General features: G+C 45.8%; 2 protein-coding genes across 2 annotated transcripts; both read right to left on the bottom strand.

Moving 5' to 3' along the window:
* Positions 1-854: 854 nt before the first annotated feature.
* Positions 855-42,527, bottom strand: TYRO3 (TYRO3 protein tyrosine kinase). The gene is made up of 19 exons (XM_066321236.1): positions 42,026-42,527; positions 38,524-38,707; positions 36,383-36,483; positions 32,140-32,310; positions 29,356-29,442; positions 25,301-25,416; positions 22,332-22,509; positions 21,731-21,873; positions 20,302-20,446; positions 15,993-16,122; positions 15,060-15,160; positions 14,034-14,129; positions 12,235-12,315; positions 10,501-10,593; positions 9,665-9,786; positions 9,226-9,335; positions 7,643-7,802; positions 6,173-6,309; positions 855-3,301 (listed from the first exon to the last, which is right to left on the bottom strand). Exons 1-19 carry the CDS (start codon positions 42,111-42,113, stop codon positions 2,926-2,928), a joined length of 2,619 nt encoding a protein of 872 aa, XP_066177333.1. The 5' UTR covers positions 42,114-42,527; the 3' UTR covers positions 855-2,925.
* A 5,800-nt stretch (positions 42,528-48,327) lies between these two features.
* Positions 48,328-49,785, bottom strand: LOC136363188 (transmembrane protein 151B-like). The gene has a single exon (XM_066322267.1). The coding sequence runs from the start codon at positions 49,730-49,732 to the stop codon at positions 48,335-48,337; it is 1,398 nt and encodes a 465-aa protein (XP_066178364.1). The 5' UTR covers positions 49,733-49,785; the 3' UTR covers positions 48,328-48,334.
* Positions 49,786-60,948: the final 11,163 nt, after the last annotated feature.

Here is a 60,948-nt window from a genome sequence, read left to right as displayed (position 1 = left end):
TAAAATTTCATATTTCTGCTTTCTGACTAGCTCCTGACAGCTCATCCCATCTGTCCCGATTTTAAAATCTCCTTCCCTCCCTCTTTTTTCACTTGTTCTTCTTCTAGTGTTATCTCTCCCACCCACAACACAGCCTCATTTGTACCTGGTCTGTCCAGGCTTTTATGCAAAAGGATTAAATCATCATTTGAACCAGATCTAAGGGACATCACTGGGCACTGGAACCTTAAAATATTAACTAAATCAGCTGCTTCATGCTTTGGAAGTCATTTTTCCTGCATTGCAGATGGGGGGTGAGTGCTTGTGCCATTTCCCATCACTCTTCCTCTCTGTGTGAGCTGCAGGCAGAGGGCGTGCAGCATGGTGTTTGCTTGTGAAGAATAAAAGTGTGAGGTACACCTTTTCTCCTCTGCAAGTTGGAAATCCAGAGGCTCTTTTATGTTGTACTTAGAACATTTGAGTCAGGAGCTGAATTTTACCCACCTCCTCCAAACCTCTTTTCCAGTGAGAGCACTGCCAGTAGTTGGATGCGCGCACATGACAATTTTCAGGGAGGAACTGACGGAAAGGTCCGGTATTCCTGGGTAGGAAGCACCACGTGCCAGTAAATGGCCATAGAGCCTCTTTGTGGAACCACCAGCCCTTGCCCATCAGATTTGGGCCTTCAAAATCTCAAGGGTGGAGCAATGCAGAGTAACTGTCACCCGGGCAGGCCAAACATGTTCTCTGCCCCCAAGAAGCAGCTCAGTCATGCTTGGTGAAGGAAGAAAGATGTCTTTTAGCTGGGGCAGATTATGACCCCACACAGTTAGTGAGCATGATCCCACGTTCTGGCACAGTTAAGAGGCTGGGACTCAAACACAGTACAGATTTTATTATTAAAAAATGCATAAAAACTAAAGACATGCTTCCCAGAGTTAGAGTCTATATGTACATCTGCACTTCCTAGGCAGCTGCAGGGAGCATAGCCTTCTGCCCTCACTGCAAAAGTGCACTGCACAGGTTTATGTTACCCTTTGTTAGGTGTTATCTTCTCACCGGCATTTACAGCATTCCAGCTAAGTGAAAAGAAAACCCTGTACCACCTGGGGTGTAAGATGGTAGAATTTGTATCTGTGACTGAGAAACCATACTGAATTTCTGGAAACACCTGTAGGACATCTCTGTTCAGTAGGAAACTTAACAGAAAGGACCTATGCTCAAGTCCCAGGCTGAAATTCCCCTTCCCTAGGAAGAGTTCTTATTAAGCACTGAAACTTGACCTGAATTTTATATTTAGACCCAACCTTACAATAAGCAAATACTGGGTATCGAAGGGTGGAGTGTTCTGATACCAAGTCTGCAAGCTCATTTGACTTTTTGGTCCCACCTTTGGCAACTTAGTAAATGCTGACATTTATGGTATTAGTTTGAGGAAGTGCAATGTGGAATCCTAATACCACCAAGTTTTCAGCGCAGTGAAAATAAAAGAAATTAAGATCTAGCAAATATTTAGGATAAGTAGAGCAAGATGTAACTGCACTTCCTTGCTGGGAACCACTGCACAAAACAAATGCTGATTTACAGTAAAATATTAAATTATTAAAAACCACACAAGCACTTGCAGTTACAGTGAGTCAGACATGCTGATTGGGAAACAAAACAAAACTCAAAGAGCAAAACCATTAATTTTGCCCTGTCTGGAAGGCTGCAGTGATACTACTCCGTGTTTTATGTGACTTTTACAGCATGCCAAAAAACCGCCTAAATAGGAAGGCCAGTGGTTCTCAAGTTTTTCATCATGAGGCCTCTCTCTTCAAACAGAGATCTTCCAGTTGGTTCCTCCCCTCAAGACACACATCTTCCTGAAACTGATTTCACATGTCATTATAGCAGCTACAGTTCTTGGCTGTTTGAAGAAGACACAGGACTAATAAAGAGAATGACTGAAAGAATCCGACTTTGAAGCAAACACTGAATCCCGCTCCTGCTGAAACTGAGCAAGTCTGTCATTCTGTATCTCAGTCTTCTTCCTCTCCTGGAGGGCAGCACTTAGCACTAATTAGCACTGTTTCCCCATGCTGCTGTTAAGTCCTCTCTACACTGCTTCCTTTCCATTCCTTTGAAGTTGGATTCTGCCCTCACACAAGCCAGCTGCTCTCCCTCCCTTTGCATTTTAATGTCAGCTGCAAGTCTAGTCAGGCCTGAACTGGCATCAAACAGAACAAAAAGAAAAACATAAAAAAAGGTACATGGGGAGAAGAGGAATGCTGGATTTTCATTTTTTTTTTCCTAATTTCCTTGCTCACCAAAAGAGTCTGAAACTTTTAAAAGACCCCTGGACTGAGGAAGCGGCAAATGTCACTGCATGAAATGAGCAAGATGTTCAAATTCAGTGCTGGGTAGGAGCAGATCCATTGATCAGTTTGAGAACCACTGAGGTAGGCAACAAGTCTAGGCAGTACTGCTGAGTGAACATGAGGGGAATTTTTCCCTCTTGTCCTGAATGACAATATAAATACCCACTAGTGTTTTCAGACGTACCAGTCCCAAAGTCACGCAGCCAGGATTGAAGACAACATCTACACAAGAGCAAGCACTGACTGAACAGAAGGTGTATTCAGCTCTGCTCCAGCATTCAGTGAGAAGAAGCAGAGCACAGACTCTGACTGCTGCCTTAGCTCTGAACTCCTTTCAGCAGGATGTGGTCAACCTGTAACCCTACTGCCTCCCCCTTCAAATCCAGGGGGTTGTTGGAGTTGCAGTTCTTCCAAGCTATTTGCCACTGCAGCCCACACAGGTGGTGAAAGCTACAAAAGCTGCCCAAGAGCTCTGGCCAGTGCTGTTCAAAGCTGTTCCAGATCCGACATCAGAGCCCCAGGAGACACAGCACCATGCTGCACACATCCAGTCCCAGGGAAGCAGAGTGTCACTGCTATGTACAAGCTAGCAACTTTTCTCTCCTTCTGTCTCTAGCTCATACAGAAGGCTTTTGTGCTCCCCTTCTTGTCCATCTGGATGCCTTTCACCCTCAGCATCATCTCCAAGGCACAAGGGGCTCATGATGTAGCGATAGTCACTTGTGACAGCAGCAGCTGCCCCAGCAACAGTCTCTTCAGCATCCATGTTTCCAAAGGAGGCGTGCAGGGCAGGGTCACTTCCAGACACCTCTTTGTCCTTCCCAATGTTGACATAGAGAGGATCTTGACTGGAAGAGAGTGTGGACATCCTCCCACGAATCATTTCCAGCTGGGACCGGAGCACTCCAAAGCTGGGGCGTAGCTTGGGCTCAGGATGCCAACATCTGCACATGAGATCATAGCTGCAAAACAGAGGGAGACAAGAGCACTGAGAAGCGGAGCAGGCATGCTCTGCACCTCTGAACAGGGGCTCTGGGCAGTGAAGCTTAAAAAACACAGACACTTCCCTCAAAACCTGTCTGCTTTGACCTTGCACAGGTGACACAGCATTGATGGCCATTATGGGTCTAATTTCTCGTTTCTTCCCATTTTCAGGGGCATTCTCCTTTTGGTCAAAAAGGTTATTTAGATGGTATGAAAAACCCAAAAGCCCTGTCAAAGTGTGCTGAATTTTTTGGTAAGGCTCTTGTTCTGCTGTCTCTAGGGATCTAGAATAGGACCGTGAGTGTGACATCACCTAGTAATAGCTTTTGCATTTATTCACAAAAAGCACCCTCACAGCCTCTGCCACAGCTGAAGCCATCCCTCCAAATTCTAGTTCAAGACAGATAAATCACAGGGAGAAAACAAAGATCAAACTGTGGGAGGTGCATGTTATTTCCAGAGTATTATTTCTTTCACACCGTGTTAACTCTGTGCTCCCAGAGTAACAGAAGTGTGCTGCTGCTGCTGCTCCCTGACAGCCAGTCAACAGGGCTGGAAAAAGGCACACTGGGTTTGTTTAGAGGGATGTTAAAGAATGGACAACAGATTCAGTGCTGGAAGAGGGATGCTGAAATGGCCTTTCAGCTACAAAGGTACCAGCTTGGTGCAGAAGACATGTTCAGGGCCATTACCAGGCCCAGGTCCCATCCTGCAGCCTTCCTCCTACATCAAACACCAGCTACCTCAGCTCAAGCTGCTCCAGGGCCAGCATGAGGAGACCATCACTGGCTCTGCTGGCCCGTGTTTGGGCAAGGGAAGAGGAGCTCTCCTCCTGCCCTCTGGCCATGCTGGCAGCTCCATGTCCATGCTGCCACCCTCCTGTTGGCCAGGCCTCTGGCCATAGTGCTGTGCTGGAGCACAGCCACTGTCCTTCTCCACTCTGTGCATCACCCACAGCACTGGCAGCTGCATTCCTATGCTGTCATTGTTGCCAGTTTTGCAGGGAACAAGAACAAAGCACAGTGCTAGCACTGAAAAACACTGCATACAAATGAACCTCAGTTGAACTTGTAAATGGGAAAAAATCTGATATGGCCTTTACTGGGAAATAAAGCATTTTGTGATGGGTTTTATTTTACTTCTTGTATTCCTGGTGATCACATTTATAAGACTGTTTTTGATCTCACACTACTTTTACAGAAAGCTTCTATGGTTCACTTGTCTTAATCCTGGTCTACATCCCTCACAAACAGTAGAAATAATTATAAATGCTGCAGATAAACCAGAAACTTCCAATTCTGTGCAAGCAAGTTAAATACTTTCTTTTACCTTTGCTGTCAATCAGCATAATCCATTTGAAAGAAAGGCAGAAAAATACTGGCTGTCCTGAATCAGCCCAAAAGTCCATTTGCCCCAGTACTCTATGCCTGACAGAGTCCAGTAGCAACACTTGGGGAAAGTGTGTAAACTGAGGGTGGGCATGTAGTGCAATCTTTCTGGAATATTCTCTCAGGTCTCAACAACCTGTAGCTCACAATGGTTGTACCTTTTCAGTAGTTTTTGATGGATCTTTCTCTAGTGCCCATCTAGTAAGTTTTTGAGTCTCTTCTCTACTTTCTGCATCTCTAACATCCTACAGCCATAAGCTCCACAACTTGGAACAAATCTACACAGAGCAGTCAAGATTCAGATGTGTAATTAATTTAAGCAGTGATAATAACAATGTTTTCATTTATACTCAAGAGAAGTTAAAATGAACTGCTGAGAAGATAAAAGCATGCAGCTTTAGTAAGACGAGTACAGATTATTCCTTATGCAGAAAAAAAGGAAAAGGAGAAAGCAACTACATGAAATAATCCACCATCAGAGCAGGAGGGAAGAGGGAGGAAAGAGGTCTTAGACCACTAAAATCAGTGCTCATAGTTATATCTTGCTTTGGGCACAACACACAGAAAACTGAGCCTTGCTTGGGCACTCAGTGAAATGATTTCACCTTGTCCAGGCAAGACAAGATTTTACCCCAGGATAAGCTATGCTGACACTCCCTGTGTGTGTCCCTGATCCTGGGGGATCCCAGCCCCATGTGAGGCGACCAGGAATCTCCAACCACCACCTATGGAAGAAGGGTTCCTGAGCAAACATCTCCTGTGACCTGCTGGCCAAGAGTGATCCCTTGGCAGCAGGATTAAGGCAGGAGCACGGGCTGCAGCATGTGGCTGCCTGCTGCCCTGTGGGCTATCTGGGTCCTTCCTGGAAGTCTGAAAATGTCCGCAACCAGAACCTTCGAGATTGTCCTGGATTTTCTCCTAGATGTAATTTAAGGTGGGACACTGATCTACACAACTTTAGTTTGTCCCATCTGCTCTCTTCTCTTTCAGCCTGCCATTTCTGAGAGCAGCAGATTAAATTTGGAAAACTGGGCCATGTTTTGAAAGACACATGCAGGCCACTGTCTCTGCAGTCCAGTTTCCTCTTAGTCCTGCTAGATTGCCTCTCTATTCAGCCTTCAGGGTGTGCCATGGAACTCATCCCTTTGCTCAGATGCTGGCCTGAGAAGGCAGGGTTCAGTGATTCTGGAAACACAACTACAGTTTCTACAAAGCCAAGAACTGATGTTGACACTGTTGAACCCATTGAGCCAAGTTAGCTGCTTCTGTAGTTACCACAGGTTCCTGGGAGCTCTGCCAGCAAAGAATATCTAGTAACTAACCCAGAGACTTTCTAGTGAATGGCTCTGTGTACTGGAAAGTGGAGATATTCAGATCAGCATCCCAGCCAGCTGCCTCTCTTTCCCTCCAGCGAGCCAAGTTTCTCAAAAAGTCATGTCAGCAGGGTGAGGAAGTACTCACACATCTTCCAGGCACTCCGGGGGCTGCTTCAGCCTGTTCCCACTGATGAGGTAGTTGTAGATTTCTGCATTCTCTATGCCAGCATAAGGGGTTTGCCCTCGGGTCACAATCTCCCACATGGTCACCCCAAACGCCCACTGAAAGAGAACAGCAACAGAACAAGTGAACAGACTGTTCCCTGCTCGCTGGGCTTGGTTTCAGTTTCCAGACTGAGCTGGGTAATGTCATCTGAGCAGCAGTGATGCAAGGACTACCCAAACTCTAGCCAGGAAACAGAAATGACCCACCACATACTGCTGATGCTGACACATCATAGGAGACAGCTGAAGGCCCTGCCCAGCCTCATCTTGCAGTGGAGCAGGGACTTGGGAGCTACTCGTCTTCCACCTGCAGACCTTTCCTACTTATGTTCTTTAAGGTATGTGGTATCAGTTGTTTGGTTCCCATCTAGAAGAAGATTTTGGTTTGGGGCTCACAAATCAGTTTCTTAATTCATTTAACCATATTCTGAGTTTCTGGTAATGTACAGACACAAGTGAAAGCAGAGTTTGGTGAATAAGCAGGGCAAGGAACAAAGCACTTATGGCTCACATTCATTTCTGCTCCACACTGCACAGCCATATTTGTACTTTTCAACTGAACTGCAAGGCTTGTGAGATGCAAAAAAATTGTTATTTTCATAAGCAAACTCCTGTCCAATGTCTGTTGTAAACTGGCTGAACTAGTGATCAGCAATCACTGAACATTGCCCACAGTGGATGCAGCAATGGCTGGGCAAGGCAGCAGCCACGTTACAAGGCACTTGTGGTTATCTCCTCAAGGGCACCGTGACAGGGATAACTGGAAAGGCAAGTCCACAAGACTGAAGGACAAACTAGTGTGAAAATAGATCAAAAGGCAGCAAGGAAGAGGGAAGACAGTATCAGGAAAAAAAAAATCCTCAAAGGAAAATAAGTAACAATTTCAGATGAATGGGTTTAGCCTTGTCAGGGGAAAGTTACGGGGAGTGCCTAAGCACTGATGTAGTCAGATCTATGGAGTTCCACCAATGCCTTCTGCAGCACAGAGTACCCTTGCTGCACTTGTATGTAAGTGTGTGGGTTACATGCTTTTCAAATGTGACCTTCAAACTGTCAGGCACAAGAGAAAGGAAAAAAAGTAAGAGAGAAGAAACTGCATAAAGAGAGGAAAAGGAAGAGCAGGAGCGGAAAGATAAAGAGGATGGGGATAAACATTGAAAAATAAAAGACAAAAGGACAAGAAGAAGAAAAGGGTTGATGTCTTCTGCCATTAATCACTCATATATTTTTAGCCTTGAGTTCTGACAGCACCCAAGGCAGAGGTAGCACCATCCCTCAAACACAAGGTGAACCCCCTTTCCTATCACCAGGGCCTTTTCCCACCCTCAGCAGGACTCCTCCACTCCAGCAGGAATACAAATGGTCCCCAGTGCACGGGAGCAAACCTCACCACATCACTGTGCGTTGTGTACAGGTTATCTGCCAGACTCTCCAGAGCAAGCCACTTCACTGGCAGCTTGGAGGCACAGCCCTGGCGGTAGTAGTCTCCACTGTAGATCTTCTTAGAAAGTCCAAAGTCTGCAACACTCACGTTCATGTTCTCATCCAACCTATGGGAAAGTTTTCACAGTTAAGGAAAAGAAAGCATTTATTGGTTACCTCAGGAAAAAAAATTAAAAATTCAGAGAACTGAGGTATATGGCTCACCAAGTATTACACAAAAGGAGAATGGTTTCATCTACTTGGTGATCAGTGTGTGAAATAGCTTAGTGGTCTCAAACTAGTTCCTTCAGACAAACAGGGAACTAATTATGACTAAGGAAGTGGCTAGGCTCAGATGGTCTAGTCTCTTACAAAAAGCAAACTCAGATACATTCTGTTGTTTCCAGGATTATCAGAGGACATCTGCAATGCTCACTGCTATCACCAAGGCCTGTACCTTGTACTGGCAATCAAAAAAATCATAGGGTGATTGCCTAGACTACCTGTTAAAACTGCCTGAACTGTTATATCTGCAGCATCTCCTCTCCAGGCCTGGTTAATGGTCTGAATTGCTCTGTCACCCACTTAAACCCATACATGTTGGCAGATAGTCCAAGTAAAGCCCACAAACACTTTATCCTCCTGGGCCTCATAAAGAACTCACTGCTTTCCCCAGATGATGTGCTGAAATAAGCATTCAGCTTCCTCTAGAAGATGTCTACAAAACCAGAAAATCAGTATGGGTTTCTCATAAATGTCAAAGCAGGCTAACCCATCATTTTTCATCATAACTATCAGGCTCTTTGTCTGTACATCTGGACATTGAAATGCCTTTGGAAATCTGTGTCTCATTGTGGATTTTATTGGTTGTTGTGGTTTTGTTCAGAGGCAGAGTTCTGTTGTCACAATGAGTTGTTCCTTACTCCATTCTCAGGGAAGAAACAGAGTGGAAAGGATAAAAAAAGGACTTTTCTTTCCTTCAAAGCAGCCAAGGTAGTTTGGTGTCAAGAACAGTGAAGTGGGATCATATGGTGTGATCACCATGCACTTATTTTTAGAGGCATTCCCCACCAGCTTTCAAGGAAACTACAATTCTTGTATTGTGATAATCAAGTCCTCAAAATAGATACCAGAAATACAGACTTCATGATACAATGGAAGTCCTTTTCTCCTAACACAGCCAAATCCATTCCCTCCTGTTGGTTACTTTATATGGTGGAACAAATAGCCTATGCTGACACACAGCCACTGGAGTGGCTAATTACAAACACATATTGTAATCAACTCTATGGAACTCTATGTGCAGACTAATGATGGAAAAGTTCCTTATAAAAAGGGTCTGTTTGAAAGATCAAAAGTGGGACTTTAGGAGCTGCTCCCTGCTCCCAGCAGCACCACCACACCCTCTACCACAATGACCATGACTCTCCTATGTTGATTGTCACTTATATGCAAAGATCAGCATTCTTCATATGTCTGTCATGCAAAAGGTTTTTTTATCCCTCACCCACTCTGGTCTTTCTTTTCTTGAAAAGCTCATGAATCACTTACATGCAGTTCCTAGCTGCAAGGTCCCTGTGTATGAAATTTTTTGAGCTCAAGTACTCCATCCCGCTTGCAATGTCAATCATGAACTTGAGGAGTGTCTGAACAGGCAAGTTCTGTAAGAAATAACAGTTTAGCTTCTGTTCCAAGAGGTTTTTAAGCTCATATGACAAAACTCATATGACATATGCAAGGTTTGCTTCCACTTCCCAGAGTACGGATGGGGAATACAGGGAGGGGATGGGATGGGATGGGATGGAGGAGCTGGTCCTCAACATGCATGGAACAAAATACTTTAAGATCACACCTCACAACTTCCTCTGGTATTAAAATCCAACCACTTGCCAGTGATTGGCATTGAGGAGACCAATCCTGAGCTGCTCCAAATACATTCTCTGAAAGTCCCTATCTACCCAGAAGGAATTCTACAGTATGACAGACTTACAAATGGGTTTTCCCCAATTCGTGACATCAGCAGAAAAGCATGGAGGTCTCCATGCTTCATGAATGGCAGGATCACCATGGGAATTGGGAGACGGCCCTTGGGACGGCTTCGTAGACTGACTCCTGATGAGGACACACACACAGCAAAGGGGTGTTAGCAAACAGATTATTCCTAGGAGGAATCTTACAGGCTTCTGCGCCTTCCTCTTACAGATCTGGAGGAAAACGTGCAGTTTTGGTGGGTAGATTCCATGCTCCAAGCTTCTATGACTTTATGTCAGTTAAGATGCCTTTAACCCTGTTGACTTCAGAGTCTGTACTAAGAGCCTTGTGCCTCTCAGCTCTTCTTGCAGGACCAACTATAAATGTTTCTAGGACCACTCCAGACCAGACAGCTCCAACCCCAGGCTCTGCAGAGCAATCTCCACATTCTGGAAAACACCTGCATTGCAAAGCGTCCACCCACAAATGTCTTGCTTCTTACTCAGTGTTTTGGAAAGGCACAGTGTTCCTCCTATTTATAGTCTACCTGCCCACCTGTTCACATTTCACATCAGTTTAGACATGTCTCAGCCAGCCAAAGTCCCCCTGATGCATTTGCAAGAACTAAAGAAACAGCTTAAATAGGAGACGGTTGTTCCTGATGTGTGAGGGCAGATGTGAGGAGAATTACACACACTCCAGCTCCCTGGGGTCTGGGAAGGAGCAGTGCTGATCTACACAGGACTCCAGGCAGCACAGAGCAGGCTGCACCAGCCCTGCTGGGGAGAGTGAGGCTGTGTGGGATAATGCAGGAGCAGGAGGTGCTCTGTGGCATGAGCAGCAGCACTGTCTTACCGATCAGTTTGGTGACGTGAGGGTGGTCAAACTCTTTCATACAGGCAGCCTCCCGCAGGAACTCCTCAATGTCAGTTGAGGTGAAGATGTCCGCTGAAAAAAGGGACTGTAAGTTTTCTTTCTTTGTAGGTGGCTCCAAGGGACTTTACAAATAACGATTGTCAAAAGCTTGTTCTTTGTGGCACAGCACATCTTCTCAGACCTATAGCTAGATAAGCCAATTTACAACAAAGTAGAGCCTGACACTCTCTCCTGGGATGGGCAGCACATATCAGGGACATCTGGTAAATTGGTTCTTGGCAGAGTAAAGAACCACAGGTTAGCAGCTCTTTTCTCAGTAAGAACTTTCATTGGAAGCTCTGCAAACTGTATGGGGGTTAAAGATTTAAGAATTAATTAGGTAAAGTAATCTAAACTACAAATGTCAGGGAGAGGAGACATCACAGAAATGAAAGAAAATACTGAGACTGAGGAGATGGCTTGGAGCCCCTGACTGGCACAGCAGGGCCCAATTCATCTCTGACAAGGATGGCATGAAAGATCAATGCTTTTATGTCTCTCAGCATAATTAATTCTTATAAAGTACTAGAGCTAAGATTTCTTAAATAACCACACTACTGGACAGCTTGGACCAAATTCAGCAGCCACATACATCAGCAAAGTTTTGGAGCAAATTATTTCTCATTGCTGTGACTCCAGATTTATGGAAATACATCAATATGATCAAGAAGTATCCCAGTCGACTACTTCCACCACTGCCGCTGCTGAATTTAGCAAGAGTCCTTCAGTTCTGCTGCAAGATCAGTCTCAGACCTGTAGATGAGTGTTCATATTATCTGCATTAGGCAAGTAATTTCAATATGATTCAGAGGACAAAAGGAGATTCCCTTTTCACAGTCAGAGAAGAAAGGAAGGTGCCTCTGGAAGCTGACAGATTGTTTCTAAGTTAGATGCCTGAAGGGAGACATTCTGACTACAGAAAAGCTTGCAAACTGATTAGAATTATTGTTGCATCTGGATAAAATGATACAACTTACACTAGAATGGTACTAAGTGTATTTAGTACAGGCTGTTATTCTGTAACACCAAACTGAGTTCCAGAGATAAGTGAGTGTGACTGCTTTCAGTCAGTCACAGTTAATTTTTGCCTTATACAGGCAAAAGGGATCAAATAATGTAGGTCAACATATATAAACACACATACATGCACATTTCCTTTGATTTATACCTATCTCTTAATTGCATTTCTTGTTACAGACTTCTGCCTGTTAGCTGCCCTCGTTATGTACGATCACCAAATGTCAAATCAGAAGGGAGCTGGACTGTTCAGTCAAATGTGCGGACTGAGATGAGATAGCTTGTCACTGCATTCAGTCCAAACACTCCTGTGTTTATTCCAGGCTGTGTGCTTGCAGGAATACTGTTGTTTCACTGCTGAATTATTAGGGCAGAGCAGACCAGTCTGAGCTGTCTGTGCTACATGATGCAGTGGTTTTGGATGCATTCACCACATGCTACGTGCTGTAGAAGCAACTAAGGTGGTATAGGTCCTTTCCTGAAGAGCTTCCACTACAAAAAGACTGACATGAAAGGGATGGAGACAACATGAGTAGAGTGGAAAGCTCAGAGAGAAATAAAGAGCACCAGGGAATTTGCTGAGAATAGGACAGACAACATTTAATCTTTCCAAGCTCTCTTTTCTTAAGTAATTCAGGTAGCCCTGTTCCCACATACCTTTCAGCATCTTCACTGCCACTTTCTGGAAAGAGCCATCATCTAGCTTTAGCAGTGCCTCTCGAACTGACCCAAACTCCCCTGTAAAATTATCAGAGTAGGCAGTGAGGGAACAGCTTCTTGTGAGGAAAGTATGATTCACAGCAGGTTCACTTCAGGGGTCACTGGCAAAGAAACTGAGTACCCATAAGAAATGCTTCATTTTTCATTCTGCAGTTCCAGACAGCAGCTTTCAGCACGTGTGTCTAGAAGAGATATCACTACCAGTAGACAGAGCTCGCTGTGCTGGCAGTCCAGAAGGCAAAGGAAAATGAGAAGGGAAAAAAGCAACCCCTGAGCAGATAGATGATGCAGAGACAGAGTTTAAGTTGGGCAGATATTTCTGGGGAAGCCATATCATGAGGAATGAGTCTGAGTGAGGTTCTGTTCAGAGAGGAGGCTCTTTGATGAAGCAGCAAGTGGAGGGGCTGGCTGAGGAAGCTCTTAGTATTGACAGCCAGAGCTGAGTGATAGTGCTAGGACTCAACCATTTGAGACACAGTCAGCCTTATCTCTCAAAACTCAGAGAATTACTTCTATAAATCACAGCTGACCAGAGAAAACATACACAGTATCTGCTTGCGTGTGAGTGATATGTTGATTCACAGAAGGCAGTGTTTTGCCCTGGTGTTTTCTCTAAGGTAGTTAAGAGGAAATGCAACAGGCCAAAAGCTCTTCAAAATATTTACCCTAAAGAGACTTTATACCACAGCCTAACAGCCTCTTTGCATTAGATCTGGCTCTAGATTTGCTTTCCCTAATTTTGTAACTGCTTACCCCACCCAAAATGCATTTGTATGAGGTACTCTGACACTGAAAAGAAGGAATCAAAATATGGCTCTCAGGACATCTACCCCAGAAGCTTTATCTTCCCACCACTTTTTCACTAGTGTCCTTCACTACTCGATGGCACATGCTGACATCACAAAAACCACGAGCAGCGGATCTGACCACAAATCAGGAAAATGGGAAGGAACAAAGGTATTTTGTGCTGCTTCCATACTATGGAGCTGTTGCTCAGCTGTAGAGCCAGCAGAGCCCAAGACAATGCAGTTATGTCATCTTACATAACCTGTAACCTGGGGTTGTGGCAGTGGGGCTGGCAGCACAGACCAGATCCTGCCAGCTAGCATCCCACACCAAGGCCATGCCCTGGGGCCCCTCTGCAGCCAATTTCAATTTACCTGTCATGGGAGCAGCCCAAAAGGGTTGAAGCAGGATCTCAGAAATTGGCCAAGAGCTAACACTCACAAACAGATGACACAGCTGCTTAAATAGTTAGCATTGTTAAGCCCTCTGAGACCACTTCTGCAGGAAGGTCATCTTCCTGCTCTGAAAGAAATGCATTTGTTCTAGGAGAGATGAAGGGAAGAATGCTCCCTGTGGGAAGGGTAAAAAAAAACTGCAATAAAACTAGTCTTATAAAAAAGGAAGAAGGTGAAGTTGAATTGAATATCCCTTTGTTTAAATCTCTGCAAGAAATTCACAAACCAGTGAATTAACACTACTTTGGAAAGCTGAGCATGGACTGCAGTTCATGATTGTGTAGAGCCATATTATAGGAATGGCTTAGCCAATATCCTCTTAGTTATGCTAAACCTCTGAAATGTTTTATCCCAGCACAAGGGATAGTTCCATTTTATTTCCATCCACAAGCTGAAGAGAAAGTAGGCTGCTTGTAATTGCTTCTCCCTACTCAACAGTTACAATAACACAAGTGGGATTTTAAATGTAAAGCTTTGTTCAGTTTTGGTTCTTACCCTTGCCCAACATTCTTCCCAAGGTGAACTGCTGTTCCTGGATTAAGACATCTTTTAGTTTTGTCTTCAACTCATCACTGATCCCTACACTCTCCACTGGAAAAAATACAAAAACAACAACAAAACAAATGAAGCACCAAATAAGGGATATTTAAATATTCTGTCACAACATCAAGAATCACCTGTTCTAATCTCCATCTCAAATCTGATTCCCACACTGTAAGCATGAAAACCTGAAAAAGGCAGAATTCCCTTCCATGTCCTCTAGCCTCACCACAGACAAGCAGCCAGCAACTTTCAACCATCAGAAAATGTACTCACAGTACTTAAAGAGAGAGGGTATGATAATAAACACTCCAAGAGCAACAGGAATACACAAATAATGTAAAGAATGCTGAAAAGACAAAATCCAATCCGAAGGGCCACTGACAGACACTGGTTCATACAGCTTAATTTAAGTTGATGGAGCTGCACCATTTTAATGGCCCTCTGGAGCATCATCCTAACCCAGCTATGCAGTGCTGCCACAGAGAGCCATGCCCTTCCTGAACCAGGAGACAGAAATGGATCACCTTAATGGATCATCTGGTCATTCCTGGGACTCAGTCTCCTGTTTGATACGTTACTAATTCCTGGCTTTCCAAGACTGATTAATTCATGCTTGCAGCACAGCTTAGCATACTGAGTTTAAAAAGTCCTGCTAATATTGTTCAGCCATATTTATCTCACTACTGGATTATATTCCAGTCAAAGGAGTCCTTGTAGAGTGAAACTGGGGCAGGGGAGTGGTGAATTTATGTTTTGCATTAATATACATAATGACTGTTGCTGTAATTAGCAAGGGCTATGTAATTGGTATGGCAACAGCCATTCTGTCCTTTCACCTCTGCAATTCAGTTTCTAGGCCTCATTGTAAATTAATCCCATGTTTTTGATCAAGAAACATCAGTTTCAGTGAAAACAGAGAGAGCATTGTAAATGCATGAACACAGCTTCCCAGGCAATCACTCAGGTCATTTTACTTACATGTTGCTTCAATGAGCTCTGGGCCCTCCCTGTTGAAAGACCTGGCAGCTCTGAAATGGACTGCTGGATCCCCTCTGCCAACCACACTGCCAAAGGCATGGCTAGAAGGCAGAAAAGACACACAGGGCCATGATTACATGGGCCATTCACTTCTAAAAGGGTGTGCTGAACAGGATGGATGATTTTTCACCCCTTGCCATATAAATACTGCAGACTGTTTTGTTAAAGAGGGTGTATCTGGAGAGGAGGAACAATGTGTTTATGCTGCTTTGCTGATGCACCTACAGCCTTTCAGAACAGGGGAATCATTCCTCCCAAATGCCTGCGAGAAGCTGCAGGTTGGGGCAGGTTGAAGGAGTCATAGAAACAGAGATGCTGCTGAGATAGGGAGGTCTGGGAGACTGGAAAGAATGGGAACCTTGTTTGCAGTAGGGAGCAAACCACAGCCAAGTGTCAGAAGTGATGGAAAGGAAACTTTACTGGAGATCCAGAGGGTTCTGGGCAGTCAGAAAGTTACAATCAGCTGACAGACTGAAAAAAAGTGTGGGTAAAGGGCTCAGCCCATTAGAATACAGATGTTTCATCTGTGGATCTTTTCTCTTTGAATCTCTTAAGCATCAGTGCTAGGAATTACCTTGATAGAGTTTATAGTTCTGTAGCCTAATAAGGCCTAGCTGTAACATAACATTTTTTCTACTGTATTTTTGGTGTTGCTATTTTGAAGAAAAGGCAGGCACCCCAAAACCGTGGAAAAAACAATAACAACAAACCCCCCGCCAAAATTCCAACAAAAACCCAACCAATACAGTTACCCAAAGAAACTGCTAAAAGTACTCCACCTACAATGCTTTTTTAAAAAATAATTGAGTCAGAAACCACAACAGAAGAGAAAGCAGAGGTCTCTCTAACCAGCACAAGGAGAAACTCCCTTACCCAAACCGAGTTTCCTTTCTTCTTTTCCGAAGGAGAATAAGAGCCAGGGCAACAGCGGTGACCAGAGCTGTGAGAATGCCCAATGCCACAGGAACCCAGGATGTCCCATAAGGAGGTTGTCTCTGGCCACCTAGATGATGGAGAAAACACCAGACAGGAAATAGAAGACTGTCAATTTTTCATTTTGCTTTTAAATGGGAAAGCTATGCTGCTGGACCCGGTGGATCTTTGTACACTGGAATTTGGCATAAACAGGTACTCAGCCAATCATCAGGAAAACCATCTCTTTCTCACAGCAAAGGCAGAGCAGAAGCATCTAGTTGTCAGAAATTATTGGTTTTGACCCTTAAGAAAGTAGCAGGAGCTGCAGCAGGTTCTACTGTTTTACATGAGCTCATGATCTGGGGCACTTCAAACTGGAGCCTCAGGACAAAAATGTTGCTGAATGTGAGCATTCTGTGTGTGGGTCTTGCCCTGTGCTTTTTGAGGCAGACATCAGAACCTTGACCAGGTTACACAGAACTACCTGAAAGTCAGCCAGGCAGCATTTTGAAGGACAACAGAGAAGGACAATTGCCTCATGACAATCTGGTTAGAAATATTTACATTTTTCCTCTAACCCTTTCCGCCAAGAGAAGCACCCTGAGGGACTCGGTATTAGCTGTAACTTCACAACGTTGTTTGGTTGGTTGCAGCTTCTCAATGTCTCTCCCAAAGAAAAGGTGAATTTTAAAAGGTCCCCTGTGAGTCAAGAAATAAGTTAGTCAGCCTACAGGTTCGAAGACTGAAATAATATTTGCTCCCAGAATACGTATACTTTTGACTACAGAATGTCTACAGAAGAAATGGAGATGCTGCCAATCTGAGCAAGCTGCCAGGCAAGGAAGATAAACAACACAGTTCTGAATAAAAAGAGTATTATGTATGCCTGGAAAAAATGATAAATTAATCCAACTTCCCAAGAGATCTCTTCTCCAAATACAATTACTAAGATTAAATGTGAATTTGAATGGGTTTGTTAAAATCTAGGATAGCCCTCATATCTCCAAATTGTTTAAGAGTGAACAAGAAAAGGTACCAGGTCCCTGAGCACCTCGTTTATCTTCATGCTCACTTGCTCATCCTCAGCAGCTGACTGCCCTTTACCTGAAGGTAAGGAAGAATCATCTTTGATGATGTAAGTCAACTTAAGTCATGACAGTATAAATAAACCTGTTTTAAAAGGGATGTTAGGCTCATGGGCTGGAATTTGGATGGATCCCTGCATAGACACATCTGAAAAAGAGCCAGACAACCCTTACTGGCAGAGTCCTGGTAAGCAAGAGGCTTCTGAGGCTTGATTAACATTGATTGATTACATTGAGGAGCCTTATCATCCAGGATTTCAAAGAAGTAATATTAGTCTAATAAACAGGTAGAGCTTAAGGACACAGAACTGTGGACAAAGGAGGAAGCAGACTTGTACTTCTCCACTTGAAGCAAATTATCAGATCCTTAGTACTTATTTTCCAGCATCTTATCTCCTTCAGTGACTCACATATTCTTTTACCACCCAGAAGGCTTTACAGGCTCTGGGGCTTATGACACTCCCTCTCACTGCAGTTTTCAACCCAGCCTTCAAGGCTGTTTATGAGGAGGGAGAGATCAGAAACACAAGCTGTATTTCTCAAATACAACAGAGGTAACTCCAACCCTCTCCACAATTTCGAAGCAAATCACTTGGGCTGCTTGTGCCTATCAGGGCAGAAACAGCTAACAACACTGATGTACAAGGTCCTCTCTGATAGTTAACAATAAGGTTTTCTTCCCCCTGTGGTGAGACAAACCTCTCTCAGCTTATTTTTCTAGTGTCTGTTGGCTGCCCTAGTGAGAGAGCAGGGATTTAAGTCAACTTCTGGGGAGCCCCTCCAAAAGGAGTGTGGATGAAAACAAAACAAAACTAAAGTAAATTCTTCTCCCTGTATCTAAACTGCTGGGAATCAGGAGCCCATCCTACAGTTTATAGAAAATGTGTCAAAAATAGAAATGAATGTTGAAATTCACTGCTTCTCCTCCTCTGCCCCACACATTGTTGCTTCCCCCTTGTGTCACTGAGCTTGAGAGGAGGCTGGAGTACACAAGTTGCCTCTCCTCTCTCAACTCTGTCTCTCTCCCATCTCCTGCACCACCCTCTTTTTCAACCAGCCTTAAGACAGAGGCACAAGGCAGAGAGAAGACTATTATTAGAAGAGTTTAGAAGAGTATTTAGGAGCCCATTGATGATGAGGCCTTTTATGTCACAGAAAGTTTATATCTCAAAGGTGTGCAAAGAACATAACCCAAGAAGCTTCTCCTGCCTACAACAGTGAAGGTTACAGATAGGAAAAGGCTATTAAATCACTCTGTTCCTTGCTCTACAATGAAAAAATGAGGTTTCTACTGAGAAAGTTTCTGAAAATATTAAAACAGTCTTTGTTAATAGCACACAGGATCTCTGCATAAGTAGGGTGGAGCTCCCACTAGCATTGCTGTGATGACAAATTCGACTTAAAGTTTATATGAGCTTAGTCATCCTTATTGCCGCACTGGGAGCTGGTCAGAAACCACCCCTGGCATTTCTCACATAAAGCGACCAGTGCCAGTTTGCTATTTTAGGAAAGGAAGCGCCTTATGTTTTCTACCAGGCCTGAAACAAAACTGCAGTCTTTCTGCAGCTCTGCTGCTTAAGGCCTGTCAGTGTTTCCACAGTGAACTTTTACTTGCAGCCTGTTATGCTTGTGAAGAAATGTAAGTGCTTCCAGACAGCATTTGGCCAAAACAAGCACCACTCCCCATGCCACGTTTTCTGAAGTGGTTTGTAAATAAAAACAATCAAGCAACAACATACAGTGCTGTCAGGATTATCCCATTCCAGCTCCCTGTAAAATGCAAACCCTTAACATTCCCTGGGGCTTCTTGCCAGTGATGGCCATTTTCCAAAGGGAACTCCTACTTCTTTCAGATACTTCTGTCTGTATTTGGGTGCCACAGAAAATACCCGATCAAAAAGTAGAAGGAAAAAACTGATAGAGCCAGTGACCAACCTCAGTTAGGTTCAGATCTGAACCTTCACACCCCTTCAATCTCTTTTAAATAATTTGAGAGCTTTGATCCAACAGTGACTGTGGGCTCACACTTGACCTTCAGTGCTGACTTTGTCACAGAAACTTGGCTGCCAAAGGACCTGAGTAATGTGCATGCTAAAACCAGCATTAAACACACTACTGCAAGTAAGGATACAGTTCTTTAGTGGCTGCTTTGCCCATATCTCCCACCTCCTGCTTGCTTGGGAGCTCCCCTCTAGAATCCCCTGCCACCCCCAGTGTGGAGGTATCAGGAGAGCTCAACACCCGTGTGATTCCTCAGAGATGTTTGGAGTGGGAAGACAGCAGCAGAGACTGATATCTTGTCCTGCCATAGGCACTTGGAAAAAAAAACCTCAGGAGACTGTGGAATTTTTGTATGGTCACACCTCACTGACTTCTTATCATCAATCTGTATCTTTATTTAGAATCTTCCTCTTAGTTCTAAAAAGTAACAGTTGTAAAAAGTTACAGTTTTCTTCACAAGCAAGAGCACTCTCTCCCTTCTACCCATCTCCCCATATAACATCCTGCCCTACTTCATAGCCTGCCTCCCATTTCCCACTCACTGTGAAATACAAGAAGCAAGCAAATCACCGCAGTGAGCCCAACTGCCCTTCAGCACTAGAAGTGCGCTCCACATGCGCATGTTCTCTGCTCCCAACAAACCGTTCCACATAGTTCAGATTGCATGGTATGGCATCTGTACCATCATCTTCCTCTTCTGCCAGTAGCTCAGCTTTTCCATGGAGACAGCTAAACTGGTTTACTATAAATACATTCAGTAAAAATATTATGAATCCCCATGTAGCCAGGTTTAAATCAGGCTTCACTAAAACTAGCCAGGAAAGGCAGAAAATTAAATCAAAGAAGACAACCTGTATTAGAGGAGTTTTCTGTCACATTTACTTGTGTAAATCTGTGTAAACCTTCATTTGCATATTTCTATTGTGTTTGCCCTTCTGCTCTGCACTTAGCACAGTAAAACTCTATTCTAAGAAGACACAGTAGAGCCAAGAAATTCTTTTGTTTATATCAGCTCTTTAGAGATGATTGGATTTCTAGTCTCCTTGACGAAGCATGCTGTTGTATAAGCCCACGTGTCTCAGTAAGCAGTCAGCACAGAAAGAAAAAGACTCAGAAAAAAACAGCAGTCCCAGTATTTCTGACTTTTTTCCCGGAAGTGAAGGGAGAAAATGGACACTCACCCATGACCTCCTGGGCTTCCAGCAGGAAGAGGTCACTCCAGGGCCCACACCCTGCAGAGTTCAGCACACACACCCTGATAATCAGGTCTTTGAGAGGATTCCACATGGAGAGATTGGCTTTTGTGTCTTGCACGATCATCTCCCCCTGAGTGCACATAACAACGAACTGTGAACAGTCTTAAAAGGCATCTAATGCAAAACTTTACCTTCAAACCAAAACAGTACCAAGCATGTATTTCACTGGCACTATAGTAACGTCTGGGAATTGTGACTTAAGGGTCCTTATCTCAGTTTTGCCTGAGATAAGGCTGAGATTTGGGCTGTTGTCATGGGTTTCTGTTCCCAAAAACTGCTAGTTGTTTCCCAAGGCATAAGAGAGAGGAGATTTAATAATTTCTTCCTTTGAGGTCCTCCCATGCACGTTGCTATAGAAATATAGGGTTTTCTGCTATTAAAAGATACACCTCTTTCTTGTGGTTTACTGGAAAGCATCTGATGGTTTTAATCCGAGGGAGGAGTCTGTCTGTCTGTTTTAACTTGTTGACCAAATCCTAAATGGCTTCTGATTTTCAGTGCCAGTTTTCACTTAGGATGGCAAAGCCAACATATTTTCAGTAGTTTCATGGATCTTCTTCATACAGCAAATCCATGGCTATTTGGCTTCTACCACTGACACAGAGTATGAGAACTCAAAGTACCATCAGTCAAAGTCAATGACGCTGACCTAGTGTGAAATGGGCCATACAAAATAGGAAATAAGTCTCTTTTCCCTCTAGCCGTCTATTATTACAGACTTGCTCTTCATTAATAAGCAGTGGGTAAATACCTATTAGGAAGCTAGAAACCATAAGAAAAACTGTGAACTTCAAAGGCTGATAGATACCTGGGAAAGATCCATGCCAAAGAGCAAATGAAAGGCCTTCTATCCTGTCAGGGTCCTTTCAACTCCCTAAGTATTGTAAATGAAGCTAAAGAATCCACAACCTTCTTACAGCACAACTCATTCACTTGTTAAATACACCTTTGCTGCTAAAGGATTTCAAAAGCCAAGGCCCAGTCACAGGAGACAGAAAACCCACATCCTGCACTGTCTGAGCTGGACAGCCCTAGAAAGAGGCAGAGAGACACAAAGTGGATTCTCTCTATGTTGTCCTTCTTGTACGAGGAATGGCAGAGAACTGGTCTGTCTGCAGATGAACATTCACATGAAGGAATTCTGAATATGCTAGGAAGGAGGAAATGGTCCTATATCTTGAAGTCAAGTACTGAGGCATTCCCTAAAGTCAGAATAGATCCATTTACACAGAGGCAATGTCAACAATGTAATCTCCTGGTATGGATGTGAGATTGTAATGCCTAGAAAATTTAGTAGCAATTCTCTCTTCTGCAATTCTGTGTTCAATGGCCCAGTACCTTCTCAATCTGTTACCTGAGTTACATTATCCTGAATCCATTCCAGTCTGTATCCCAGGACGTTTTCCTTCAGCACATCTGGAGCCACACCTTCCCACTCCAAAATTAGACCAGGATCTCTTTGAATGACATGGATATTTTGAGGGGTGCTGTTTGGAGCTGAAAGCAGAGAACAGAACACAATCACTTGTGCAGGAGAATAAGGCACTATCCACACTGAAAATAGCAGTTTTACCCTCTTTCCTGAAATCATCCAGAAAAGAGAGGGTGTGAGGGGAGAGAACAACTTCTGCAAGCCATTAGCACTCCGTGGTTTCAAGTGAAGAAGACAGGCCAGCACCTCTAATTTCTCTCAAGATCCCAAGAATCTCACAGAGCTAATGGGAGCAGCATGCAGAAGGCCCATGGGTGGGTCAACTCCTGTATTACACATTGTTGATGTTAACCACAGGTGACTGCATATTATTGTTTTGTTCTGGGAGACCCTCAGAGTGGATGAGCAATGGAACAGTGTAATGCTTCCCACATTGCAGAATCAGCAAGGAGTTAATGACATTTATAATGGTCTCTTTTTCAGGTTCAGACCTGCTGTCCTGTTCTTGTCTGCTGTTTCTTACCAAGCTCCAGGGTCTGGAAATAAACCCTGTCGGTGAAAGGGGAGCTGCCCATCTCATTGCTGCACTGCACACGGACACTGTAGTTGGTGGAATGCTTCAGGCCTTGCACGGCATAGGAAAAGGGTGGCACTGGGGTGACTTCAGTGGACACCTCCTGGCCATCTGGTGACTCGGCTACCTGTGCCAAGAGTGAAACAGAGATGACTGTCACCATAAACAATATGACTAGCATGTCCACATGGATAAGAATTCATTTAATTGTCAGTTTAGGAATGTGTAAGAATAGATATAGCACCAGTGGTGCTTAAAATACTGAAAAGGGAGTAGTCAAACTAAGAATCATGAAGTGACATCACTTGGGCAGTACAAAAATTTTCCACCAGATGAAAATTTGGCTCCATATTTTAAACCATTTCCTTCCCTATGTTACAATTTCTATAGCTGATTATCATTCTTTTAAAGAAAACCAAATGTGCTTGTCACATTGAGTGGTAGCAGCCAGCTTCTGAGGCTTGTTTAAATCTGGGCAATGAAAACCAGTAGAGCAACTTGCCTGTTGCCTACTGTCACATTTTGCCAAACTCTTTTTCCCAGAAGTTTGTATATCTTCAGTTTTGTAGTGGATGAGAGATGTAGTAGACATAAGTGGCTTGGTTCAACTGACCTGTTTCAAATTAAACTGAAGAGAAACTTCTTACCACTCCTGCATCCCTTCTTTTTCTTGCTTCCAAATCTGAGCTTCAAAGCAGCATGAATGTTAATTTAAATCTGATATCACTGTGTGCTTTTAATGCACAGACAGAGTCAATGTTCTTGCTTTTGTACTAACAATAGCAGAAATCACTGCATAGCTCCCAGGCTGAGACTTTCTCCCCAAGTGCATACAAAATAGCAAAGCAGAGAGTAAAAGCAAGATGTACTGACAAAAGCAACACAGTCATATGGACTTTATGTATTTTATATGGCAGCCTTTCTTCCTTTCTCACTGCCCCTCTGCTCACTCTCATGCACACTTTTGGCACACTGATTTATTTGGCTGGTAGAAAGGAAGAAGCTCAAGTGTTCTGAATAGAAAAGCATACTGTTGTCATTATCAGTGTCATCCACAAAAAAGCAAGACAACTTTTTTGGAAAACCCTATCTGCTGGATGATGTATTCCTGTTCAACACTCCCAAGAGCTGGTGCTTGTGCATCTGCCCCTTTCACACTCTGGAACTTGGCTTGTGAAAACACTGCCATTCCCTGCCCTGTCCCCAGAAGCAATCTGCTTGTCTGAACGTGGTGCTCCTGGGGCACCCACTGCAATGCCCGAGTGCCAGAAAAACACGGCAAAACTTCCAATCCCCCTTCTCTTTCTGGGAGACTCCCAGCAGAAGTGCAGTCATGAGGAGCCAGGAACATGTGCATTTTCACATGGAAATGTAGGTCAATGCCTCGCACAGAATCTCTCAATGTGGGAGTCAGGGGAAGCACGGTTTTCTGACAGCGCAGGGCCATTGCCAAGTTATCCCGCTCCCAGACTCAAACGCAGGAACTCCGTCCTCCCCAAATAGAACAGAAAAGGCTTAGAAAAGGGGTGAGAGACTGCTGAGTTGACAGAAACTGGGCTGCTCTGATTCAGCCTCTTTTCCACATGTCCCATCCCCCACATCTGCCCCTGCCAAAAGTGAGAGGGAGAACTTAAACCCCAGAATGATTAGCACTGCAGCAGAGAATAGGCTGTTCCAGCTCGAGATAACTGGCATTGTAAAACAGAGGAAGAAAACCATTTTCAACTGTGAACAAGAACAGAAGCAGCAACAAAACCCACAGACTAGGGCCAGCTGCATTCAGTTCTTTCTGCCAGTGAGTTAAATTAGATGATGATTTCTTTTACTTCTGAAATATAATAGACACCAGAGCATGAGATCTCTGGTTTCCCCCCAAATAAAAAGAGAACTGCAAGTAAATCAGCTAGAGTGCTTCCAGCATACCTTAAGTTTATAATCCTCCTCTGCATAGTTGGCAACACGGCATAGAAATTCCACCCCAGCTCACAATGCTGCCGTAATCAGGTAAGGAAAGCATAGGGGCCTGGCAAATAAATCCATGGGGAATGTGCCTAGCTGTGTTTGCACAGCCCACTTTGGGTATTACCATTCATTTTCTCATTGGATTACCTGTTCTTTGATCTGATTCTACAGCTAAGGATGCAATGACAGAAACTAACTCTGCCTGAGGTTACCTAACACATACCATTGTTTTCAGGAATTTCAAGAAGCAGACCAGACATGGAGTACTCTGCACCTATCAGAGCTACAGAATAGTATCAAGCTTGATTTTCTGGGAAGAACTGGTCTTTGACAAGGGAAAACTAATCAAGATTTAGAGACAGGGCTTGAAATTGCTCTAAAACATACTAATAGGTCTGGTCTTGTATCAAAAACCCCAATCTGCCTCCTGCCTCCATCATTCCTACCTCTCCTGTACTACATCCTGTATTTTGCAAGCTCCTCATCCCTTAGACTCTGGTATGTCTGAATTTCTGCACTTCCTCTGGCATCACACAGCACAGGCTTGATTTGGCATGGGATTCACAGGCACCTGCACTGGAACAAGCTAGTGTTCCATACAGGAAGGGTGAGCACCCTGCAGTCACAGCTCCTCCAGGGCACTTCCCACAGAGTGCTGTGTGCTTCATGTGCTGCAGTGTAATAACCTACATGGAGAAGCTGCCATGAAGCAACTGATAACCTGCTGGCCAGGAGACTGTGGCCAGTCTTTAACACTTAACTTTTGAGCATGAGGTTCATGACCTGCTCTTTGGCACCTATGAGTTGTCTCCTGTTAAGTTTTTATGTTTTAAGGCTGTGAAGTAAGACTTGAAACATTGCTAATGAGTGGGGAGAGCAAATGAGGGCCCAGGAAATGTGGCTTAGGAGAGTCCTATTATTCATGCAGGGCAGGGCACAACCCAGAGAGGCCATACCTGAAGAGTGCAAGAATGGAGAGGTGCACGGCCATCAAATCCTGGCACCCAGACCACGCTGGCATTGCTGCTGGTGACTTGGCTTACAGTGACATTGAGAGGTGGGAGAGGCATGGCTAGAAAGGAAACAAAGAGACCTTTCAGTGCTCACAGAACTGAGCAGGTATTCACGCGGAAACGGAAAAGGCTTGAGGCTAAAAAATTATGCAAAAAAATCACTAACAGAAATATGGTAAAATACCACGTCTTTAGAGAGTGTCCTTGACTTCTTGTGAATGAAACTATTACTTTAACATTGGACAAGCTATTGTCAGCGGTTCCCACGTTGTCCATTGATGCACACAGGCAGTGGTTGATCTCTTTGGTAGCAATGCCAGCGCGTGATGTTTACACCTTTGCTACTCAGCTCTCTTCCCTGGCCCCTCCGTTGCAGGGCATGACTCAGCCCTGCACACAGTTGCCTGTGGACCCACATTGTGAACTAAATCAGGGCTTTAAAATCTCACCTCGGGTTCTCAGTCCAGCCTTTGACACCAGCTCTGCCAGCACCGATTGGAGGGTGGTTTGATGTAGTGACCTGAATACTCTGGAGCTGGATTTGCAGCAGACCTCTTTGTGCTGCCTCCAGGTGTCCATTGCAAACTCCTGCTGAAATACCCTGAGACAGAGCCTGGACTGAAAACTGCTTCCTCAGGCTTGGGATGAATAAACTCTAATTTAGAGAGGGGAAACGCAAGCCAAAGGGAGTGCCTGCCACACATGGCTGATACCACTCCACAAACTAAGGGCAGGGCTAGGAGAAAATCAGGATTCCAAGACTGGACAGTTAGTCAGATGCTCATGCTTCCTACCACCACAGCACAGCACCAAACTGCTTGGCATCCTTTTAGGATCCTTGGTGCTTCCCTTTGACTTCTCCTTTCCTCTCACTGTAATTCCACATAGTTAATTCCTATCCTTGCAGTCACCATCTCTTTTTCACCTCTGAGTTTTTACTTGGGCATTTCACTCCTGACAAAATTAGCAGCTTTATGAATACTAACTTCTCCCCTGACCTTCTTCTCATTTTACAAAATTGTACACTGATGTAATAGTTTTCCTGCCACATCTCGACACACTGTACCCTCAGGGGGCTTCTTTCAGAAACCCATCCTCAGGACAAGGCTCTGCCTGCAGATTGCATTTTCCACATCTGCATACAAGAGTTGTAGCCATCAGAAAGCAGCAACAGAAAACTAATTGCAAGCCAGGATTTCTCCAGCTACATCTCCTACCCTGCCAGAGTGCCTCTGTATTTCACTACAGCCACAATACTGCTGCCTTCAGCATATCCACAGGGCCATCTTGCAAGAGAAATGCAGAGCCCAAACACTCAGGTCTCAGCAGAGGGCCTGGAGAAGAGGAATAGATTGACACTGATTAACCCTATAAAGCCTTTGTTGTCCAGTTAACCAGTTACCAGGGCCCAGGGCAGGGCCGGCCCCCTAGATAAGAACAGAGTGTGTGGGTGGGGGATGAGCAGCAGACCAAGGTTCTCTGGATGGAAGCTGGTCAACGAGTTCTTTGGTAGTTAACTTAAGACTTCTCAGCATCTTTGTTTCATTCTCTTTTGATGTTTTGTGTTCAGGTCTGTAAGCTCTTTAAGGGGAAAAAATCCTGCTTTTACTACTTACTGGGTATTGCTGAAACACTGCCCATAACTCAAGTTTTTGCAGACACACTTGTAACTTTTGGGTTTAGTAAGCTGTACTTTTCAACAGGGGATGGCAGGGCTGAAGGAGGTACGTGCTGTGCCACCAGTGATAATAAATAACCAACTGCTAACACACCCCTTTGTGTGTAAAGGAGACAGTGGCTGAGGAGGGCTGGCTTGCTAGCACCTTTCCCCACTGTGCAAGCAAGGGCCAGATGCACTGTCCCCTCATCTCTTGGGAAAAAACTGTGGGCAGCTGTTTCCTGTTGTGCTCTAAAACACGGGATACAACCCTAAAAAGTGTTAGCTGCACACAGCTAACTTTTTTCTGTTAAAGCACAGAAAATCCTGTCAGAAAACGGGACCTTGAGTGTTAACATAATGAGAGTTAACTTCCTCTGTGCTTAGAGAGTGCCTGAACAATGGGGCTTTGTAATAGCTGGGGACTGTGGGCTACAATAACAGTAATTTTCTGCTTGGAGTACACCCAGCACATTGTGGGCACTACAGAGAATAGATAATGAACAACAACGGGAGCAAATAGGAAGAAATGTTAACAGTTTGTCAACATCCTAGCAAAAATATTTGCCTCTGGAAACACAGAAGAAACTAATTGTTTAATAAATTGTAGAAAGATTTAAGAGTCCTCATTAGCAGCTGGGTTTGTGTAAGAGAGAAAGGCCCTGAACATGCATGTGCAGGCAACTACTCCCAGGAGCAATTTCACTGAATTCTGCATATTCACACGATCAAGAACTAAATAAACATTTGTGCCTGCCCTATTTCTGCTGTGTAAGAGCTTTGCTTTAATTTCAACAGGGCTACATTACATCTTTGAAGCTTTTCTATTTAAAAATCCTCGTCACTTAGGTAAATTTATAATTGCTTTAGACCTATCTTTGAGGTATTACAGACGTAACTTATATGACTACAGCACTGGACTTGCTGTTCAAAACCTGAATTTTTGTCTCTAGGACATGCCCTATACTGGTGCAATGTTAGTTGAGTGACTTAAGCTTGCTCTTTCTCAGCTCTAGAACGCATGTGTGTGACACAAGTGTGCAATGGCATTATGTCCCTCCTAAACAGTCAGTGTGGATTCATTAGCTGATGATCCCTGTTTCAGCTAAACACAATTGCTGGGAAATTAGATAATTCTGAGGTCTTTATCCCTTCATCTTATTAATAGTTAAAAAATAATAATCTGTATTAACATTAAAAGCTTTAAAAGCTTGTTTATGCTAAATGTTTTTTTCAAATTATGGCTTGACAAGATTTTTTAAAGTGTAATAGCTTTGTGAACTAAATTCTATCCCAGGATGGAATATCCAGAGAAGATTTATTCTACAATAACTAACTCCCTTGTGTAGACAAGTCTTTAAGACTTCAACTCCAAGTGGGTTTAAATTAAGTTATAAATCTTACTAGTCCAACATACTGCATTCTTGGCATAGCAGTAACCACAGCGTTCTAAATAAAAACACACTCCAAGAGCAGTAGATTACAGCTGGATTTCAATCTGTCCTTTAATGAACACTAGCTGCTACAACTGTGAGTTCTGACACTGATACAGACATAAAGGATTTCTTGTATTTGTGCTGAGCAACAAGTTACCACTCAGAACAAATGATTTTTGTGCCATGCCTCTCCTGGAACTGATGATCATGTAATTAAAAGTGCATTAAAGCATGACTAAAAATTCAAATGCAGAAGCATCTCAACATGAAGAAGAGGGGAAGAGCTGATTGCTCTGATTATCCCTGTTTCAGTTACCTGGAGGAAATGTCACCTCAGCCTAGAGACTTTCAAATGGCAACTGGTCATGCACAGACTAGGAATTATTTGTTTTCAATGAGCTTTTAAAGAGCAAAGAATTTAAAAAATAACATTCATAAACCGTGTTGATGAGCAGACCTTACTGGCCACTGCTGATCACCTTCCTTAACTTTTTTCAGCATCTAATGTGACGTTAATAAAAACAAGCAGAAGTAATGGCCTCTTTTGCTTTAACAAGACTCATCTATTCCCAAAAGGCAAAGATTTCCCTGCTACAAATTTATATCAGCTTCATCTCTCACAAACAAGTTAATCGTCCCAGCTCTCTCCTTTTCAAGGAAAAGCTGTCATTTGACATCACATTTCCACTCCTAAATCAGATGTGGGTTATTTTCAACAGCCTGGGATACAGCCCTGCATAGGAAGTGGGAACTGCTGTTAGAACACAAAGCACTGTTTCGACCGCTGAGAGCTCCAACCAGTGCTGGCAGCGTGGAGGCAATTCCTTGCATTAAGGAGCCCTGCTTTCCCTCCCCAGAGAACAAATCCAAAGCCCTTGCCCAGCCTCTTGCACTCAGTCTCTCACCTTTAATTTGAACAGTGGCAGTCCGAGATGAAGACAATCCCTTTACGTTGTGAGCTTCACAGGAGAAAACTGTGCTTTGATTAATACCTGGAGATCAGCCAAGAAAAGGAAAGAAAACACAAACAGCTATATAATCCAGCTTCAGCCTTCAGCAGAATTTCAATTATTTGTGACATCCAGCTCAAGTTGCACAGGCAGTTGGAGGGGTGAGCTGTGTGCCAATCAAAAGCATGCAGATTTCAATGTAACTAATGTGCAAAACACATTTTTAATGGAGGGAGTGTAGCAACATAGAAAAGCTTTCATGGAAGTGTCAGAAAGCACTGAAAAGGAAGGAAGAATCTGTCAGGACAGCAGCTTAAAGTGCTCAGGTAGTAGATGTCTGTTTCTCACATTCTGACGGGCATCTTTGGAGCCAGGATTGCACTGAACTCACACAAAGCCCAGTGCTTTGGGCCTCAACCTACAACTGAGCAACATTCATCTTCTAACTGGGCTATAAACCCAGGAAAACTTTTAATCAGATGCTGCCTATTTCTAGCCAATGCTCACCTGTCCCTCACCCTGCATCAGACTTTTGAAGACACACAAAGGGAGTGGAAGTTAAATGCTACTGCTTCTGCACTGAAACACTTTCCAGGGGTGATACAAGTAAGAATGTCTCCTGTGAGCATTCATGCATCCCATGGCATCATAATGATGTCTGGCTGTTCCAGGACACATATAAATATGGCAAATGAATCAGAATTGAGATAGATTTGCAAGGCTGCCCGGAGAACTGTGTCCAGCAACTATTGCCACATGACTTGGCCCTCAGTTGCCTTATCTAGGCTCTATCTAAGAAAAGTTAAAGATTGGCTCACTGTGGGCATACAGTCTAGGAAGGAAAAACGTTTCAGACTGCACAGAGTAGCTCACACAGTGTCTCTGACCTTTGACTCATCTCCCAAGCCTGAGATCAACAGCTCTGCAAAAAAGGTGTAATGGAAGAGAGGAGAGAGTGCTATTCTCATCCCTGTAAACCAGAGGAAGATGCTGCCAGCAGGCTGAAGGCCAGGCAGCAAAGCAGAGCAGCACCTGATGTGGTAGGCCTATCCCAGGACAGAGCCCTGCCCTGAGGAAATTACAAAATACACCACAAACCAGGAACTGCACGTTCCCTAGCACCATGCCAGCAACTGCTTTCCAAATACAATATTGCTGAACCTTCTAAATGCTTGCTTTCTAGCCAAGTTCTTTGTTACTATTTTCTTCAGAGTGATACTTTCCTCAGCTAGCAAGGCTTGTTTTCTTACCAACTGCCTTTTTTGACAGGCTTTGGTAATCCAAACATGCAGGATGTGCCTTCCTACATGTTCTCAGCTGGAAAGACAACATAAGCCCCACGGACACCCCAAAGTGCACTAAAAAGAGGTTGTGCCCAAGGGACATCCCAAAGAACACCGGAAGCAAATACACGTGTTGATGACACTTAATATGTAAAACAGAAATTCACTTGGCGAATCACTAGGACTAGATGTCCTTTTTGAGGCCCCCAAGCCACTGCCCTCCAACAACAGATATTTTGTGAGGCACCGTGGGATGAGTTTAGTGGAGGAGCAGAATTATTTTTTAATTGTCTTCTCCCTCTTGACTATCCATCTTTTTAGTTTCCATTTCAACAGGCAGATTATATCATAAGGGAGCAGTTTTCATTTCCAACTTCGAACAGCATCGATGGCTACGTAAGAGAGGAAGCAGACGATTAAAACCATTTCAAATCACAAATCATGATTTGATTTGTGAATAAATAAGGTTCTAAGGGAAGCCTGAACAGGACTGGATAGCTCAAAATATGGCCCAAGACATATTAAAACTCACCCCGGGTGTAACTGTATTAACACTGATTAAAAGGCCCTAGAGATGACTCTTAGTTGTAAAATCTTTTATTTCTAAATAAAAGTTCAACTTTTTTAGTTCAACTAGTTCAACTTTGGGTCAGGGCTGAAGAGAATAATAAAACAGCAGCAAAGAGAAAACATAACACAAGGCTGCTGGACAACTAACTAGAATAAAGTTACTTTTAAGAGATAACTGCAAGAATAGCTGCAGTCAGTTCCTGGGAGAGATTCATCACCCTTTCTGAAAGTGATCTGAAGAGAGGCCTGAACACCTACTGGCTCCAGAGTTCTTCTGATGCCCTGCTGGGGAAAGCTCTGCTCTGGGGCAAACCTTGGTCTTGAAGGGTTATCAACCAGCCCATTTGAGCACTGATACAATCACTCTTGAAGTGTCAAACAATTACATGAGGCAGTCAGATTTTAATGACAAGAGCATCCAGCAAGCCTGCAAGAACAGAGATGGGGGTGGGTAAGAGAGGGGAAAGCAGTGTGTGACAGGGCTATGCACAGAAGGAAGGGATGGCATGTGCTACATGTGAATGCCTGGAGAGTTCCAAGAGAAATGGCACCAACAGAGTCACTTCATATAACCATGAACATCCTCCACAAGGTGGAACAAGAGGCACCCAACACATCATCTGTTCAACAGCATCTTTAACAAGAGTGCCAGTCACACTCAAACTCTGTAAGAGCCTGTGTGCCTCAAGCCAGCAGAAAATGTTCAGCAACCATCACCCCTCGAGATAATCTTTTAAGTGATCATGACCACCCAACCCTTGATGCAGAGTTAAACACCACTCCCACACTATGTGGCTACCCAATGTACAGGGCATGATCAGAAGAAAGCCCTTCTCCTCTTCTGATGCTCAAAGTGATCGGTCCCCTGCAGTGGCAGCAGCCTTACCTGACACATTTAAGATGGAGGGGGAGACATCTGGAAGCCCCACTCTAGAGTCTCCCATCCACCAGACAATTGTCACTGGCTCAGGGGGACCAACAGCAGCACAGGCCATATGAAATGGGGCATTAGGGGACACCGACACATCCTCAGGTTCCACAGTAAAGTAGGGCACACCTGGAAAAGCAACAGACAAGTGAAAATAACTGGAGCAACTGCCTCTTATTTATTTCCACTAACACCAGTGCCCCTGGTGTTACAACAACACTGGACATCCATCTGTCCTGCTGCTAGGCTGAATCCGACGCCCTCTAGGCCCTTCACAAAAACCAAGGGTCAGATATGTTGGATCACCTCAGGGCACGAATGCCTAAATACTGCTATTAAAAGTCAGAGAGAAAGAGTGCTTGCTTCCCACAATGCCTTTGAAAAAGCACTTTCAATTCAAGACTCCCCTGTGAAACAGCTTTTAGTGGCAGTGTTTTCTCAATTTTTCAGCTGGAGAGACTGGAGTTTAAAGAGGCAACAGTCAATAACTTTAGTGGTGGCAGACATCACTTTTAAAAGATAGCTAATCCAGCTGCAGATACTTCTTGCCATGCATTAAAAACTAAAGCTTGAGAAAGTGTTGAACTACCGGCTTTAACAAACCCATGTATGAGGAAAGAATCCCCGCGGTGAGAGACTGGGAGCATTTACAATACTCTCTCTGGAGCTTAATTGAATGGAGATGCCTTCCAGCACACTCTGACACCACGACAACCAGGCTGCCTTGGAGTCAGGGGTAATTTGTTTCAGAGCTGAAGGCTATCCACGGACACAATTCTCTGAGTAATTATCTGTTCCCTGCCATGGAAAGACCCCTGGTTGGTACAACAGGTCTCAGATTAGGCCCATGGAGAGCAGAGTGCAGCTGCAGTGCTACCTACCTTAGGTCAGCTCTAAGTGGCAATAGCTGAGTGCAATTCAACACATCAAGAGATGTGGTTCCTCTTATGGGCAATGCCAAAACTCCCGTGGTTTCAGTGCTCCAAACCAGCAGCACAAACTTTGCCAGCCATCAGCAGCAGTGCTGACCATGCAGGACAGCCATGTATGTATGTATGTACGTACTTCTGGTGAATGGTGGAAGAGCTGAAGGCCCAGAGAAATGTTCAGTTTCCTTCTATACAGAAACCTTTGTTTGTCAAACACTGCTGCTACCAACAGCACTTACCCCAACCAAAATCATGTATTCTCAGCTGGAAAAAGCATCTTCTGGAAGCTGCTGATCTGTTGCCTCACAGAAACAGAGGAACTGACAACATTGTGCATTCACATGCTGAAATTACAGTCTGTCCCTGGCCAAAGATGACAGGCCCAAGCACCTCCACCAGCAGGCAATTAACACAGGTGCCTAAACAGAAATTTAGAAGCCTAACACTTGACATTTCTCCCAAGCTACAGCCAAAAGTGCTTCCCTCAGTCTTTCACAGTGACTGGACAGTCAGTGAAAGACTGTGTCTTTCAGGCAGCAGGTTCCTTTGTGCCTTCCTTGCCTCCTTCCCTTAGAGCAGTATGTAAATGAACAGACTAAAACAGGTCTGAAACCAAGTCTCTTGAGGAATGACAGTGCCTATCTGTGCTAAGGCTAGTGTTCAGAACAGGTATATCCATCGTCATGGCATACTGCTTGTTTTTGCTGACATACTTTACTTCATTTTTTATTGCATTCATACATAAACAATAAAATGAGTAAGCTTTTGAGATATCAGCTGCGACACCTCTGCCTGCTTTGCTCTCCTTCTCCAAGGAAGATTAGAAGGGAGAATAATCACCGTTTCTCTACCTGTGAGCAGGATCCCTGCCTCCTGTCCATTTGTCATGACACTCAAGGTAAACTTTCAGGAAGATCCTGCCCAGCTCAGCAGGTTTTCTCACTTTGGGAGCAGCTAAACAGAGCAGACAAGACCACAATTAAAAACTTTCATAGTTGAGGGAGTGCAGCTGACTCATCCAGCTGAGGAACTCGCACTGCCCCCATCCGTATGTTACCTGGACAGCTCGCTGCCTATGACACATTTAGCCTCCCAGTTCCTGGTACAGGAGGTGAGTGTCAGCACATCCCTTTCACAGATGCCCCATGGAGGCACTGAGCAGCCAGCAGTCAGAAAATCAGCAGCAAAACAAGGAAATTATGCCACCTATTCCCTCTTCCAAGCCAGCATCCAACCTTTAAAGCTGATTTTTATGTACAGCTCAGTTTCCAGACAGTGTTGATTCAGGGGAATGTGTCCACACGGGTGTGGCTTGGTCTCTGAGTGTAGCCACAATGGGGGCTAGCAGCCCCAGGAACAGCCACATAGTCAGAGGTGTAATTTCAGATGGGAAGTTCTGTAAGAAACACAATCTGTTCTTTTACCACTCCACAGTGTGTCTCCGAGATCACCTCTCCAGGCATCAAACAGTATCATGTTTCAGTAAGGCCAGAGACTAGTTTCCAAACCAGGAAACAGGTTCAAAACTCTTCTGGTTTTGTAAATTCTAAGAAGTGTCTCATAAGATCAAACATTTTTATTACAAAGACAGTTCAAATACCATTGCTCGAAAATCTGGCAGATACAGACTACCTAAGCAGATGTTATACAGCATAGAAATCCAGTCAAGCTCACTTCAAGTTAGATTACCAATAGTCCACATTTGTTTGTGTGCCACACTGAAGCATGTTAGCACCTACTGAAGGCTGCAAATCACCAGAGTAAAGCTCCTCTCTGAGTCAGAGGACAGTTGATATCGATAGAGCAACCACTGCTACCCAAAGCTGGCACATCCAGGGAAGAAACACAGAGGTAACAGCCAAGGTGGGTCTGATAGGCTTTTGCATTCCCAGGTGTTTTCTTATGCTAAAAGCTGACACAATTTTTAAAACTCCACCCCTTATCACTACAAGCTAATATTTAATTTTATCCACCAACTCCCTTTACACATGACTACATGCCCAGTTCAAGTTTAACTACATCCTGCCACACTTGTTTTTCTCAAAAAGGCAAGTGGTTGCATTTTTTTCACTTCTGCTGTAAGCGTAGGCCTTCATTTTCAACACACTCCACCTTACCTAACTGCAGCTGTTTTTTTGTGACTTTGATACTTTTTGCCTGTGCAGTCCAGAAGGGCAGCATGTTTTTTTCAGACAGCTTAGCACGCTGAGCTACCCAATCACTCCTAATGCACCCACCATGCAAATGCAGCTACCTCTGGAGCAGACCACGGTAATTGGATAGAAATAGAAACTTTGCACAAGAGAGTGTTTTAAGCTGTAAAAGACATTTTCCAGTTGAAAATACACCTGAAAATTTAGGTGGACAAAAGCCTGGGATTTATGGAAGGCAGAATGAGTTACTCTTCTTGTGAGAGCTGCTATGAATGTTTCTATGCTCTAAACGAGCAAGACCTTTGCTGTAAAACACCCAGATCACATCACCTCCCACAACACCCTCCCTGCTCCCCTCCTGTTTAGGGCTGTCAATTCAGCTCTGGTCCAAAATGTTACCAAATCCATTTAAAAAAATACTTCTTGCTGCAAATGCACTGTTCCTGTTGACTTCTTCACCAAATATTAAGCCATCCAAAGACGACTAGCTTCTGAGGATCTAACAGAATCATGGCTCAAGGGAAATGAAACTAGAGACAGTAAGATCCACACTGCCTTGGGTGACTTTTGGGCAGCCATGTAGAAGCCATTCTTATCAGATAAACCCGGAGAGAAAAGTGCCACAAGGAGCAGTCACAGCTACGAAGTGCTGATGTACAGCACTGCTCATGAAACTCACAACTGGGTTAAAACTGTACCCTGCTCACAAAGACCTGTTTGGCTGACACACAGAAACAGACTGTGACCCTGCTTAGAGAAGTGGGTTGAGACAGATGAGCCCCATGGATTCCTCTCAACCTGAACTATTCACCATTCTATGAATTATTTAGAGACGACCGCAACAATGGATTTAAAAGCAGGAAAGAAATGTGCTTGCATGAAAAGATCTTGTTTCCTAACATGCCAAAATAAAACCAGAAGGCAATGAACTGACAGCTCTGCTCTTTGAAGCAGTTCTCCTAGTTCTCACTCCTGCTCTGCAGCGATTTCCCTGCAGTCAGCAGCAATGGTTCAGAGCCAAGAAGCCTGTCACTGGAGCAATCTGCTCTCACCACTTTGACCTAGAGCATATTGGTGGGTCAGCCCTGAAAGGAAACCAGCACTACTACTCCTCCTTACCTTCCACTATGAGCCACACTTGTTGTGATTCTTCCTTCTTCCCCCCGTTCTCAACCTGGCACCAGTACTTCCCAGAATCTGTCCGCTCGACGGATTTCAAGCTGAAAAAAGTCAAAAGCCATATCGATATTTTATGTGGATAAAGCAAGTTTTTGCCCCAAAGGACCCTCCAGTGTTTGGCAAACCAGATGCATGGAAAACACCCACTGAGACACAGCCAGCTCTGGGGAGGAGATCGACAGCCAGCCAGCACAAAGCACATGGCAAAACAGCAGAGATGGGAGGCTCCTCTCTAAAGTGGGTGGAGAGAGTCCTTGCAGAGCAGACAGTCTTCCTCCAAAACATCCTTGTAGAAAACCAGTCATCTGTGTCCTCTGAGGATAGGAAGGGGTCATCTCCATCCTGAATCACGACTCTAGCTAGCCTTCAAGTGGGACAGCTTGGCCTACACACCTTAGCTAGCAGGAAACCCCGCCCTGCAAACCTCCAGCGAGCTCAACGGCTCTGCCTCAGGTGACGGGAGTGGCAACAGCCTCAAACAGGAACAGAGGGGTCAGAAAAGATGCCCCTCTCCTCAACTGCACTCAGCACTGCTCTGGTGCCAAGAGTGGCGCACTCTGCAAAACTCCTTGGGCCTCCCAGTTTGTGATCTCAAGGGGTTATGCTGGTGCATGGTGAGCAAGGGCAGAATTTAGTCCCAAAGCTACCAAAGGCCACAGTGTGACCCTGAGAGCTCCTTGGTGCACCAGTGCTGACTGCTCCCCGCGGGCCGTGCAGCCATGCTGCCATGCAGGGATCCTCCCAGAGCTGATGCCCACCTTTCTAACGCTAGCAGTCCTCGGAGAAAGGGAAGGACGTCTCAGGAAGGAAGACAGAAAGGGGAGAGTGTTTGCCGAAATGCACAAAATGGACCCACTACAGCCCGATTTTCAGAGCTGGACCTTCAAATGGCATCAGCCGTCCTGCCCATGTTCTGAAACACAGTGATCACAGCAGAGAGTCACACGTGGGTGGTAGAATTGATCTCTTTAGGAGAAGAAAGGAAAAAGGAGAGAAAGATTCAGATACATCCAGATTTAGCCCCCTAACTTATCTCTGGTGCTGCAGAGAGTTCTCAGTGGAGTAAAACAAGAGGCAAGAAAAAAGATCAGAATGAGATTGTGAAGGACAGAGTTAACTAGTGGAAGTGGGGGGAAGTAAACAGTATAGTTTCAAGACAAACTGTTTCCACAACATAATGTTATGCAATAGTTTCACTGTGCACAGCTGTTTTTTCCTACCATAATGTTTCTTACAGACAAGCTTTAACACAAAGCCTTTTGGTTGGTGGAATTGGAGACTCTGCGCAATGTCAAGCCAAGAAACGTAACAGGAGATGAAGCCAGAGCTCAGGGAAGAGTGATTCTCAGTCAGTCAACAGCTTTGAGCTCTTGTAGTGTTGGTATATTTGCCTGTACAGGCTCTTTTAATGCATAAAAAAAGACAGAGCAGAACCTTGGGTCTTGTTTATCTTAGTACTCCCCAAACTAGTTGACATCCTTCTTCTGCTGAAATAAAGGGACAGAGATCTGCTTTGCACAAGGTTTTATGCCTCTGCATGGGGCAGGACTGATATCACGTAGTGTAAATGTATTAGGAATAAATTAGGATTCATTGCAAAATGAATCAGGGATGGTTCAGAGGACAAACACTCCTCCCCAAAGAAAGGAAGGGGATGTACTCCTGGGAGTCTCATTTCAATCAACAATCCTCACCCTTTAGGCAGACTGACAGCTCAAGAGAGAGAGTAAGAGAGCAGGATGAGTACGAGAGAGAAAACCTATTTATACTGCAGCATGGCAGAACAAGATGAACAAACAAAGCAAGACCATCCTTTCACCTTGAAGTCACGTCTCAAGCATCACAAGCATTAGCAAAGCACCTGTCCCCACAGTAGTCAGAAAACCAATATGGTTCTACTGGATAAAATCTCAGCACTCAGCAGCTTCAGTTCTGCTCTCAGTTATGCCCTTGCCACACAGTGAACTTCAGACCTAAGGACTCTGTCCCACTGAGGGCACTGCAGTCGCAGAGATATAGCTGACAGCAGAAAACAGTGCAATAGTTTCCATGATATTCTTCCTTCTCTGCATCTGTTGTACCTGAGGAAGCCGATCCAGTGTTCTTCATCTACTGGAATGTACACCTGGTCTACGCTTTGCACCACTGCTCCGTCCTTGATCCACAACATCTCGGGATCTTCCATTCCCTCCAGGCTGCAATTTAGTTTCACGGGTTGACCCTGGGACACCTTTAATTTGATTGGAGGTCCTGTAAATTTCATACCTAAAAAAAAAATACTACTCCGCCCCACCCCCAGAAGAAGGGGGGTTGGAGTACAGCAAATTACTCTAGGTTGGTGGTCTGGAATTACGCACCCTACCAGCACACGCTGCAGAGGAGTATGTTAGTCTCAGCACTGCTCTACTATGTCTGCTAAGCAATAGGCAAAAGCAAGCACTGAAAGCACAATTGCTGGAGAAAAGTGGTGGTTCAGTGTGTACATGGGGATTTTTTCAACTCGTCTAACAGCAGGGCGATGCTCTGCAGAGCGGTGCCCAAGCAGAGACGCACAGAAACGCCAGGAGCTTTGCTGTGTCAGTGATCCAGCAGTGCCAACTGCATCCGTTCAACACGCTACCACACCTCCCTCTTTTCCCCAGGCCTGGATTTAAGCTATGGTGTTCTTGTGCTGCTAGGAAATCATCATGCTTGCTCCATTGTATGCATTTGTAAAGAGCTTGGATATGAGAAAGAATCAATTATGTCTTGTTATTCAGCATACACAGTTCTCCTGCATTACAGAAAGCTTCTCTACAATTTGCAAAATCCATGGAAGCAAAGCCTATTCCACAGCATACCTCACTGTGAAGCAGAACTCTTTAGAGAACAGATATTTCTGTCGCGTGATGTGGGTGTGTGCTGAATGAGCCGCCTGGAGGACCCTTCAGTCCAGCCAAAGGACCACACAGTACCCAGGGCTACACCATTGCAACCCCAAAGCAGCAGGGCCAGAGCTGGTGAAGCTGCTCAGGTATTATATTGACACAGAAGTGATCAGAATTTGGCGCCGAGCACTGTTACATGTGTGGGTGGACGGGGAGTATTTCCCTCAAGCAGAAGCGAATGTACAGAATTTGTTACCATGAGAAGACACAGAAGCCAACTATCTAAATGCATTTAAGAAAGACAGGCATATAAAGGAGGAACCAGAAGATCAAAGGAGACCGTGGGAAAGCAGGAAGGTAGAAAACAAATGTAAAGTTAGTTTTGTTAGGGAGAGTGGCTATTTCCTATGCAGTGGCACAGGACTGACAGACCAGAACAGGTCTAGCCTAGTCCAGTATTATGCCTTGGCAGTGGACTCCACATCCTTCAGAAAAAAATTACTCCATCACTCTTGCCTGGCCACGTATCACAGCACATTACAACTTCACCCAGTTCACTGGCTGGTGAGCATCTCACAGAATGCCTTGCTAGTCCAGAGCCAGTCAGAAAGCACTGCTTAGTGAGCAGCCCAGTTGCTCTCAAACTCTGTTACAGCCTCACCAGTGATCCAGCACAGATTTCAGATGTGCCACTTCCCTTCTTGCTAAAATGCCACCCTCCCACAGCCATGAGGGCACCACCTCACAGGGCAGAGGAGCAGCAGAGGAACTCACAGCGTGGTTATAACAGCTGGCAGAAGGGGAACCAGCACTGTGGGACCAGCCAGCACTCTGCCACCAGCAGCCTGTACCCAGATGAGTACCAGTGCTCCAGGAGAAAACCCAGAACACAGGCAGCAGGTTTTTATTCCTTTCCTTAATGAGATTCTCCAGCTGGTTTCCCGACACTCAGTCTTCTGCCTTTCTATCTGCTGTTACTCATTTACCAAACTCACAGAGAGCACCGGAAAATGGGCAAACTGATCACTTGAGTTTAGTTGCTGCAGCTCATTTGCTGGGCTAAGGATTTGATCACCTTGGGTGAGGGTGATCTAACCTCGCATAACTTAACTCAAATGTAACACAAACGACATGCCCCAGTGCATGCCAGAAAGCATCCTCCCTTTTCACCACTCACAGTATACTGGAATAAAACATGAAAGCTTCATAGCAGCTCTCTCTGTGCTACAGAAAACTGATATATTCAGGCTGCTACACGCGCACAAACTGACAGGCATTTTCATTACAGGTGCCTTCATGGAAAATCAAACTACTCAGCATCCTTCAGACTGCCCTGCCCAAAGAGTTAGGCACAGATTAAACCAGGAAGTATTGTTAGATCCTTTATGGTTTTCAGTTAGCAGAGAAATCAATTATGTAGGAAATTAACATAGAGTACCAGTGTTCAGTCAGAGTTGTACATATTGTCTAAGTATAATCCCTCCATCAATTTCAACTGAAATGAAGAATTACACATCAGGTATTTTTAATAACTTCACAGGTCAAAAATGCAGTTTTGGCTGCAGCATCTTTTCCTGCAGGTATCAGGAAGAATCCCATAGGAGGCAAATAGGGATTTTAATTTCCACCTATTGCCCGTTTTACTCTCCCACTCACTATTTCTCATCTGACAACATTCTTGACTGTGCAAGAAGTAATTTCATCCAAATAGGTTCTGCCAAGCCTACCTGTAACAGCTGCAGATTGTGAAATGTATAGATAGGAAATAGAAGTGTATTAAATTTCTTATCAAGCAGTTGTCTGAATTGACAGCAAGTGAACACACTAGTGTTATCAACCAGTTGTCAAAATACATGACACATCTGTTTGTTTTTTAAACTTGCTAGTTTCTTAATATTTTAATGCCTAAGAACAGAATACTTTTTTTTTGATGTTGGGAGTGGAGAGGAAACATCTGCTCATGCATGCCAAGAAGGGTAAAGGCTTTTTGCTCCTCAGACTCCTTAGGACACTGATGTAGCGATCCAGCCTGTGCCACAGCCACCCCAGCTCCGTGTCACTGCACGCACATCGCTCCACACGCAGCGCGGAGCCCAAACTCCCGCTGAAGTCGGGAGGAGGTTGGCCAGGCCGCCGAGACGCTCCAGCACGCTGCCCTTCCCTGCCGACTGGGGGGTGAAACTTCGGGACACGAGTTCATGAGGGAAAAAAAAACAACAAAAGCCACTCAGGAAGGCGTTAGCGCCCGGCTTTCCTCGGCGACGGCCCGCGCTAGGCACATACCAGCGCAATGCCTCCGCAAACACCGGGGAGGATTATTCGCCACTCTACTCTCGCAGGCGGGCGAGGCTCGCACAGCCCGGGCTCCCCGCCGGCACCGCCGGCTCCCGAGCGCCACGTCGCTGGCCCCACAAAAGCGGCGGAACCGCCCGTGCCCCGCCGGAGGGGCAAAATGCGCCGGCCCCGACCCCCACCTGTGGCTGCCCGAGGCCCGCGGCCGCCGCACCGGGCGGACCGGGCGCACCGGCGCCGCGCCCGGCCGCTCCTGCCCGGCGACCCTCAGCGGGCTGCCGGCACTCGTAGAGGTGGCGGGGCGAGAGCCGCCCGCGGGGAGACTCGGCCCGGAGGCAGGAGCCGTGCCCGGCAGCCCCTCCCGCCGCACCCCGGGTCTCGGGGGGCAGTGCCCCGCCGCCACCGGGCTGTCAGCCCCGCTCACCTGCCACGGCAGCGACGTCCCGGAGTGCCGCAGCCCAGAGTCCCAGCAAGAGGAGCCGCGGGATCGCCATGCTCCGCTTCAGCTCCATCGCTCCCGCACCACCATCCTCCCCCCTGCTCCCGGCGCCGCGGGGGGCTCCCACCGCCCGTGCAGGCGGCGGCGGCGGCGACAGCGGCTGGGGCAGCCCCGCGTCGCCGCCCGATAGCGGGCTCGCCCGGGAGGCTACGGGGACGCTCAAACTTCTGGCTCCGGCCGGGGCGAGCCTCGGGAGAACCTGCTGCGGGACGACGGCGCGGGTCGGTGGAGTCGGGTCGGGTCGGGTCGGGCCGGGTCGGGTCCGCTCTGGTCCGGCCGCCGCCGCCGGGCGATCTCCCCCTGCCGGCTTGGCCGCCGCGGCGCCACTCTGAGGGTCGGTCCGTCCGTCCGTCCGTCCGTCCCTCCGTGCCCAGCCGCCGCCGCCTCCTTCAGGAAATGGCGCTCTCGGGCGGTCACGGCGCGCTGTGCTCCCCCTCTGACATCACGTCATGAATATGCATGAGCCGGGCGCCCACCGCCCCCGAAGCGGCGAATCACCGCGCCCGCCGCCCCCGCTCCGCCGCTCCGGGACGGGACCGGGGCTCTGAGCCCCGGGAGGGCGGGACGGGACGGGGCGGGACGGGGTGGGGCGGGAGCGGTCAAGGAGGTGTGTGGAGGCGGCGCCCCTCGGGGGCTGCTCCGCCGGGCGGCCTGGTTTCCAGAGCGCCGGCAGCGGGTGACCCACATCCGCGGGAGCTGCCGGGGCACCGGTTGTCCTCCTACCTACGTGTGGCCCCTCTGGAGACCCGGCGCACCATCCAGCCCCCCCAGGGGAGGAGAGCTTGGGGCGACCACCGAGACTCAGCCCCCACAAGCCGAGGCTGTGCCGAGATGAGCAGAGCCCCGCCTCATGCACACATCATCCCCAGCCCTATCACCCTCAGCCGGCCCTCTCCAGCTCCTTGGCTTCGGCCACACTCTCCTCGCCGTTCGGCTTCTGGCTCCGGAGATGCCGGTCACCCCATCCCGGCGGCTGAGCTGTGGAGGAGCACCGGCAAGGTGAGGAGATCCACCCGTGCCCTTCAAGCAGGATCGGCTCGGCCTTGACCATTTTTCCGCTAGCAGAAAAGTAGTGAGAGAGCTTAGGAGGGAAATCTTTGCTGCCACAGTGTTAGTAGAACGGCGTGGCAAAAGTCACTTACAAACAGTTTTTTAAAAAATCTGGCGCTGCCTTTCCGTAGGAGTTACGGTGAGAATCTGGGTTGAGAGGCGCCATAGGGAGCAATATCGTTGCAACACGATGCAGCTCTTAGCTCTGCCACAGCCATCAGCGTGCAGCACTTGTCCAGCAGCTCCTGCAACACTCTGCAAACCTGGCTAAACGGAGGAGTGCAGGGAAACTGCGTTATCCCCAGGAGGGCAAAGGAGAAACTGAGGCACAACAGGCTCATATAATTCCATTCCAAACTCTAATCTTCACTCCTCCCCAAGTCATTTGCATTCCTGATAGGAATTCCTAGGGGACTGGAGCAATGCCAAGAAGATTTCATTACTGGAATGGAAATGTCACTCCCTCCCCAGTGCCTCCTGCTGCAATGAGATAGCTGGGAGGAGACACTGACAAAGCCATCCATTCGAGTGCTTGTACGAAGTCTAGTTGCACTTGGGGACAGGAAATCTCCTGGATCACTAACAGCTCTTGGGATGAGAGGTTCTGTGCTGGTGCTTGCTAAAAGCTTTGTGCATACTTGCTGTCACTGCTGCCTCTCCCTCATGTATCCATCCAGCTGCGTGGTGTGCTTCTGCACTTACGGCAATAGCACCCTCCAGAAGGTAGCAACTTTTGCAGATTTTAGTTGTCTCATCAGAAAAAAAAAATGGCCATTAGAATAATGACACCTTTCTATGGTGTTTTCCTTCTAAGGATTTCTTCCAGCCCTACAAATACATAAGTTTACACTACACTGGTCCCATGGTCTCAGGAAGTGCTCCAGTAGTTGTAGCATGGCACAGACCAGATTCTGGGTTGGTGTAAGAAAGCAAAGCTTTACTAGAAGCAATAGATCAAGGGGGATTTTCCCATCAAGGGATCTGACTTCAGCTGGTCTGAGAAGGGCTTTTTGTTAGCAGTGATAGGCAGGAAGAGCCATACAAAAATTGGACTGAAATTCTGCACACACTGCCAGTTGAAGTGCAAGCTGAAGTGGGAAAACTTACAGAGGAGTGCAATATCACCATGCAGAAAGCAAAGGAACTGGTGAATCTTAAATGTTTTTAGGAACTGGAGGCAAATAAACTCTCTTGGCCTCTAGTGGCACTGACTCGAGCACCATGGCTTTATTCTTCAGGCTGTAACATCTGTAACATCAGTGACAGTGCTCACTGCTCACACACACAGGACACAGCTGTTGGCTCTCTGGATTACATTCTTTCCTTACTTCTGCTGCAATTGTGTGTTACCACATCTCACCAGATGTGCTGGAAGTGAAGGTACATTCCAGAAAATGCCTGAAGAGCTATACAATAATCCAGAGGTGAATGCCCAGTCCTGGGAAACTTCTGAAGATGAAGAAAAAGAGAAGAAAGGACAAAAGGGAGAGAGGGGAAGGAGAGAAGGCAGAAGGAAGAGAAGTATTTGCTGGACTTCCTCACCTTCCTCTACTGTTCTGCCTCTTCTACCTACTGAGACCAAACGGGACATCTGGAACAGGTTATCCCAGTGAAAAAGCCCAAACCCCCATTTCCACATGAGAAGCCATAGCCCTAAAAGTTCAACAAAAGCTGCTGGCACATGCCACTGCTCCATTGTGAAAGTAGTCAAGTTGCAACTGGATAGAAAATCCCTGTGTTTTGTACAAGGTATTTTCTATAGAGCTGCCTGGTTTGCACTGGGATTCAAGAACTTGTCCACTCCATCCTCAGAGTTGGGATTTGAAAACGTGCATTAACTCCCCCCGCCCCATTGCTAGGGGGGCAAATCCTTCATCCTGCATCGGGAAGCAATAGCAATGAAAATAAAAAGGTTGAAGTTGCACTCAAGGGTTGCAGGATTACAGCAGTAGCTCTGCTCTACAATATAGGAGACCCAGGACTGGTTATTTAGGTACTTCCTGAATGGGAGACCTGTTGAAGCCAGCACATTTAGTCCCAGACTAGAACAGGAGCTGCTCCCAGCTTTTTGGTCATCATCAGAGGCTACAGCAAGTGACAGGAGGAAGCTCCATGTGTGTGAAGGCTTTTGCAGCTTAGGGATGGCTTCACAAATGAATGCCCCAAAGTAAGGCCAGAATACACAGACTGAGGAAGCACAAACCCTGAGGACTTTTCAAAACTCACCAAGGACACAGCTTGAGAGCTACTGGGTAATAAATACAGTGGCTTTTCAGGTCACTGAAAAGGACTAAACTGAGAATAAACGGTCTCCATTCTCTGCCCAACCCATCATAATGGATTGTTCATGTCAGATAATAATAGTGTTTAACGTGGCCACTTCTGAAGACCCAAATATAACTCCCCATCTTGGCATACATGTGAGACAAAACTGGCCATCCCAAGACCTTGGGTACGGTATTTAAAGCCACGTGTGGCTGCAGCAGCAACAGCAGCTCACAAGAAGGCTGAAACTCATCCTGCCTGTGTCTGGGCTAAGCTTACCATAACTGAGTTATGCTGCTCATTTGGGAATTCTCTTAGCTACAGCTGAACTCTGTTCTCTTTTAATTTATATTATTCTACCATGTCTTCCCTTCTCCTTAATTGTCTTCCTCTCAACCACCTTCTTCAGTAAGCAGCTGTGTTGAAATATTCCAGCCTCTCTGTTTCAGCCTCATCCAGCTCTTATATCTTTCATATGTGCTGGTTTTAACTTTCTGTATGAATAAAGAGAAGTACAGGGAATGCTATGAAAGAGTTGCATTTACTCAGTCTTCAGAATACAAGGATATCAGGTATGAGTCTGAGCTTTGAGATCAGTCTGATTCTTTCCCAGTTCCCAAACTCTCACAGCTCTGTCTCTGGGTGTGGCATGTGGCATGGTGTAGACGAGGGAGACTAGGATTGGGTCACTGTATGGTGGATCTAAATTTGGATTTTTTTCTAAGTTTCAAGCCTCAGCCCAATCATAATCATCACCCCAAGCCCAAACATTGTTCCTCCACATGTCTGGGCTGGTTATTTTTTTTAGAGGTGATAAATTAACACATCATATGTGTTATCTGTCTTTTGGGATAAAGGCCAAGCTGTCAGAATGAAAACGTCACATAAATCACACATGAAGTATTTATATTAAAAAAGATCAACTCATAAGAATTTTGAAAACCTTTCTGATGGTGCCATCATTTGCAGCGGGTTAGGCAGGTATTGCCAATGTTTCCATTTCTGGAGTTGAAATAAACACAGCACATCAAAACAGAGTCATCAAACAAAACCAAAATGTATTTAACATGGTGCAACAGTCAATGCCATAAGAAATCACCACATAAGTATGCAGAGTTACATATAATCTACACATATCAGTATGACTTTACGAATTTCATAATACATGTTGGTACACACAAAATGGACTGGGGAGGAAGCACTTGTTGCCAGCCCCTCTTGGGGCCCAGTTTCTTACCTACTTGTAAGGTAGGGTGTGACAACACTGGTTTTGAAAGTGACCGTATGTATTACGATCGTGTTGCATTCTCCTGTGAGTCAGAGTGGGTAACAATCTCCACCAGCCATGTGGCAAAATGGTAGAGAGCTTGCTCAGCATACAACCATCCCCTGTGGGATGGAGGTTTGGCAGGTGTGAGGTCCCTGGTGGGTCCTCAGTGTGGCCACAAGGTTCTTGGACAGCCTCTGGCTCTCGGAGGGGGCCAGGCCGGGTGGGTAGAGCCCACAGCTCAGAGTGCAGTGGAATGCTCCATCAGGACCAGACACCTTCTGGATTTGGAGAGGCTGGCACTAATTCTGGAAGGTGCTACACCTGCTCCAGGGGAAGCCTTGCAGGAAGAGCCTGGAGCCCCAGCAGGAGTGGCCAGTAGGGCTGGCTCCCAGCTCTGCTCCCTGCCTGGGGCTGAGGTGGCACCACATCTCACCTGGGAAGGTGTAGTGGGCTACAGACCAAAAGCCCTCCTCAGGGCACACAGAAAGCTGAAAGGTAGTGTAGGCAGTCCTACAACTGCTGTAATAGACACTGTGGGTGGAAGAGCTTCCTAACAGCTCCAGACTCTCTGTGGGAGGGTTAATACCATATTTACCTTTCCCTCCCCAGCCTCTCTCCCCTTGTCAAGTTGTGCTGCTGTGCTCAAGAAGGAATGAAACAACCACAAACTAGGCCTACTGTCCTAAAAATAGTGGCATTAAGAGGGCACTAATCTACATTATGGCTCTCAACGATTGCTATTGGGGTGGAGCCGAACAAGGTACACTACAGCTGGAAATGCAGCAGCGTCTCTGCTGCAGACCAGGCAGGGCAGGGTGAGCAAAGGGCATTTTGCTATATTGGTGTACATCACTGCTCCTGAAAGAAAGTCCTCAGCACTTCTCAGGGGCTTCATTTGTGGCTGTGTGAGCAGTCAGTGACATTTATGCCATGAATACCTTACTTTTGCCCGATGGAACATAATTACACCTTGAAAGACATCCTCAAAGACAAGAAGACATCCATGGCAAAACCCCAGAAAAACTGGAAAGCAGAAGTGACAGAACTGAAAAAAAGGGAAGATGAGGGTAAAGCGAGAGGAGAAGAACATGAACAAAGGAGAGAAAGAATGAGAGAAGAAGAGGAAAAAAAGACTGGAGAAAATAAAATTTTTTAAAAAGCACCTTGTTTGGGATTTGCAGGAGGTGACTCAGCCCCTGCAGATCTGAATTCTCCTTCTGACTTGACTCTGGCTGGCCGTGTGCCTTGTGCCTTGCTCTATCTGAGGTTCTTACCTTGTAAAGCATCCAGGAGGGCAAATGTACTGGCAAAGCACAAGCATTTAAAATCCTCCAGCAGCCACAACAACCAAATGCTGTGACTGAAATGTAAAAAAATAGAATGAAGGTGGAATGGGAGGTAGGGAATCAAGGAGCTGAGAAAGGGTGAGGAGTGAAAGAGTTAAAGGAATGGGGAATGAAAGACATGGGAGACCAGGTGGAGGGGGAGAAAATCTTGGAAATGAGGTTAAGTGTTGGTCAGAGTCTCTATGTCCTCTTGCAATGGCAGGGGGAAGAGCTGAAATTTGTCCTGCTGACCTGCTGTAGAGACCAACGCTTGCGGGCTCCCCACCGGCGTCACCTCTGCAATCCCTGTCCCATGGAGGCCTGTCACAGAGAGGTTTCTAGGCAGGAGGAACGCCTGATGTAGAAATGCCGCCTGTCCTGCCCCTCCGGCCTGTGCACAATCAGGACAGGGAAGAACCGGGCATCGTGGTAGGTTGGGGGGTTCTCGTTGACAGCCAGCTGGCTGGAGTAGGAGCAGCACTGCTCATCCTGGCAGCCCCGGTCTGCAATGCTGCTGCTGCGGCTCCTCCAGAGGCCTGTCCTGTGGGAGCCGTGGATGCGGCAGAGGGAGAAGCGGCTGGTGTTGAGGGAGAGGCGGGAGTTGCCGCTGCAGCTGTGGAAAGCGTGGCGTGAGAAGATGGAGGAGGTGCTGGAGGCGCGGTTGCAGCGCTCACAGCCGTGGGCCGTGTCGCCGTACCGACACACCGTGTAGCTGTTGTAGGCCGGGGAGTTGGCCAGGTCCATCAGCATGGCCTCCGAGTAGCTGGGGATCAGCTGCCGGTTGGTGCAGATGTGCCACTCCAGCTCGGTGCTGTCCTGCGTGGTGTCCCGCGGCATGCGGTACCGGTACAAGGGCTCCTCCGCCGCCGCGGGCGCCGTGTACTCCAGGCCCAGCAGCTTCTCCACGTGGTAATGGACATAAGCAGTCCGATACTCTATGAGTACCCTGAGCGGCCATGAGATCATCAGGATAGCTGCCACCCAGAAAGCGTAATGGGACACGTACCACGGGAGGTGATCCGGGTCTCCATAGGCCATCATCAGCTCTTTAAAATCCACATTTTTGAGCTGCATGCCTTCCCTCACCTCCATGTAGTCATCCAGCCCCTCGATCTCAGTGAAGAAATGAGCTCTCTGAGTCAGGTAAGAGTTCTCAGACTCAATGTTGGCAAAGCTGAAGCACTTGGTGAACCTCAGCTTGGTGGCTGTATAGCTCTCCAAGCCCAGGAGCTCCTTGGAGATATCCTTGTATCCACAGTGAGAGTAGTCAAACTCAGCTTCAGCCACGTGTGTGTTGACCCTCTCGTGGTAGACCTGTGTGGTGGTGTAGGCGTCCCCGTTGCGGTAGCGGGTCACCTGCCGCGTTCGCCGTACGAAGTGGTAGCTGATGGCCTTCCACCAGATGCAGGGGGTGGCCTGCTGCATGCGGTTGATGCACTCGTACACACTGTCCACATCTGCCTTGTACTGCAGCTCCCTCTTGACGTGGCAGTGCCAGCACTCCACCAGGTACACCACATACAGCATGGAGAGGAAGGCCAGTGGGATATAAACATAGCCGTCCGAGCACGGGCTGTCATGGTAGATCATAGACTTGCCCTTGAAGGAGCTATCGAAGCTCAGCTTGGTGACTCTGGCCAGCTGACACCAGGCCACTGCACCCAGGCAGCCATACATGAGGATGGAGAGGAGGAGGCATTTCCAGTGGGACTCTCGGCACATGCAAGCACTCAGGGACTGTTTCACGGGGCGTTGCTTCAATCGCACCGCCGTGCAAGGGGAGAGAAAGACAAAGAGAGAGCGAGGAACCCATCAGTCACGCTGCTTTGCACAACACACACACTGGCTGCTGCCATCAAGGCTGTGTCTGGCTTTTCTCTTGACTGCCTGAGAACTGGGACACCACCCTACTTAATATAAATGTCAATACAAACAGAAACACCCTGCTGGGGACAGAGGGCTCTGGACAAAGCTCTTTCCTTGCTTCCTTCTGGCTCTGGGGAGGGCAGTTGTTTGTGCAGCAGTGACTCGCTGTGCCCACACCCTGGTCAGACGGGCACCTCTGCAGGGAGCACAATAGGTGCCCATCTCCTTCTCCCTGCCTGCCACCAGCATCATTTACGTACCCTGCCATCTTCAAAGGTCGAGAGTGCTGAGCCGGTGAACAGCCAAAAGTGTGGGGCCGTGGAATGGCCCCTTTGCTTTGTGAGTCTCCCGTGCTTGTGTTCCCATACGCTGCTGTTGGGGAGGCTCAGGAGCAGAGTCTGTTGCAGAGCTATGGCCCCACTGGTTGTGCCAGCACAGGAGGACCAGCACTTCACGCAGCTAAAGCTGCTGCCTGACTCAGAGCTGACTCACATCCAACCCTGAAACCTACCAAATGATCGACACCATTTTCTTGGAGATGAGCCATCAGTAAAATGACTAGATTCAAGCATATTTAGTTGAAAAAATTGTCAGGATTACAGCACGATGCAGCATTGCTTCAGGCTGGTTACACCAGCTCTGACCTAAAATACTTGAAAGCTTCAGTGTTGCAGCTAAGGGTGTGTGTGTGAATATTTAAAACAGCACCCCCTCGCCTCTTTTAAGGCCCCAAACTCGAGTTGGGAGCAGAGCTGGGTTCACACTCCTGTACTCCCACTATGTCCCCTGAGAGGGCACGACTGCAGTCCTTACCCCAGCCCTGGTGCAGTGAATCAGCTGCATTGTCATAGGACATGTAGCTATAAAGAAAAATGCCAATTGGAGCCAAGCAGCTAGTGGAAACAGAGTTGTGTCCCTGCAAAGAGCAGCAGCAGCATGAGTTACACCACTGGCTGGCAGCTGTCTGTCCATAGAGAGTGCATGAAAAAAGTCCCCACTGCCCTAGTAGGTAATGAGGAGGGCTGCTTGCATCCCTTTTGTTACTGCCATCCTCTGCCTCCCTCCTAACTGAGGAAATGACAGTGAGAAAGCAGATACACACTGATACTCATGCATCATCATGCCCTCTGCTGAGCCTGATTTCATGCAAAAATAGAAGCACACTGTTACTCCTTCTCCCAAAGGCCCATCTTTAATGCATCAAACTGCTCTGTAGATGCCAACAGATGCTAGGTTCAGGAAATGTCTTCTCTTTCTTTCTCCACAGATAAATTTCTCCCCCAGTAAAGCTCATCTTGGACCTACAGCTTCAGTAAGTGATTTTGAAACAGCAAGGAATTTAAGAAGCAGCATCTTGTAACTCAGGAAATAATAGCATGGCTCCACTGGAAAGAGGAGTTTGCTGTCTTCTCAATAAGATGGAAGCATTGGCATCTAACTTTGCAGAGCTGCAGGGTCAGATTTAAGCCTTTTTTTTTTCCTGAGACAGAGAACCACTTATAAGTAACCACAGAAGGTTTTACGACTTGCTGTGAACACTGCAAAACTAGATTTCATGGGGCTTGGTTTTGATTTCATAGCTTTTAATCTGACACTGTGTAAGTGCTGAGTAATTTTATTGATTTTTAAGAAGCTACACCAATATACATTTGCAGCGACTTAGCGCTCCAGATTCTTCCTGGTTCATCCAGAAGGAATCTGAAAAAAAAATTATATTCTTATCCCAAAACTTTTGTACACCTGTCAGAATAAAGTATAATTCTTCTGGGTTGTATTCTGGCTTCTGTATTCTCTTTACAGCAGCTAAAACAGATGCAGAGAAGCTAAGTGGGTTATAAAGTAAAGGGAACATAACTTCTGTAGGTAGGGCAGTGAAAAAACTCAGTATAGGTAAGAATAAGGCTGTTTTTCTCAGCCTTTTGCAGGAAACTTAGAGGAAAGCCACAAGGTGGCTTCAGGCAGTCCCTAAATCAGCTAAAAAGTAACTAGAGAAGTTTTGGGAGTGAATCTCCTACTTGCAGTCTATATGCAGTCATGGAGAGTTTCATCTCTTGAAACTCTCATCAAATGCCCACTGCTCAGTCTCAGTGTGGTTACTGCTCCAATGTAGGCTTCTGCCCCGGCTGTACATTGCACCTCAGGTCAGAGCCCCAGGCTCTCCTGACTCATGGCAAACCCACTGGAAATTACTGACTTTTACTCTTTGTCTCTTCTTGACATGAAACTAGAGGTTTTAACTTCTATAATAATGTAAGAATATAAACTGTAATGAAGAACTGTGAAGCTCTATCTTTTTTTTTTTTTTTTTTTTTCTTCTTCTCCCCTGAAGGTGTTCTGATGTGAATAAAACTTTAAACATTAACATCTCTCTACTCTCTACTATTGAGACTGTGCAGAAGGAACAGCAGGACAATATCCCAACACATGAATTTTTATTCTCATTCAGGCTTCTGCAGGTACTTCTCATCTAAAATCGCTTATGGCTCACACAGTGAACAGTGCCAGTGGACCCACTAAAAAATGCCCAGCAGTCAGTTCCAATGTGAGGTGAGTGCTTAAGTTGCCCATGCTGCTCCAGGATTCCCATTTTTTTCTATTACTTGTTGGAAGCACTGTCAGCTTGGCCCTGTCCCATGCCAGTTAGGGAACTATTTGCCAAAAGCACTGCAATCCCACCTTCCTTTATCTCACTTACTTTGACTAACAGCTTCTCTGTGGTCCAACCTCCAACCCACAGGCTGGCTTCTGCCCAAGGGGTTGTTCAACCAGCCCTGCTGCTTAGGGCTATCAGAGGCGATATCAGAGTGGGCAAATGCCTCCTAATGTGCTTATCTCCATGAAATGCCATCTCCCCTCTGGGGGATGAGATAGCTCTGGTTCCACCAGTCATAGAGCAGCACCCAGCTGGGTTGGCAGTAGCTCAGAGGTTTGCAGGTCCAAGATGATATTTCTGTATTCATCCTCTGGAGGCACTTCAAAAATGGCCTTCAACCCACTGCACTGAAAGGGCTGGATCAGCCCAGGACAGATTTTCTCCACTATTCTCACAGCAGCCTGCAAAAAAAGCAGCTTCTCTCCTCTTTGCATTAGTGAAAACATGCAGCCATAGAGCCCACTGTCACATCTGATTCACACACCTACCAGTCCAGTTCAGCAGGGCCTTCACGTTCAAAATTCTTTGGTAAAAAAGACAAGTTTTTTCACCTAGCTTTTCTGACCCACTGGGTCACTCCTGCTGTTGTTCCTAAGCAAAGCCCAGTCTCTGCAGGTCCTCAGTTATAAAAGGACCTCTCTTCCAGGGTCTGCCCCCTTCCAGGCAGCTGTCCTGCCTGTTTCAAGTTCTGACCATATTCATCTGGCCTGCAACCTCCTATTTCTCCTTCTCTTTGCTGAACTAATTATCTAACACAATTGTACTATTAGAAACTCTATTAGAATGTTTGTAGAAAAGACACGAAATAGAACATAACTACAATAAAGGTATCAGACATTCAAAAATCTAATAAGGAAATATATCTTTTCATCTCTCTCTGCATAACAAATTCATTAATATGTTAAACCAGTGGCTCCCAGACTTTATTAATTAACATACCACCTTCTTACAAGAATTATGTTTGTGGTACTGCGTGGAATTTTCTCCTTTCCGTGCATAGTGTTCCAGATTGAAGCAGGGCAAGCTTGTATTTCTGGGTGAGTACAATAAATGCTTAAGGAAACTAATAATTTCCATGATAACCTGGGCTAGCCAGTGAACAGGAGTTGCATTCTTTGAGGAATGCTGTGGGATCTGTGTTGTTTTGATGTGGAATAAATGCATAACCCCTGAAAAATCTTAATAGAGAAACATAATTGAAGAAAGCAAAGACAGAGAACCTGACAGAAAGCCAGAGCCAAAGAGAGACTAGAATAGATGGAGGCTCAGTTGCCAGGTACTTTCTCTGCAAGCTAGGGGCTTGGTTCTCTAACCCAAACCAAGAGAGATGTCTTTCCTCTCCTGCTTGTGGGGGGCTTTGCTTCGGGCTTTGCTTCAGGTTTGCTTCCAGCATCGACCTGAGAAACATCCTGACAGATTAAATAAGGCACAAGTTGTCCAGAGAAGGTGTGGATGCACCATCATTGGAAGTGGTCAAGGCCAAGTTGGACATGCTTTGAGCAACCTGGTCTAGTGAAACAAGTCCCTGCCCATGGCAAAGGGCTGGAACCACGGGAGCTTTGAAGGTCCCTTCCAATACAAACTGTTCTGTGATTCTACAACCACGTATTGTGAAGAGGAATGGATTTGTCAACTCAAATGTTTCACCAAAAAGGTCCCAACCTGCTATGATAACAGTACAAATTGTAAAAATCTCCTGTTATGAATGGAATGCCATGAAGCAGCACAGCTGAGCTGTCAGTATCACTGTTTATGAATTTCAAGTAGTGTTAAATACACATGCTGTTAATAACATCTTGCTAGTAGTCTCTGGCATGCTGCTGAACTGCATTCAGAGGCCTCCCTTCTCATTGCACCTGACTGGATTGGAAATTCCTGATAATTCTTACTGAAACCATCCAAAATCACATGCCAAAATTCATTTAACCCTTAGAACACTTAAAAGCAGTAACCAAGAAATATTTTCCAAATTCTTCAGCAGATCTCAGCATGAATGAAGAAAATGCCATGAATGAGAGGTGCCACAAGTGAGGAGGGCTGTGGGTGTATAGGTTTTATGAACCTTGTGGGAAGGGATAAGGTTACAAGGTTTAGGGATAGCCTGCCCTGAGCTGTCCCTGGCCCCAGGCAGTTAGTCAGCTCAACAGCACTGCTCTGTGTTTGATTTTCCTGGCCCATCATTTCTAGAAAGCTCAGACAGAGCAAAGGACCTGTGTACCACTCAGTCACCTCCATATGGTTTGTTTGCTGTCTGGTGGTGTGGAGCACTCTGAGACACTAAAATGATAGATGCTATTTAATTTGTGGCCACAGTCACTGGAAAATAGTCTGGAAATCCCTAACTGCCGATGGAGAACTGGAATTTCAATTGACACCTGTAGGAGACAGGAGTTTCCAGGCTGGCAACATTTTGATTACTTCTCCTTTAAGAAACTCAGCTTGCAAATGATAAAACATTCAGGCAGTGGCTGAAAGGGCAATTGCCTTCAAAGGCACCCTCTGATGGCAGATGCCCAAGATCAAAAGCAGGTTTGCAAGGGCTGAGGTGGAGCTTCCTTTGCACAGGCACACCTACCCAGCTCCTCCTGGCTCAACAGCAGGCAGGTCAGGTCCTGGCTGCAGCAACCATAATTAAAACCATTCAAACGTGCTGTGTTGTAGGAGTGTGCAGATTTAGGCTGTTAATCTTGCCTAGTGTAAAGAGGTGGAGAGAGAGTCGATGGGGCGTGCACAGCCTGGCACATCTCCTGCTCAATATCTGGGGCCGAGCGTGCTCTGGTGGCAGGAGCAAAGGGCTGCTGGTGGTCAGGGTTTTGGTCTCTGATCCCTCCCCTGACTCCTCAGAAGTGACCAGATTTAGGACACTGGTAGGTAGGTAAGTTGTAGCTGGTAACCACCCTAAGTGAGCCTGAAAGTGACTGCACTGGGGGTTACCAAGAATGAAAAAAATTTACTTTCCCTCAAACCCTGACTTTTCCTTAGAAGGTATATTCAAAATGTAACACGGATGCTAACAAACGAGAACAACACATTTCTGCATAAGCAAACTGTGCTTATGACTCTAGGTCCCCTTTCTCTTGATAGGTACATAGAACAAATTAATTCCTCAAGGCAGAGGCCAAGGCAGTCTGGCTATCCTTGTTCTAAAGGAGATCCCCACTTAATAGGAGGAGGAAGGGCCACACTCAGAGACGGTCAAACTGATTCCACCCGCCCAGGTTTTTGAATGCCTAACCTGAAACTCTGGTGCCTCTGTTTTGCCAATGTTGGCTCGCTGCTTTTGCTGGCCTCTGGATACAAGCACACCCGATAGCAGGACTCACCCACCAGCCATCCACTAGTGGCAGGGATTCTTACTATACTATAAACAATCAGGCAGTTCTTCAGCCCTTACAGGTAGTCACAGCAATTTCTCTTATAACTTTGCATAGTTATGCTGGGTCCCAAACGTCCAGCTTATACTACAACCCAATTTCCATTTACACCTTAAGACTGGAAGACACTGTGCCTTCTCCTCATAGCTCCTGTGTCTCACAGGCAATGTGATTTCACTCTGCCATCCTATGGACAGGCCAGAAACCAGTGGCTGGTAAAAGCTCATTTTCATCTTCCAGGCTGTTTTAACTGATAGTCTAAAAGAAATGAGAAACTTGCAATTCCTTTTGAAATTAAGAACTTGGTGATGAAGTTTGTGATGATTTTTGGTTTTTTTAAATTTACAAATTACCTTTTTAATTTTGTCTCACTTCAGCCCCCATTCATGGCAGTGAGGATGCCTATTCTCCAAGTGGTGAAAACCTTTTTTACATGAGTGCCTTCTCACTCTGAAGAGGCTCCTCCATTCTAATTATGACATCTCTCAGCCTTCTTTTTGACAATTTAAAGGAGCTAAAGTCCTTCAAGTCCTGTTGGAATTCTGGAAACTTGAATTTCACTGCTCCAGTTATTTCTGGTGCTCTGCTCTCCCTTCAGCACTCTGAGATCCTTCTTAAGTCTGCACCTTGCCATTAAATACTGGACTTCAGCACTTAGTTCACTGGCATCATATCAAAAAATAAAATCACCTTCCACTCTCACTCATTGCTCCTTTTTACTGTCTTCAAGATTTGCATTAAGAGATTTCCACCCAGCAACATCCCAGGAGTTCATGTTCAACCCCTCACTCACTTGGTTCCCAGGTATTTTTTGAGCCTCTCTTTCTGAGGACAGCTGAAATGCTGGCTGCACTCTCTACCCTGAAATGTGGAACTTCAGATTTGGCTTTGGACTGAGTAACTAAATTATCAAGTGGAGGAGATCCCTAAGGAGAATTGTGCTCATCTCATCAATATAGACCTCCCTGCTACTGTTTGTGCCAACTGTAAATGTTACCAGCAGTGATTTTATGCCTAATTCCAGTGAACAGTGTCAAATCTGGTAATTATTCCTGCAGAATTCTGCCAGTCTAACAGCTAAATACCCCATTAACTTAAACAAGACAACCTTTTTCAAAAAGTTAAGTGCCAACCACAAAAACAAGGCTGTAAGCATTAGGTGGACACTGAGGTGCTCCTCACATTTCCAGTGTTCACTGCCAGGAATAACTCCATGAGCAGTTCTGTATACCATCCTAAGAGAAAACTTGCAAAGCTTCAGTCGAGCACATTATCACCTAGCTGGCTATGTATGACCTGCATCAGTAGCTGTATTTTACTCCAGAAATAGCTGTGTAGCAGTGTGGGCTTGAAGCATCTCTCATTCTAGCTGCCTCAGTAGTGCTCATGGCATGCAAACGGTTATAGTGACACTGAAAACACTCTTGTTTTGTCCCCAGTTTTGACCGGCACAGTAAATTTTAACTGAAAGTTGCCAAACTGACACCAATAGAAGGGGAAGAAATAGCCTGTGATATCTAGAGGAAATACGGTGGATTATTTTGGAGTCACATTCTTTAAACATTTGATCTATAATTTTGCCTTATCCTTGCTATTTCTCCGTATGTGTCTATTGACAAAATGACTATTTCCTCTTCTGTCAGACTTTATTCTTCAGTCTCCTTGAAAACTCCAGCATGAGCTGTCTAAGCAAAAAATATGCTGCTGCAGCATGAATTTATTCTGTTTGTTTTGTGGATAGTTCGGGGCTCAAGCTTGACTGACTGTGCCTGGTTCACAGATACGAACCTGTGTTCCCCATTTTCAAAAGCATTACAATTCTCCTTTGAGGATGTCATATCAAAAGCACTTCCTGTCCTTTTAAATCCCACGTGCATTTGTCCTTGGTGGCTGACCTCAAGAGCTGCAAATTTGCTGAAGGAAAATGCTATCATATCTAAAATGAAAGAATGAGAGAAAACAGAGGGTAGCAAAAATGTGGCCTGAATGGAATTAGAGAAATGAGAGGGAAACATGGAAGGCAGGAAGAAGTGAATGAGGGAAAAGGATAACTAGGACACGCTTCAAATGACAGTGCCACTGAGGCAGGGGAGGGTGCTGGCAGGTGAAGAGAGAGACCAGTCAGCCTGGGCAGGAGCAGGAGGGAATCACACCCAGAGAAAGGACCTGGGTGAAGATCAATGGAGGCAGCACTGAGCCTGACAGCACCAAAGCATCGTATGAGCCAGCAGTTACCCCAGCCCATCCATGGCCTGGAAAGCAGATACTCTGGAAGAGCTGCTTTCTCACTGCTGGGAACTTCTCCAAAAAACAGATCTATGCCCCTCGCCCCTCCCCACAGTCTGAGGGGTAGGATAAGGCTGGACCTGAGATTCCCATGGAGGTGAGAGCATGCTGCAGGGCTGTTGCTGCAGCTGTGTCTCGGCAGGATGTGGCATCACAGCATGCTCCTTACTCTTTGCCCAAACATGGCTTTGGGGCTACAGGGTGACTTTACTGTCTTACTGTCTTCAACAAAACAACCCCACATCTTATGATTCTCATGTAAGCAAAGCGTTAATCTTGTATTTTTCTTCCCTCTTATTTAGCAAGAATAATCTTCCTGTCCATGGGGAAAAAGGAATGGGGGAAATGTTTCACAGAGAACTGTGAAAAAAGAGATAAAATCAGGTAAGAAAGAAGAAAAAATGGTGGGTAAATTAATAATAATCATAACTGAATTTTTCCCTGTGGATTTATGCTTGTGATTAATATATCCCAGTGAGATAATTGAGAGGGAAAGAGTAATCAATAACCACAAGTCATACACTTTGGCAGGTGGTGACCAGAGTCTGGATGAAAGCAGAATTTTGTCTCTATGACAGAATCCTCAATCTTGGTCAAGATGGGGCAGGGGAGAATGTTCCACCTCCTGATGGCAGGATATAACACAGAGAGGACCACGGAGTCCTTGCTAGAAAAGCCCTAGGCTGTGCTATTAATCAGAACTGAGGAGAGCCCTTACACCAGGACCAGCCTCTGGCGCTGAGAAGGGCTTCCCCACTTCTGCAGTAGATAGGGATGATGCAAAACCAAGGAGATTTCTATCCACAGTCCCCAAGCAGCCACAACAGATGTGGCTGCAGCTAGAATATTCTAGATCCTTCTAGGTAGGTGATGCTGGTGAAAGACCAGCCTAAGAAGTCTGGGGTGAGCAGGGCAATGACAATTGCAGGAGAAGCACAACCTCTCATTCCTTTCCAGAGCTAAATGAACTCACAGGTCGGATGCTTATTAGTACAGTGAGAAGGAGCCTGACGGGCTGTGCTAAGCCAAACATTGGTGAAACGGTGGGCAGAAGTGCTCCTCCACCACGTGACCCAATCTGGGCACCACATGGGGTATCATTAATAAGGCCTGGTAAGGAGAAAGGGAGATATTACAACAGTCATCTCATCAATCCCCTCCTGGGGAGCCTGAAACAAAATGCCTTCTGCCATCCGTCTTGAACGGCAAGAAGCCCATTACTCCTAGCTCCTGCTGAGCCAGTAGCAAGGAAAGGGAAATACAAGCGATAGAAGGCAACCAAAAAAAGGTCATTTTGCATCAAAGATAATCCCCCTCCAGTCCTTGAACACATAACAGATTGGCTGCTGCACATCTATTTGCTCCTCTGCCACGAAGCTCCTGTGAGAATAAAAACTTCCTGCAGGCAGGGGCCATGATGTCAATGAATAGCAGAAATGCTGTTACTAGGTTTGAAAATAAGAACCTGCATCATGCACTCCACGTGTTTGTAGCGTCACTGGCTCAGGCGTTGGCAACTGCCCTCCTGTGGTGAGCAGGGATTGTCTGGTTTCTCATGGTTTAAATCCCTGTGGAGACATAATCTCCTCCTTCCATCAAGGGAGCTGCCAGGGGGAACACCTCAGGGTATGTAGGCGCACAAAATGGTAGCATTAAATCCTTTATGCAGCAGAGCCTATTGCAGAACAAGTCAGAACTATGCAAAGACACAAATCTTGCTGATCCACCTGAATTTCAGATGCTAGGATGCCCCAAAATACCTCACAAAGATAGTCTGTTATTTCACACCAATCATCCTCATGAATTCAAGCCAGCATCTGAAGAGCAGGAAAGCAGAGGTCAGGACAGCAGGAGCCTACAGTACTCTAAAATGTCAGATTCAGGATTAGGTCCTGCAGAATACTTCTGAGTTCTTCAGGCAGAAATAAAGGAAATCCCAGAAATAAAAGCCATTTGGATCCCTGCCAATATATATGCTGCTCATTGCAGCATGATGGGAAAGCCACTCAGAACAATACAAGGGTGCAGATGTGAGTGTCGCAAAGAATTTGGCCCTAAACACGTCCACAAGTGATGCTTCCTTATGCTGCTCCAAGGAAAACTGTGCAATTGCATCCTCAGTGCCAAGGAATCCTAGCAACAAAATGGTCATGATTTACAAAACAGAAATTAGGGCTGTTTTTGTGGCAGCTTTTTACAAGATCACCAAAATGCTGCACTAACAAAATTACTGCTTTCCCCCCCCAAATTGCTGATGCTGCAGCCACTGGCTTTCAACTCCACACCAATAAAAAGAGCATATTTGGAGGCAGAGGATTTTTCCCACTAATGCCAATGCTAGGTATGAGGTCATCAGGAAAGGAAAGCTGGGATTCAACCTGCTTTAGAGCAAGAGAGTAACCCCAAGAACAGTTCTTTTTTCTACACTTGAAGCACCCATCATACTTAGCTCATATTACCTACTCCCCTGCCTTGAATATTAGTGGTTTCTAGTTGACACAGGGTAAATTTTACAGGTGGCTTACCTCAACACTTATCAGTTAACTGATAAAAGCATCACATAGCCACAGGAAAGCTCCTGGGATGCAGTTCCCAGGCACTGTTTGATTAGAAAGGCGAAGCAAATTATATGATCCATAGCTGCCTGTGCCCCTTGGTATTTTGCAGCCTGCTTTGTGCCTAAGCAGCCACTTTGCCCCCCATCACAGCCAGCCACGCTGCTCAGAGATGCCCAGGCAGGTGCCCTTGCCCCTGCTCCC

This window comes from Sylvia atricapilla, chromosome 6, assembly GCF_009819655.1.
Source record: "Sylvia atricapilla isolate bSylAtr1 chromosome 6, bSylAtr1.pri, whole genome shotgun sequence".
Classification (NCBI taxonomy): Eukaryota; Metazoa; Chordata; class Aves; order Passeriformes; family Sylviidae; genus Sylvia; species Sylvia atricapilla.
The sequence above is the reverse complement of the archived record's forward strand: the minus strand, read 5'-3'. Positions and strand labels throughout refer to the sequence as shown.

What these genes read in the sequence shown, in the direction of transcription:
- TYRO3 (XM_066321236.1), bottom strand. Translation starts at nt 42,113, where the DNA reads ATGGAGCTGAAGCGGAGCATGGCGATCCCGCGGCTCCTCTTGCTGGGA. An exon ending in TTTCCAGACCCTGGAGCTTG is followed by an intron (nt 21,874 to 22,331) that starts GTAAGAAACAGC and finishes CTCTGCTTTCAG; the next exon opens with CTCCAAACAGCACCCCTCAA. An exon ending in AGAGCTCATTGAAGCAACAT is followed by an intron (nt 14,130 to 15,059) that starts GTAAGTAAAATG and finishes TATTTTTTCCAG; the next exon opens with TGGAGAGTGTAGGGATCAGT.
- LOC136363188 (XM_066322267.1), bottom strand. Translation starts at nt 49,732, where the DNA reads ATGTGCCGAGAGTCCCACTGGAAATGCCTCCTCCTCTCCATCCTCATG.